This window comes from Salvelinus alpinus, chromosome 12 (genome assembly GCF_045679555.1).
Source record: "Salvelinus alpinus chromosome 12, SLU_Salpinus.1, whole genome shotgun sequence".
NCBI lineage: Eukaryota > Metazoa > Chordata > Actinopteri > Salmoniformes > Salmonidae > Salvelinus > Salvelinus alpinus.
The window spans coordinates 2,840,900-2,912,988 of record NC_092097.1 but is presented as its reverse complement, the minus strand read 5'-3'; the positions used below and the strand labels follow the sequence as shown (position 1 = coordinate 2,912,988).

Sequence of the window (72,089 nt, the reverse complement as noted above, 5' to 3'; positions counted from 1 at the left end):
CCTACCTTCAAACTCAGTGCCTCTTTGCTTGACATCATGGGAATATCAAAAAGAAATTAGCCAAGACCTCAGAAAAAAGATTGTAGACCTCCACAAGTCTGGTTCATCCTTGGGAGCAATTTCCAAATGCCTGAAGGTACCACGTTCATCTGTACAAACAATAGTACGCAAGTATAAACACCATGGGACCACGCAGCCATCATACCGCTCAGGAAGGAGACGTGTTCTGTTTCCTAGAGATGAACGTACTTTGGTGCGAAAAGTGCAAATCAACCCAAGAACAACAGCAAAGGACCTTGTGAAGATGCTGGAGGAAACAGGTGCAAAAGTATCTATATCCACAGTAAAACGAGTCCTATATCGACATAACCTGAAAGGAGGCGCAAGCAAGGAAGAAGCCACTGCTCAAAAACCGCCATAAAAAAGCCAGACTACGGTTTGCAACTGCACATGGGGACAAAGATCGTACTTTTTGGAGAAATGTCCTCCGTTCTGATTAAAGAAAAATAGAACTGTTTGGCCATAATGACCTTCGTTATATTTGGAGGAAAAAGGGGGAGGCTTGCAAGCCGAAGAACACCATCCCAACCATGAAGAACGGGGGTGGCAGCATCATGTTGTGGGGGTGCTTTGCTGCAGGAGGGACTGGTGCACTTCACAAAATAGATGACATCATGAGGAAGAAAATGTATGTGGATATATTAAAGCAACATCTCAAGACATCAGTCAGGAAGTTAAAGCTTGTTCGCAAATGAGTCTTCCAAATGGACAATGACCCCAAGCATATTTCCAAAGTTGTGGAAAAATGGCTTAAGGACAACAATGTCAAGGTATTGGAGTGGCCATCACAAAGCCCTGACCTCAATCCCATAGAACATTTGTGGGCAGAACTGAAAAAGCGTGTGTGAGCAAGGAGGCCTACAAACCTGACTCAGTTACACCAGCTCTGTCAGGAGGAATGGGCCAAAATTCACCCAACTTATTGTGGGAAGCTTGTGGAAGGCTACCCGAAACGTTTGACCCAAGTTAAACAATTTGAAGGCAATGCTACCAAATACTAATTGAGTGTATGTAAACTTCTGACCCACTGGGAATGTGATGAAATAAATAAAAGCTAAAATAAATAATTCTCTCAACTATTATTCTGACATTTCACATTCTTAAAATAAAGTGGTGATCCTAACTGACCTAAGACAGGGAATGTTTACTAGGATTAAATGTCGGGAATTGTAAAAAGCTGAGTTTAAATGTATTTGGCTTAGGTGTATGTAAATTTCCGACTTCAACTCTATATTCAGAACCACATTCCTGTAAAGCTTAGAGATGATCTAATGTTAAATACTGTTGAAGTAATATGGCTACAGGTTCATCTGCCTCACCTAAAGCTTATTCTGGTGGGAAGCTGCTATAGACCACCAAGTGCTAACAGCCAGTATCTGGATAATATGTGTGAAATGCTTGATAATGTATGTGATATCAACAGAGAAGTATATTTTCTGGGTGATTTAAATATTGACTGGCTATCATCAAGCTGCCCACTCAAGAAAATACTTCAAACTGTAACCAGTGCCTGCAACCTGGATCAGGTTGTCAGTCAACCTACCAGGGTAGTTAAAAACAGCACAGGAATTAAATCATCAACATGTATTGATCACATTTTTACTAGCCCTGCAGATATTTGCTTTAAAGCAGTATCCAAATCCATAAGATGTAGTGATCACAATATAATAGCCATATCCAGTGTATAACAGGTCATACAATAAGTTTTGTAGTGATTCATATGTTGATGATGTAAAGAATATTTGCTGGTCTGTAATGAGGAGCGACCAGATGCTGCACTTGACGCATTTATGAAACCAGTTATTCCAGTTACTAATAAGCACGCACCCATTAAGAAAATGACTGTAAAAACTGTTAAATCCCCTTGGATTGATGAGGAATTGAAAAATTGTATGGTTGAGAGGGATGAGGCAAAAGGTATGGCAATTAAGTCTGGCAGCCCAACTGATTGGCAAACGTACTGCAAATCAAGAAGTCATGTGACTAAACTAAAGAAAATGAAACTACACTATGAAACAAAGATAAATTATATAAAGAATGATAGTAAAAAGCTTTGGGGCAACTTAAATGACATTTTGGGGAAAAAAGCTCCTTCATTCATTGAATCAGATTGCTCATTCATCACAAAGCCCACTGATATTGCAAACTACTTTATTGACTTTTTCATTGGCAAGATAAGTCAACTTAGGAATGACATGCCAGCAACAAATGCTGACACTACACATCCAAGTATATCGGACCAAACTATGAAAGACAAGAATTGTACTTTTGAATTGCGTAAAGTCAGTGTGGAAGGGGTGAATTTTTTTGTTGTTGTCTATCAACAATGACAAGCCACCGGGGTCTTTAAAAAGAAATGTATTTCACCTTTATTTAACCAGGTAAGCTAGTTGAGAACAAGTTCTCATTTACAACTGCGACCTGGCCAAGATAAAGCAAAGCAGTGCGACACAAACAACACAGAGTTACACGTGGAATAAACAAGCATACAGTCAATAACACATTAGAGGGAAAAAAAGAAAGTCTATATACAGTGTGTGCAAATGGCGTGAGGAGGTAAGGCATTAAATAGGCCATAGTAGCGAAGTCATTACAATTTAGCAAATTAACACTGGGGTGATAGATGAGCAGATGGTGATGTGCAAGTAGAAATACTGGTGTGCAAAAGAGCAGAAAAGTAAATAAAAACAATATGGGGATGAGGTAGGTAGATTGGGTGGGCTATTTACAGATGGGCTATGTACCGCTGCAGCGATCTGTTAGCTGCTCAGATAGCTAATGTTTAAAGTTAATGAGGGAAATATAAGTCTCCAGCTTCAGCGATTTTTGCATTTCGTTCCAGTCATTGGCAGCAGAGAACTGTAAGGAAAGGCGGCCAAAGGAAGTGTTGGCTTTGGGGATGACCAGTAAGATGTACCTGCTGGAGCGCGTGCTACGGGTGGGTGTTGTTATCGTGACCAGTGAGCTGAGATAAGGTGGAGCTTTACCTAGCATAGACGTATAGATGGCCTGGAGCCAGTGGGTCTGGCGACGAATATGTAGCAAGGGCCAGCCGACTAGAGCATACAGGTCGCAGTGGTGGGTGGTATAAGGGGCTTTGGTGACAGAACGGATGGCACTGTGATAGACTGCATCCAGTTTGCTGAGTAGAGTATTGGAAGCTATTTTGTAAATGACGTCGCCAAAGTCGAGGATCGGTAGGATAGTCGGTTTTACGAGGGTATGTTTGGCAGCGTGAGTGAAGGAGGCTTTGTTGCGAAATAGGAAGCCGATTCTAGATTTCATTTTGGATTGGAGATGTTTAATATGAGTCTGGAAGGAGAGTTTACAGTCTAGCCAGACACCTAGGTATTTGTAGTTGTCCACATATTGTAAGTCAGAACCGTCCAGAGTAGTGATGCTAGTCGGGTGGCGGGTGCAGGCAGCGAGCGGTTGAAAAGCATGCATTTGGTTTTACTAGCGTTTAAGAGCAGTTGGAGGCCACGAAAGGAATGTTGTATGGCATTGAAGCTCGTTTGGAGGTTAGTTAACGCAGTGTCCAAAGAAGGGCCAGGGAGGGCCAGGGACACCTGAAACCCCACCTCTTTAAGGAATACCTAGGATAGGATAAAGTAATCCTTCTAACCCCCCCCCCCCCCTTAAAAGAGTTAGATGCACTATTGTAAAGTGGTTGTTCCACTGGATATCATAAGGTGAATGCACCAATTTGTAAGTCGCTCTGGATAAGAGCGTCTGCTAAATGACTTAAATGTAAATGTAAATGTAATGTATACAGAATGGTGTCATCTGCGTAGAGGTGGATCAGGGAATCACCCGCAGCAAGAGCGACATCGTTGATATATACAGAGAAAAGAGTCGGCCCGAGAATTGAACCCTGTGGTACCCCTATAGAGGTCCGGACAACAGGCCCTCAGATTTGACACACTGAACTCTGTTTGAGAAGTAGTTGGTGAACCAGGCGAGGCAGTCATTTGAGAAACCCAGGCTGTTGAGTCTGCCGATAAGAATACGGTGATTGACAGAGTCGAAGGCCTTGGCCAGGTCGATGAAGATGGCTGCACAGTACTGTCTTTTATTGATGGCGGTTATGATATCGTTTAGTACCTTAAGCGTGGCTGAGGTGCACCCGTGACCAGCTCGAAAACCGGATTGCACAGCGGAGAAGGTACGGTGGGATTCGAAATGGTCAGTGATCTGTTTATTAACTTGGCTTTCGAAGACTTTAGAAAGGTAGGGCAGGATGGATATAGGTCTATAACAGTTTGGGTCTAGAGTGTCACCCCCTTTGAAGAGGGATGACCGCGGCAGCTTTCCAATCCTTAGGGATCTCGGACGATACGAAAAAGAGGTTGAACAGACTGGTAATAGGGGTTGCAACAATGGTGGCGGATGATTTTAGAAAGAGAGAGAGGGTCCAGATTGTCTAGCCCAGTTGATTTGTACGGGTCCAGGTTTTACAGCTCTTTCAGAACAGCTGCTATCTGAATTTGGGTGAAGGAGAAGCTGGGGAGGCTTGGGCAAGTAGCTGCGGGGGGAGCGGAGCTGTTGGCCGGGGTTGGGGTAGCCAGGAGGAAAGCATGGCCAGCCGTAGAGAAATGCTTATTGAAATTCTCGATTATCGTGGATTTATCGGTGGTGACAGTGTTACCTAGCCTCAGTGCAGTGGGCAGCTGGGAGGAGGTGCTCTTATTCTCCATGGTCTTTACAGTGGCCCAAACCTTTTTGGAGTTAGAGCTACAGGATGCAAATTTCTGTTTGAAAAAGCTAGCCTTTGCTTTCCTGACTGACTGCGTGTATTGGTTCCTGACTTCCTTGAAAAGTTGCATATCGCAACTATTCACAAATATTCGATGCCAGTGCATTCCGCCACAGGATGTTTTTGTGCTGGTCGAGGACTGTCAGGTCTGGAGTGAACCAAGGGCTATATCTGTTCTTAGTTCTACATTTTTTGAAAGGGGCATGCTTATTTAAGATGGTGAGGAAATTACTTTTAAAGAACGACCAGGCATCCTCGACTGATGGGAGGAGGTCAATATCCTTCCAAGATACCCAGGCCAGGTCGATTAGAAAAGCCTGCTTGCAGAAGTGTTTTAGGGAGCGTTTGACAGTGATGATGGGTGGTCGTTTGACCGTGGACACATAGCGGATGCAGGCAATGAGGCAGTGATCGCTGAGATCCTGATTGAAAACAGCAGAGGTGTATTTGGAGGGCAAGTTGGTTAGGATAATATCTGTGAGGGTGCCCATGTTTACAGATTTAGGGTTGTACCTGGTGGGTTCCTTGATAATTTGTTTGAGATTGAGGGCATCTAGCTTAGATTGTAGGACTGCCGGGGTGTTAAGCATATCCCAGTTTAGGTCACCTAACAGAACGAACTCTGAAGATAGATGGGGGGCAATCAATTCACATATGGTGTCCAGTGCACAGCTGGGAGCTGAGGGGAGTGTTTAACTTCTTGACGCTAGGGGTCAGATTTTATTTTATTTTTTAAATAACGTTCCCAAGGTAAACAGACTATTTCTCAGGTTCAGATCGTAGAATATGCATATAATTTACAGACTAGGATAGAAAACACTCCAAAGTTTCCAAAACGGTCAAAATATTGTCTGTGAGTATAACAAAACTGATTCTGCAGGCGAAAACCTGAGGAAATCTAACCCGGAAGTGATTTTTTAAAATCTGTATTTCCTTGCCCGTCTTTCTTCCATTTAAAGTGGTATCAACCAGATTCCTTTTCCAATGGCTTCCTCAGGCTGTGACCAGGCTTTAGACATAGTTTCAGGCTTTTATTTTGAAAAATGAGCGAGATTTTTCCAAACTAGTCAGGTGTCCTTTGATTAGTTCCTGCGCGAGAGAGGGGTAGCTCTCCATTTTCTTTCTCTCTTTTATTGAATAGGTTACGGTCCGGTTGAAATATTATCGATTATGTTTGTTAAAAACAACCTGAGGATTGATTATAAAAAACATTTGACATGTTTCTACGAACATTACGGACACTTTTTGGAATTTTCGTCGAACGGAACGAGGCTTTAGTTTTCTGAACATAACGCACAACCCAAATGGCGTTTTTTTGTTATAAAAGTAATATTTATCGAACAAAAAGAACATTTATTGTGTAACTGGGAGTCTTGTGAGTGCAAACATCTGAAGATTATCAAAGGTAAGCGATTAATTTTATTGCTTTTCTGACTTTCGTGACCATGCTAATTTGGGGCTAGCTGTTCTAGCATTGATTGATACACTCACAAAAGCTTGGATTGCTTTCGCTGCAAAGCATATTTTCCAAATCTGACACGATAGGTGGATTAACAACAAGCTAAACTGTGTTTTGGTATATTTCACTTGTGATTGCATGATTATAAATATTTTTAGTAATATTTTGCGCCCTGCAATTCAGCGTTGTTAAGGAAAATGATCCCGCTAAAGGGATCCGTAGCGCAGAGAGGTTAACAGGCGGCAACAGTGAGAAACTTATTTCTGGAGAGATTAATTTTTTAATTTAGAAGCTCAAACTATTTGGGCACAGACCTGGAAAGTATGACAGAACTTTGCAGGCTACCTCTGGAGTAGACTGCAACTCCTCCCCCTTTGGCAGTTCTATCTTGATGGAAAATGTTGTAGTTGGGTTTGGAAATCTCAGAATTTTTGGTGGCCTTCCTAAGCCAGGATTCAGACACGGCAAGGACATCAAGGTTGGCGGAGTGTGATGAAAAATTACTGAGGATAATAGCAGACGATATTGCCACTCCTATTTACCACATCTTCAATTTAAGCCTACTTGATAGCGTGTGCCCTCAGGCCTGGGGGGAAGCTAAAGTCATTTCGCTACCCAAGAATAGTAAAGCCCACTTTACTGGCTCAAATAGCCGACCAATCAGCCTGTTACCAACCCTTAGTAAACTTCTGGAAAAAATTGTGTTTCACCAGATACAATGCTATTTTACAGTAAACAAATTGACAACAGAATTTCAGCATGCTTGTAGGGGAGGACACTCAACAAGCACATCACTTACACAAATGACTGATGATTGGTTGAGAGAAATTGATGATACAATGATTGTGGTGGCTGTCTTGTTAGACCTGTGCAGCTTTTTAAACGTATGTGTTATGGCTTTACACCCCCTGCTATAATGTGGATAAAGAGTTACTTGTCTAACAGAACACAGAGGGTGTTCTTTAATGGAAGCTTATCAAATATAATCCAATTAGAATCAGGAATTCCCCAGGGTAGCTGTTTAGGCCCCTTGCTTTTTTAAATTTTTACTAATGACATGCCACTGACTTTGAGCAAAGCCAGAGACACTGCAACATGTATGCGACTGAAATGACTGCAACACTCAACAAAGAGCTGCAGTTTAGTTTCAGAGTGGGTGGCAAGGAATAAGTTAGCCCTAAATATTTCTAAATCTAAAAGCACTGTATTTGGAACAAAACACTCACTAAAACCTAAACCTCAACTAAATCTTGTGATAAATAATGTGAAAATTTAGCAAGTTGAGATGACTAAACTGCTTGGAGTAACACTAGATTGTAAACTGTCATGGTCAAAACATATTGATGCTGTAGTGGCTAAGATGGGGAGAAGTCTGTCTATAATAAAGCGTTGCTCTGCCTTCTTAACAACATTATCAACAAGGCAGGTCCTACAGGCCCTAGTTTTGTCGCACCTTGACTACTGTTCAGTCGTGTGGTCAGGTGCCATTAAAAAAGACTTAGGAAAATTGCAATTGGCTCATAACAGGGTAGCACGGCTGGCCCTTGGATGTACACAGAGAGCTAATATTAATAATATGCATGTCAATCTCTCTTGGCTGAAAGTGGAGGAGAGATTGACTTCATCACTACTTTTATTTATGAGAGGTATTGACATGTTGAATGCACCGAGCTGTCTGTCTAAACTACTGGCACACAGCTCGGACACCCATGCATACCCCACAAGACATGCCACAAGAGGTCTCTTCACAGTCCCCAAGTCCAGAACAGACTATGGGAGGCACACAGTACTACATAGAGCCATGACTACATGGAACTCTATTCCATATCAAGTAACTGACGCAAGCAGTAAAATTAGATTTAAAAAACAGATAAAAAAAACAGCGGGGACTGTGACGCAACACAAACATCGGCGCGCACACACACACACACACACACACACACACACACACACACACACACACACACACACACACACACACACACACACACACACACACACACACACACACACACACACACACACACACACACACACACACACACACACACACACGGTAACATCCGCAATACACATACACATGGATTTAGTACTGTAGATATGTGGTAGTGGTGGAGTCGGGGCCTGAGGGCACAGAGTGTGTTGTGAAATCTGTGAATGTATTGTAATGTTTTAAGATTGTATAAACTGCCTTAATTTTGTAAATACAAATACAAAATACAAAAGGCACATGAAAGCCCTCTTGGAGTTTGCCAAAAGGCACCTAAAGGACTCTCAGACCATGAGAAACAATTCTCTGGTTTGATGAAACCAAGATTGAACTCGCCGTCTCTTCTGCGTTCCCCGATATGGCTGTCAAGGTGGCGCAGATGAGGAGCGAGGAGGAGGGGGTCGAGAAGGAAGGGGTTTGAGATGAAAACCACCAGCTAACATTTCTGTTCTTTCAAAGACATCTCCCATTTCAACATCGTTGGCCTCAAGGGATCTGCTATGGGCAGAGGTTCAGGGGAAATGGGTTGTGTCCCCTGTGGCTTTGTGATAGGGGGCTGTGTGGAGGGCACAGACCTCCCTACGGAGTGATCCAGGCTCTTCCTCTACAGATTACTACACTGGATTTCCTTATCTCTTTGGCGGCAGCATGCAACTGATTCTTCTTGGGAAATTAAGCACAAGTAAATAGGTCCACACATTTGTCCATTGGAATCTGCTTTCTCCAAAGGAGACAGAGAGATATTAATTATTTCTTGAAGAATTTCACTTATGAAAACTATTATCTTGACCCCATGGACTGTCAGTTCCTCCATTGCGCCATCTATGAATTTGTGAATGGTTACATTTCTCAAGCTCCAGCCCGTAGCTTCATAGCAAACAATGTGGGTCGTTAATGTCAATATATGAGCCAGCAATTCTTGTTGGCTCGCAGTGTATAAGATTATGTCTAAATGTCTAAAATGAACACTTTTGTTGAACTTCATGTCTATGGTGGTACTGTTACTATGATAGGGGAAGCGCACAGGACAGGAAAAAAAAATAATTCATGACTAAGTCAAGAGGAAGGAAGGGTCTCAACTGTTACAAATGACATTTTCGCTTCCTTTTTTGCCTAACATAGGCTACATCTTAAAAGAACAGGACCTTTCAAATGTGTCAAACGACTCAAGAAGTACCATCTATAGGCCTCACACATGTTTCTAGGGTTCATAAGATGTTACATGTAATGATTTTTTTTATCATGTAATGTGCAACTCACATTACATTTAAACAGTATAGCTTTATGGTGCTTATCCAGAGCAAAGAACATAGACAGTTATTAATGCTTTGAAAAAAAGACAATTATTATAGATTCAAGTCTTTATAAACTCTTTGGTATGCAGCATCTTGATATTGTTGTTGACTTGTTATTCAGCAAAGTATTTTTTTCACCCAGTTGTAAAATCTCAGTCTTAGCTCAAAATGAATTATTATGATCATTTGTAAACAGTTGTGACAAATGAGGAGATCGGTCATCTGTGTGAAAGGTCAGTGTACACCATGTGTCAAGCCGTGTTAGTGACCACTCCTACTACCTTCTACCATGGAGAGACGCCACAAGAGGAATAGAGGGTGTACAGTGTTGGAATGAGAAACAGACCCCTGACTCATTCGAGGGTCAGCACGCGCACACACGCGCACGCACACACACACATACACATACACACACACAGGGGCTACAGTTGCTGAGCGCAACATCTGTTTCTGTGCACTTGGAGTGTGTGGATACTTTCTGAAGGCGCAGTAATATTGACAGTATTATGAAAAAGTATTTGCCCCCTTTCTGATTTTCTCTATTTTTGCATATTTTATTTATACTGAATGTTATCAAATCTTCAACCAAAACCTAATATTAGATAAAGGGAACCTGAGTTTACAAATAACAACAAAAAATAAGTATACTTATTTGATTTATTTAATAAACCACGTTATGCAACACCCAATTCCCCTGTGTGAAAAAGTAATTACCCCCTTACACTCAATAACTGGTTGTGCCACCTTTAGCTGTAATGAGTGCAACCAAACACTTCCTGTAGTTGTTGATCAGTCTCTCACATCACTGTGGAGGAATTTTGGACCACTCTTCCATGCAGAACTGCTTTAACTCAGTAACATTTGTGAGTTTTCAACCATGAACTGCTCGTTTCAAGTCCTGCCACAACATCTCAATTGGGATTAGGTCTGGACTTTGACTAGGCCATTCCAAAACGTCAAATACAGTGGGGAGAACAAGTATTTGATACACTGCCGATTTTGCAGGTTTTCCTACTTACAAAGCATGTAGAGGTCTGTAATTTTTATCATAGGTACACTTCAACTATGAGAGACGGAATCTAAAGCAAAAATCCAGAAAATCACATTGTATGATTTTTAAGTAATTAATTTGCATTTTATTGCATGACATAAGTATTTGATACATCAGAAAAGCAGAACTTAATATTTGGTACAGAAACCTTTGTTTGCAATTACAGAGATCATACGTTTCCTGTAGTTCTTGACTAGGTTTGCACACACTGCAGCAGGGATTTTGGCCCACTCCTCCCTACAGATCTTCTCCAGATCCTTCAGGTTTCGGGGCTGTCGCTGGGCAATACGGACTTTCAGCTCCCTCCAAAGATTTTCTATTGGGTTCAGGTCTGGAGACTGGCTAGGCCACTCCAGGACCTTGAGATGCTTCTTACGGAGCCACTCCTTAGTTGCCATGGCTGTGTGCTTTGTGTCGTTGTCATGCTGGAAGACCCAGCCACGACCCATCTTCAATGCTCTTACTGAGGGAAGGAGGTTGTTGGCCAAGATCTCGCGATACATGGCCCCATCCATCCTCCCCTCAATACGGTGCAGTCGTCCTGTCCCCTTTGCAGAAAAGCATCCCCAAAGAATGATGTTTCCACCTCCATGCTTCACGGTTGGGATGGTGTTCTTGGGGTTGTACTCATACTTCTTCTTCCTCCAAACACGGCGAGTGGAGTTAGACCAAAAAGCTCTATTTTTGTCTCATCAGACCACATGACCTTCTCCCATTCCTCCTCTGGATCATCCAGATGGTCATTGGCAAACTTCAGACGGGCCTGGACATGCACTGGCTTAAGCAGGGGGACCTTGCGTGCGCTGCAGGATTTTAATCCATGACGGCGTAGTGTGTTACTAATGGTTTTCTTTGAGACTGTGATCCCAGCTCTCTTCAGGTCATTGACCAGGTCCTGCCGTGTAGTTCTGGGCTGATCCCTCACCTTCCTCATGATCATTGATGCCCCACGAGGTGAGATCTTGCATGGAGCCCCAGACCAAGGGTGATTGACCGTCATCTTGAACTTCTTCCATTTTCAAATAATTGCGCCAACAGTTGTTGCCTTCTCACCAAGCTGCTTGCCTATTGTCCTGTAGCCCATCCCAGCCTTGTGCAGGTCTACAATTTACCCCTGATGTCCTTACACAGCTCTCTGGTCTTGGCCATTGTGGAGAGGTTGGAGTCTGTTTGATTGAGTGTGTGGACAGGTGCCTTTTATACAGGTAACGAGTTCAAACAGGTGCAGTTAATACAGGTAATGAGTGGAGAACAGGAGGGCTTCTTAAAGAAAAACTAACAGGTCTGTGAGAGCCGGAATTCTTACTGGTTGGTAGGTGATCAAATACTTATGTCATGCAATAAAATGCAAATTAATTATTTAAAAATCATACAATGTGATTTTCTGGATTTTTGTTTTAGATTCCGTCTCTCACAGTTGAAGTGTACCTATGATAAAAATGACAGACCTCTACATGCTTTGTAAGTAGGAAAACCTGCAAAATCGGCAGTGTATCAAATACTTGTTCTCCCCACTGTATGTTGCTTTTTAGCCATTTTCATGTAGACTTGATTGTGTGTTTTGGATCATTGTCATGTTTCATGACCCAGCTGCATTCTCCTGTAGAATTCTCTGAAACAGAGCAGAATTCATGGCTCCTTCTATTAAGGCAAGTCGTCCAGGTCCTAAGGCAGCAAAGCATCCCTAAGCCATCACACTACCAGCACCATGCTTGATCGTTGGTATGAGTTTCTTACTGTGGAATGCAGTGTTTGATATAATTAGACCCATCTCGTCCAAAGAAGACATACTGATGAATCAACTAATTCATAAATGTGTTAGTTGGCAGGCATATTGATTGAGGTACAGTGCCTTCAGAAAATGTAGACTTTTCCCACATTTTGGTGTGTTACAGCCTGAATTTAAAATGGATTTTGTGTCACTGGCCTATACACAATACACCATAAGGTCAAAGTGGAATTAGGTATTTAGAATTCTTTTTAAAAAAACGAAAAGCTGAAATGTCTACAGTAGAGTCAATGAGTATTCAACCCCTATGTTATGGCAAGCCTAAATATATTCAGGAGTAAAAATATGCTTCACAAGTCACATAATATATTGCATGGAATCAGTCTATGTGCAATAATAGTGTTTACCATGATTTTTTGGTGGGTTTAACAAAATACTAACCTAAATGACAGAGTGAAAAGAAGGAAGCCTGCGCAGAATACAAATATTCCAAAACATGCATCCTGTTTGCAATAAGGCACACACAATATGTGGCAAAGACATTAACTTTATGTCCTGAATACAAAAGCGTTATGTTTGGGGCAAATCCAATACAACACATCACTGGGTACCACTCTTCATATTTTCAAGCATGTGGCTGCATCATGTTATGGGTATGCTTGTCATCTGCAAGGACTAGGGAGTTTTTTTTTTATAAAAAGAAACGGAATAGAGCTAAGCACAGGCAAAATCCTAGAGTAAAACCTGGTTCAGTCTGCTTTCCACTAGACACTGGGAGACAAATTCACCTTTCAGCAGGACAATAACCTAAAACACAAGGCCAAATATACACTGGAGTTGCTTACCAAGAAGACATTGAATGTTCTGAATGTTATGTACAGTTTTGATTTAAATCGGCTTGAAAATCTATGGCAAGACTTGAAAATGGCTGTCTAGTAATGATCAACAACCAACTTGCGTGAGCATGAATAATTTTTTAAAGAATAATGTACAAATGTTGTACAATCCAGGTGTGCAAAGCTCTTAGAGACCCAGAACGACTCACAGATGTAATCACTGATTCTAACATGTATTGACTCAGGGGTGTGAATGCTTAAGTAAATTAGATACTTTTCTATATATAGTGCATGTGGACACACCTTCGAATTAGTGGATTTGGCTATTTCAGTCACACCCGTTGCTGACAGGTGTATAAAATCGAGCAAACAGCCATGCAATCTCCATAGACAAACATTGGCAGTAGAATGGCCTTACTGAAGAGCTCAGTGACTTTCAACGTGGCACCGTCATAGGAATGGAAGGTCCCCGCAGCAATGTAACAACATCTAGTGGAAAGCCTTCGCAGAAGAGTGGAGGCTGTTATAGCAGAAAAGCGGGGACCACCTCCATATTAATGCTCATGACTTTTCAATGAGATGTTCAACAAGCAAGTGTCCACATAATTTTGGTCATGTAATGTATTTCGGTTTTAAATTTTAAATTAATTTGCTAATATTTCTACATGTTTTTACTTGTCATTATGGGGTATTGTGTTTAATCCTTTTTGAATTCAGGCTGTAACACAACAAACTGTGGAATAAGTCAAGTAGTATGAATACTTTCTGAAGGTACTATATATTTCCTTTTTGAGTTATAAAGATTCTAGAACATTTAGGGTGAGGGCACTGTTCCCATACTGCTCCCAGTACACACCCACGCACTCACGCATGCACAAACACCGTTCCCCAAAGTGCTATTAGCCAAATGCACACACAGAGTGATAGAGAAACAGCGCTCATGGGGGAGAGATGGAGAAAAGGGGATGAAGACAGACAGACAGGGCTGCAGGGGAGGTCACATGGATTACACATGTGTGATGATGAGAGAGAAAGTGGGAAAAAAAAGGTCTGTAGGAGTTTTGGCAAGTAAAGGGAGTTTTCTGTGAATCCTAAAGGGAATATTACTAGGAACTCTGCAACTGTGGCGAGAGAAAGGGGGGAGCAGAGAATGAAAGAGGAAGCGTGGGGTGGGGGGAGCAGAAAGAGGGAGAGAGGTTAATAGTAGTGGAAGAACTCAGTCGGGACCAATGCCATAGTATTTATTTTTAGGACTGCACTAACATAGATAGACGGAGAGAAATAATGAGGGAAAAGAGAGGGGGAGGGAAGGAGGGGAAAAGAGAGGGAATGGAGAGCTGTTCCAGATGCCAGAGGAGTCTTATGACTGTATGTTCAGCGTGGCACATAGCTGCCTGGTGTTATGCGAGACCTCGCCATGTAGGGCAGAGCACTGGCAAGGAACCATACTAGTCAGTTGGTGCCAGCACTTGACCCAAAACCTGACACCATGCGTGCCAGCGACATTCACAACCCCAGTCATTCATTGGGTGAAGTTCTGAGAAACACTGAGGCCAGTCTTATATGGCAAACTGCAGCTGCTCGTGAGTGTCACATGAAATGTAACAGCGTATGTGCTGCAACAGCGGCCCGATGAAATATGGTTTGCCAATGGAACTATGCACATAGGAGCTTTGCAGACTCAATTTGTTTATTACAAGCTTAGAATCTTAATTATGGGTTATCAATAAAAAATTATATTGGCAGCGACGTAAACTGAAATGATGGATGTACTTGATGACAGAAATTGATTGAATATCAATCATTCATACGAATACGTATAAAATGTGTCCGATAACAATCAAATGCATGGAAAGCTGGATGGAATTCTGTTTAAAAAAGTCCTCTGGGAGTCAGAAGATTTATTGTGAGAGTTCACCTGAGTTCCTCCAGGAATGGGAGGGACATGGAGCTCAAATTCTGATGACCCACTGAACTCCTAGCATTTCACAGCCTATTTCACACAGAGAGAAGGGAGGTCCACAGGACTCTCTGGCCTAGTACTGCTGGATACTCTAGCCTTGCTATGTGGTTCCAAATGATGCTAAAAATTAATACTCTTTAGCATTTTGCCTTAGCTTTCCATTTACATTTTTAAGTTGCTTAAGAAGAGTTAGCTCAAATACCAATAAGTTAATAGGCATTTGAACTTACTCTTATGCAACATAAAAATATGACATACTTGGCTCCTATAAGTAGCATAGGCCATTTACGAATGCCCTCCATCTCACATAAAAACTGCATCCATGTCAAAGTTGTTCTTAAATGTAGGACACTAATATGGTAAAAAGATATCAAAATGGACCAACTGAGGCTCTTCTCTGCCTATAGAAAGCAGTTAGTTGTGTTAAATAAATCAATATAAAGAATGGGGGGAAATGGAAAGCTGTAAGCGCTCTCAGAACAGGCTCGCTCATAAACTTTCCTACTGTTGTACCTAATTGCAGACTGTATCGCGACTGTAATTCACTGCCATAGGAGGTTGGAGTCACTTGATGTTTCCAAAATGGCACCCTTATTCCCTACATAGTACACTACTTTTGACCAGTGTGCACATAGCCTGTCTTCTCTTGAGAGCCAGGTGTGCCTTTCTCAATAGCAAGGCTATGCTCACTTGAGTCTGTACATAGTCAAAGATTTCCTTATTTTTTGGTCACAGTGCTCAGGTATTCTGCCACTGTGTAGGGCCAAATAGCATTCTAGTTTGCTCAGTTTTTTTGTAAATAATGATATTTTTGTTTTCTTGTGATTTGGTTGGGTCTAATTGTGTTGCTGTCCTGGGGCTCTGTGGGGTCTGTTTGTGTTTGTGAACAAAGCCCCGGACCTTCTCCAGGCTCTTCTCCAGGTTCATCTCTCTGTAGGTGATGGCTTTGTTATAGAAGGTTTGGGAATTGCTTCCTTTTAGGTGATTGTAGAATTTAACATCTCTTTCCTGGATTTTTATCATTAGCAGGTATCAGCCTAATTCTGCTCTGCATGCATTATTTGGTGTTTTACATTGTACACAGAGGATTTTTTTTGCAGAATTCGGCATGCAGTCTCAATTTGGTGTTTTTCCCATTTTGTGAATTATTGGTTGGTGAGCGGACCTCAGACCTCACAACCATAAAGGGCAATATGTTCCATAACCGATTCAAGTATTTTTTCCCAGATCCTAATTGGTATGTGGAATTTTATGTTCCTTTTGATGGCATAGTAGGCCATTTTTGCCTTGGATCTCAGAACGTTAACTTTCTGGAAGTTACCCGTGGTGCTGATGTTTAGGCCGAGGTTTGTATAGTTTTTTGTGTGCTCTAGGGCAACAGTGTCAAGATGGAATTTGTATTCTTGGTCCTGGCAACTAGACCTTTTTTGGATCACCATTATCTTTGTCTTACTGAGATTTACTGTCAGTGCCCAGGTCTGACAGAATCTGCACAGAAGATCTAGGTGCTGCTATAGGCACTCCTTGGTTGGGGACAGAAGCACCAGATCATCAGCAAACAGTAGACATTTGACTTCAGATTCTAGTATGGTGAGGCCAGGTGCTGCAGACTGTTCTGGTGCCCTCGCCAATTCGTTGATATAAATGTTGAAGAGGGTGGGGCTTAAGCTGCATCCCTGTCTCACCCCTCGGTCCTGTGGAAAGAAATGAGTGTTTCTTTGCCAATTTTAACCGCACTTGTTTGTGTAGATTGATTTTATAATGTCGTATGTTTTTCTCAACACCACTCTCTCCCCCACTCATGCACATACCCAAGATCATTAGCCAATCAATAAAGCTTTGTATCATCCATTGTTTCATTTCTGGCCTGAATGCCCCCTTACATCCCTGAAAAAAAAACAATGCAACAACTGCAATCAATGAGGAATGCATTGAGCATTAAGGGTAAGTAAGCTGTTTTTAAATGTTTACCCCCCACTACCTCTCTGTCTTTTCTCTCTCTCTTTTTGAACCCACTGCCCTTTGTGTTGAAGAGTTTGTGAAGACTGCATAATCTGTGGTCTGGTCACTTTGTGTAGTCCCCCATCTGGGGATTTATTCAAGATTAGCCTCATAGATTACAAGGATGCCCAAAGTCAAATAGCACTTTAAATGCAATTTGATTCCCCTGGAAGATCTATTGTCATAGCGATGCTCGTCATGGATCCAAATCCTTGTCATAGATTTCCAATGTTGTAAGCGCTTGATATGCACCACTCGTCCAGGCAGGACGTTTGTTGTTGTTCATCTGAAGGCCACAATCACCTCCACTATAAAATGACTGGCCAGTGAACTAGCGTTTGCACTGCTTAGGGCAGTAAAGAATCGTTGTACTACTGAGTGCACATTTGATTTATTTAACTGTAACACTGGAGCTAGATGCTGAGTTTCTGGTTTAGGAAACATACAGATGGCATAGATTTTCTTGTGGCTCACTTTTCTACATTTCCTAAATGAAAACAAGAGTATGACTAACTAACTGGAGAGGACCACTAACCCGTAGAGGCACCTTTACATCTTCATTCATTCACGAGGCCCCATTTAGCCTAGTGTTAATGTTAAGTGTAGGCCATACATTGCTCATCTGTTCAAAGAAATGGTCATATTTATTTCTTTGTGAGTGTATTCAGTTGCTCCGTGTGATATTGGGTAACATAGCTGTGAAAGTGATGTCTCGTGTCTGTCACAGGGAAGTGACTGAAGTCAAAGTGACTGAAGTCAGCAAAACCCTACACATAGGCTTATACCTTCCCTTCCTTCCTCCGTCCTCTATGCATTAGAGCTGTAGTTCTCAACCTGGGATATTAGTACCCCTGGGGGTACCTGGCCTAACCACAGGGGTTACATGGGAATAGACATAAAGTCGAAGGATCAGTTGCACACTAGGGGGTACTTTGGGCAGAACAAGATGTGATTGGGGGTTCTGGTACCAAAAGATGTGGCGAACCACTGCCTATTGAGTGTCCATTTAAAATATTGCTCACCGAATCCTTCCGTAGACATGCCTATTCTCCCTCACAGTCCAAATACGCCGGCAATGATGGGCATGAGCCAGATTCACTGACATGGCCTTTCCTTTCACCAGACTGTGGGTCATACGGCTCCCAGCTAAGCTGGAAAAAAACATCCGCAGCTTTTCAAAGCTGTTTGCTTAGAGCCCCTCGTGCTCTTGTGTGGATGATTGCATCACAATCCAGTCGACAGGATGTGGGAGTTACCGAGCAACGGAAAAGCAATACCAGCTGTAGACTCCCCAGGAAATTAGTATTGTCTGAGTGTAACTAAGGAATAATGCACTTGCCCTGAATAATGCCCTGTATAAAAAAATAAGGCTTTCAAGAGCAAAATGGGCCATAGATACACGGCCGTGACACATATACAGGAAGTTACTCACAATAATGTTATTCAGCTGTTATTACCACAATTACTAGTGTACTCAGGAGTATATTAAGACCTGGGACTCCCCCTTGTGGCTGAAAGGTTACACCTCAGACCAACTGGAAAGGATATTGAGCAGTAGGCTACTTACACAAAGACGTAATTGTGAGGCCACTATAGTCACCCGTGCAGATATCATTTGGTTTGTAATCTCCTCGTCCCAAGGCTATTCCACATGAGCTTGGAGGAAGTCTAGTGCAGAAGAATAATCACTGACATTCCAGAGATCAGTACAGCAACATAGACTTCAGTGTTTTCAGTCAATTTGTCAAGACCCAGAAGAGTGATGGTATCAAATTCAGTATGTGTGATCAACAAGAAACCCCTAACCCAAATAAGTGGTCCCCTTCAGCTATATACAGCATCATTCATTCTATGGACAAAGATGTTTCACAAAGACCATTCATTTCTCAAGTGTTCAAGATCTCAGATCTATACTACCGTTCAAAAGTTTGGGGTCACTTAGAGATGTCCTTGTTTTTTTTATAGAAAAGCAATTTTTTTTGTCCAAAATAACTAATTGATCAGAAATACAGTATAGACATTGTTAATGCTGTAAATGACTATTGTAGCTGGAAACAGACAATTTTTTATGGAATACCTACATAGGCGTACAGAGGCCCATTATCAGCAACCATCAAGTTAATTGATCATTAAAAAAAACTTTTACAATTTTGTTAGCACAGCTGAAAACTGTTGTTCTGATTAAAGAAGCAATAAAACTGGCCTTTAGACTAGTTGAGTATCTGGAGCATCAGCATTTTGGGGTTTGATTACAGGCACAAAATGGCCAGAAACGAAGGCTATTCCATGCGAGAAATTGCAAAGAAACTGAAGATCTCATACAACGCTGTGTACTACTCCATTTACAGAAAAGCGCGAACTGTCCCTAACCAGAACAGAAAGAGTGGGAGGCCCCGGTGCACAACTGAGCAAGAGGACAAGTACATTAGAGTGTCTAGTTTGAGAAACAGATGCCTCACAAGTCCTCAACTGGCAACTTCATTAAATAGTTGCCAGCAAAACACCAGTCTCAACGGCAACAGTGAAGAAGCGACTCCGGGATGCTGGCCTTCTAGACAGAGTTGCAAAGAACTGGCCAATAAAAATAAATGCTTAAGATGGGCAAAAGAACACAGACACTGAACAGAGGAACTCTGCCTAAAAGGCCAGCATACCGGAGTCACCTCTTCACTGTTAAGATGTGTTTTGCGGGTACTATTTAAAGAAGCTGCCAGTTGAGGACTTTTGAGGCGTCCGTTTCTCAAACTAGACACTAATGAACTTGTCCTCTTGCTCAGTTGTGCACCGGGGCCTCCCACTCCGCTTTTTATTCTGGTTAGAGACAGTTTGTGCTGTTCTGTGAAGGGAGTAGTACACAGCGTTGTACGAGATCTTCAGTTTCTTTGCAATTTCTCACATGGAATAGCCTTCATTTCTCAGAACAAGTATAGACTGATGAGTTTCAGAAGAAAGTTTTGTTTCTGGCCATTTTGAGCCTGTAATCGAACCCACAAATGCTGATGCGCCAGATACTCAACTAGTCTAAAGGCCAGTTTTATTACTTCTTTAATCAGAACAGTTTTCAGCTGTGCTAACATAATTGCAAAAGGTTTTTCTAATGATCAGTTAGCCTTTTAAAATGATAAACTTGGATTAGCTAACATGCCATTGGAACACAGGAGTGATGGTTGCTGATAATGGGCCTCTGTACGCCTATGTAAATTTAATTAAAAATCAGCCGTTTACAGTTACAATAGTCATTTACAACATTAACAATGTCTACACTATTTCTGATCAATTTGATGTCATTTTAAATAGACAATAATAGACAATAATAATAAAAAGGACATTTCTAAGTGACCCCATACTTTTGAACGGTAGTGTATATTTTACTCAGTTGTTCCATGGACAGGAATTGGACAGAGGACACTGTACACAAAATGTCACAAATTACTACATTACAGGCTGGTGTATTCAACATTTATTTTGTCATTTTAAAAACCGTTGAGGATTCCCAAAATATAAATACATCTCTCCCACACACACAAAATAGGCTGTACACATGCGCTCACACACACACACTTTCCCTCAACCCCACACACTTTCACTCAACACAGGCCCCTGAATTGGATCTCAAAATGTGCAATCACAACAAAAGAACAATAAACTGCATCATCTGGTCTCCTTAAGTAGTCCTCTCAACGACGGTCAGAGATTCCATCAATCTGGGGTGTATTCACTAGGAACCAAACGAGACAAAACTGGGAGGGACCTAAATTCATTTTCAAATAAGACTTTCGTTTGTTGCAAAAAGTTTTCTATAGCAAAATTTTGCACTAATGAATACACCCTTTAACACATTAAAAAACACATTCGTCCTGCCCCGGTCTGTCATAGCAAATTATTATGTAAGTAAAGGGTCCATGATTGATCAAAGAGATTAGAAATTAAAGGGATGGGATAAACATGTCAACGACAGTACATTTAGGGTAGATGAGAATGGCAAAAAGGTATATACACTGAACAAAAATAAGCGCAACATGTAAAGTGTTGGTACCATGTTTCATGAGCTGAAATACAATATCCCAGAAATAAGCACAAAAAGCTAATTTCTCTCAAATTTTGTGCACAAATGTGTTTACATCAATGTTTGTGAGCATTTCTCCTTTGTCAAGATAATCCATCCACTTGACAGGTGTGGCATATCAAGAAGCTGATTAAACAGCATGATCATTACACAGGTACAACTTGTGCTGGGGAAAATGAAAGGCCACACTAAAAATTTGCACTTTTGTCACATTATACAATACCACAGATCTCTCAAGTTGAGGGAGTGTGCAATTGGCATGATGACTGCAGGAATGTCCACCAGAGCGGTTGCCAAAGAATTTAATGTTTTAGAGAATTTGGCAGTACACCCGACCGGCCTCGCAACCACGTGTAACCACGCCAGCCCAGGACCTCCACATCCAGCTTCTTCACCTGTGGAATCGTCTGACACCCAGCCAGCTGATGAAACTGTGGGTTTGCACAACTGAAGAATTTCTGCACAAACTGTTTGAAACCGTCTCAGGGAATCTGCATGCGCGTCATCCTCACCACGGTCTTGACCTGACTGCAGTTTGACGTTGTAACTGACTTCAGTGGCCACTGGCACGCTGGAGAAGTGTGCTCCTCATGGATGAATCCCGATTTCAACTGTACCGGGCAGATGGCAGACAGCGTGTATGGCGTTATGTGGGTGAGTGGTTTGCTGAGTGCCCCATGGTGGCGGTGGGGTTATGGTATAGGCAGGCATAAGCTACAGACAACTGCATTTTAAAGCTCTGATGAAGACCTTGAGGCTGATACATAAAGCTTAATAAAGAGCAGTGACACTAGCAAGAACATTGTGCAGGTTTCTTCTTTTTTCTCACTGTAGGCAAGTTGAATGTCATGACAAGATTCCGAGGTCCATTGTCACGCCATTCATCTCATGTTTCAGCATGATAATGTACAGCCCCATGTCACAAGGATCTGTACACAATTCCTGGAAGCTGAACATGTCCCAGTTCTTCCATGGCTTGCACTCAGACATGTCACCCGTTGTGCATGTTTGGGATGCCCTGGATCAACATTTAAGACAGCGCGTTCCAGTTCCTGCCAATATCCAGTAGCTTTGCATAGCTATTGAAGAGGAGTGGGACAACGTTCCACAGACTGCAATCAACAGCTTGATCAACTCTATGCGAAGGAGATGTCGCTCTACATGAGGCAAATGGTGGTCACACCAGATACTGACTGGTTCTGATCCACGCCCCTACCTATTTTTAAGGTATCTCTGACCAGATGCATATCAGTATTCCCAGTCATGTGAAATCCAGATTAGCGCCTAATGAATTTATTTCTATCGACCTTTTTCCTTATATGTACTGTAACTCAGTACAATCTTTGAAATTGTTCCATGTTGTGTTTATATTTGTTACGTGTATATGGGAACCAACTGATAGATATACAATGTGCTAGTACTGGGGATGAATCAAATGTGATCAAAAACATCTGTTAAATCCCTCTTCTGTCCAGTGATTCAGTCTTTCATTCTTTGTATGGATAAGGGATGTAAAAACAAACAAAAAAACTAATGGGAGACTTAGCGGTCAAATTTCCTTTCCATACGGAGGGAGATTATTCAGATTTTTGTTTATTGCCATGTTAGTTAGCGTCAGTTTGTAGTCACTTCCCTTTTACAGATAGGCCCTTCTGGAGAATGATGAACAGTCTGAATTGCTCGTGCAAAACACTCCACTAAGATGCCTTGCCCAGTTCAATCTTCTTCTGGATGGCTTTTGCCGAGTGGTATATCAACGAATCAATTAGTCCAGCCACTGGGAAAGAGATACAAGGTAAAGCAAATAACAACAAATATAGTTGCACCACTGTCCATATGGCTCATTCCAACAAACTGTACTACAGTGCCTTGCAAAAGTATTTCACCCCCTTGGCATTACTCCTATTTTGTTGCATTATAACCTGTAATTTAAATGCTTTTTTTATTTGGATTTCATGTAATGGACGTATACAAAATAGTCCAAATTGGTGAAGTTAAAACAAATTACTAGTACATTTTTTTTTTTTTTTAATCACGGAAAAGTGGTGCGTGCATATGTATTCACCCCCTTTGCTATGAAGCCCCTAAATAAGATCTGGTGCAACCAATTACCTTCAGAAGTCACATAATTAATTAAATAAAATCCACCTGTGTGCAATAAAAAATTGAAACACACATGTTCTGAAAAGGCCCCCCCAGAGTCTGCAACACCACTAAGCAAGCAGCACCATGAAGACCAAGGAGCTCTCAAAACAGGTCAGGGTCAAAGTTGTGAAGTACAGATTGGGGTTGGTTTAAAAAAAAGAAAAAAAGAAATTCTGAATCTTTGAACATCCCTCATTAAATCCATTATTAAAAAAATTGAAAGAATATGGCACCACAACAAACCTGCCAAGAGAGGGCCGCTCACCAAAACTCACTGACCAGGCAAGGATGGCGTTTATCAAAGAGGCAACAACAGACCAAAGATATCTCCGCTGTGGAGCTTTGTAGCTCCTTCAGGGTTTGGACCACTTTAAGCCGTACACTCCAGAGCTGGGCTTTACAGAAGAGTGGCCTGAAAAAAGCCATTGCTTAAAGACAAAAAAATGAGAAAACACATTTGGTGTTTGCCAAAATGCGTGTGGGATACTCCCCAAACATATGGAAGAAGGTACTCTGGTCAGATGAGACTAAAAATGAGCTTTTTGCCATCAAGGAAAAAGCTATGTCTGGCACAAACCCAACACCTCTCATCACCCCGAGAACACCATCCCAGCATCATGCTGTGGGGATGTTTTTCATCGGCTGGGACTGGGAAACTGGTCAGAATTGAAGGAATGATGGATAGCGCTAAATACAGGGAAATTCTTGAGGGAAACCTGTTTCAGTCTTTCAGAGATTTGAGACTGGGAAGGAGGTTCACCTTCCAGCAGGACAATGACCCTAAGCATACTGTTAAAGCAACACTCGAGTGGTTTAAGGGGAAACATTTAAATGTCTTGGAATGGCCTAGTCAAAGCCCAGACCTCAATCTAATTGAGAATCTGTGGTATGACTTGAAGATTGAACCCATCCAACTTGAAGGAGCTGGAGCAGATTTGCCTTGAAGAATGGCCATAACTCCCAGTAGCTAGATGTGCCAAGCTTATAGAGACATACCTCAAGAGACTTGCAACTGTAATTGCTGCAAAAGGTGGCTCTACAAAAGTATTGACTTTGGGGGGGTAAATAGTTATGCACGCTCAAGTTCAGTTTGTCTTATTTGTTTCACAATAAAAAATATGTTGCATCTTCAAAGTAGTAGGCATGTTGTGTAAATCAAATGACAACCCCCACCCCAAAAAATATATTTTAACTCCAGGTTGTAAGGCAACAAAATAGGAAAAATGGCAAGGGGGGGTGAACACTTTCGCAAGGCACTGTAGTGCATAGTATACACTACCTTCAAACTGAGAAAGCCATCACTAATTAAAAACAATATTAAAATTATATTAAAGATGTATTGAGCGCCATGTTTGCCATGTGTGCTGCATTTGAAATATGGGATTGCAGAGGTGCCCACCTGTAAATACACCTCCTACGATGGCACACACTCCTGTAAGAAAATGAGTGAATGATCTGAAAAAAAAAGAGCAAAAAACATGTTTGATGTAACACACAGCTTACTATTTACATAGGCTACACAGACTTTCCATTGAGGGTCATGTACACCACACGATCAAAATTATGTGGACACCTGCTCGTTGAACATCTCATTCCAAAATCACGGGCATTAATACGGAGTTGGTCCACCCTTTGCTGCTATAACAGCCACCACTATTCTGGGGAGGCTTTCCACTAGATGTTGGAACATTGCTGCGGGGACTTGCTTCCATTCAGCCACAAGAGCATTAGTGAGGTCCGCACTGATGTTGGGCGATTAGACCTGGATCGCAGTCGGCATTCCAATCCATCCCAAAGGTGCTCGATGGTGTTGAGGTCAGGCCTCTGTGCAGGCCAGTCAAGTTTTTCCACACCGATCGACAAACCATTTCTGCATGGACCTTGCCTTGTGCACGAGGGCATTGCCATGCTGAAACAGGAAAGGGCCTTCCCCAAACTGTTGCCACAAAGTTGGAAGCACAGAATCATCTAGAATGTCATTGTATGCTGTAGAGTTAAGATTTTCCTTCACTGGAACTAAGGGGCCTAGCACGTGAAAAACAGCCCCAGACCATTATTCCTCCTCCACTAAACTTTACAGTTGGCACTATGCAGTCAGGCAGGTAGCGTTCTCCTGGCATCTGCCAAACCCAGAATCGTCGGACTGCCAGATGGCGAAGTGCGATTCATCACTCCAGAAAACGAGTTTCCACTGCTCCAGAGTCCAATGGCGGTGGACTTTACGCCACTCCAGCCAACGCTTGGCATTGCACATGGTGATCTCAGGCTTGTGTGCACGGCTGCTCGCCCATGGAAACCCATTTCATGAAGCTCCTGATGAACAGTTCTTGTGCTGACATTCCTTCCAGAGGCTCGGTATTGAGTGTTGCAACCGAAGACAGACGATTTTTACACGCTACGTGCTTCAGCACTTGGCGGTCCCGTTCTGTGAGCTTGTGTGGCCTACCACTTTGCAGCTGAGCAGTTGTTGCGCCTAGACGTTTCCAGCAGGGCAGAAATCTGACTTGTTGGCAAGGTGGCATCCTTTGACGGTGCTACGTTGAAAGTCACTGAGCTCTTCAGTAAGGCTATTCTACTGCCAATGTTTGTCTATGTAGATTGCATGGCTGTGTGCTCGATTTTATACACCTGTCAGCAACGGGTGTGGCTGAAATAGCTGAATCCACAAATGTTAGTGTCCACATACACTATATATACAAAATAATGTTTGAAGCTACCTACCGCTGTTTCTCTGTGAATTTGACCATCATAGGGGAGAGTTCATATAATACAAACACACCAGGTAGGCCCTGGTCTCCGATCAGCCCATTGGCTACTTTCTCATGTCGCGTTACAGAGAATTGGTTTGTTTTAACCACCTGTAAGACAAGTAATACAATGTCCTTGTTTGATGCCCAAGTACCTTAACATGTACAAATACAGCCATGCAAAGGGAAATATAAAATAAATCAAATTTACTTAATATAGCGATAAGATTAACTCTGTGAAATACCTACATTTCACTGCTGTCATGTCCAACATATACTCACCTCTCCATCCCATTTCACGTAGATGGTTGGGACAATCTTCACAAAGTACTGATACATCATGGAAGCTGGAATAAAACAAATCGATTTTTCTATCATTTGCTGAGGCAGAGCACATGTAGTCTGGACAAACGCAACATTCCACTCTGCATGAACACGAGGAGGTGCTATAGCTTTAACATCACATAATTAGCTGGCTACACACCCCCTCAGCTAACTGTCGACTTCAAGTAATGGCCGCCTGCTAGAAAAGCATTTTCAAGTATCATCGAAAAAGAAAAGATCGTCTTCAAGTGACTGATAACCGTAGAATTAGAACATAGCTATGCTGATAAAACCTACATTTCACTATAAACCATGTCAAAGACAATACAACTCTGTGGCTAAGTCAAGTATTCTTAGCGTGGTCATTAATATATATTAATGACCATGCATAGATATTTCATCGGGAACAAGAAGGATATTTTGTATAGAAACAAGTATATTTTAAGAACTAGTCATATCCTGCTGGTGAGTCAACTTTTTAACGCAGAAGGATTGTTAATTATGAGGAGATAGAGAATTTATTTTCTCGTTACAAGATCCCGGTTACACTTAGAGTTCGCCATAGTCTTTGATACTATTCCATCTGTAACTCATGTTGTTTAGAGGTGTAACAAGACCTCGCCTTCTTGAAATAACTGGATTAAGCGAGGGTGACTACAAAATCGGACACATTTGTTTCTCCTTGCTCCCTCAGAACAACAGGTCTACACGCGTTTTATTTCAAAGGGATTTTGTATCAATACCGTACAAATGGTACTTCGTGTTGAGCATCCAGAAAGAGTTCTGCATTTATTTTGGCATTGTCTACATGTAAAGAAATCTACAGTTTTATATTTGTTAATATTCTTGATGACTGTTTGTTTGTTATGGGAGAATGTTCTGCTCGGTTTCCTTAACTATAATAAGGATAAAGAAAAACAATTATACATCTTAAATCTAAATTGTGCTAACGGCAAAATGTCATTCATAAATGTGAATTCACTAGTGCATCTCAGTGCAAGAGGCGTCAGTACAGTCCCTGGTTCGAATCCAGGCTGTATCACATCCAGCCGTGATTGGGATTCCCATAGGGCGGCGCACAATTGGTCCAGTGTCATCCAGGTTTGGCCGGGGTAGGCTGTCATTTTAAATAAGAATTTGTTCTTAAGACTTCCCTAGTTAAATAAAATAAAAAATAATGTTCCTGCAAATAAAATACAAAATAAAATTGTACACACAAATCTTTTCAAGGGCTTCAAGGCCAGCCCAAGGTGACATGCTAACCAGTTAGCCAGCCAAAACGCAGCTAGCTAGCAGCTGGGTAAACAGAAGCTTGAGATAAAAGGTGGTTTAAAAGTCTGCATGCAGCCATGCACGTCGCAACATATTAGTTCAAAATCTGCTTTCGGTGTGCAAATAACGTTGCTAGCTAACTCCGCTAGCTTAGTTTGTCGCTTAAACTTAGCCACTTGTGTACCGTAAAAGCAGATTATTACGATTCACATATCTAGCTGACAATCATAAAGTAAAATGTTTGATTTGTGTATATGTTGTTTCGTCTATTTTTGCTATTGCCCTGGCTGGAAGAAGGTTCAGCAAATGGCTAGGTCAAGCGTGAGGTAATACAGTAGGGGGAGAGAGTGCTTCTAAAATATATTGTTTTATGTATTCTCCATACACTCGTCCTCACAAGAACGTACTCAAGAGAATGCACTCGGACCATGAGAGTGTGGAGCACGGTAATATACATATTGAGAAACACCCATTGACTTCTCAAACCCCAAAACCCAGCCTGGTCTGTTTCACTAACGTTCCCGGAAGTCTCTCGATGTTGCGCCTCTGGCTTTAGAAACTCTGTGGCTATACGGAGGAGGTTTTAAATGGGATTCATGATGGGCTTTGCAGTTGGGATGGCAGCTGGTGTCATGTTTGGAACATTTTCCTGTATAAGGTAAGCTAGCTAAGTTAACTACTTACCTTTCACAAGTAGGCCTACACTGAAATGCAAGACATGTCATAAGAATGCCATAGTCTGTACTTGGGCATCCCTGATTTCTTTACTATATCAGTTTTGATAAGATTGTTGCAGCCATCCAAACTACATATTGTAGTTTGTTCAATAGAACTCAATAGTGTTATGTGATTTTGTTCAAATGCTGTATTCTTACTGCCCTCAGGGTTGGCATGAGAGGCAGAGAGCTGATGGGAGGAGTTGGGAAGATGACGCAGAGCGGAGGCACGTTGGGTACATTCCTGTCCATTGGGATGGACATCTGCTGCAGAGACCACCTCTACAGCACTTATAATTACACAACGGGACTTTTGTAATAACTCTTATTCCCATGTCACAATTTCGCCATAGTTCTTAGACAAAGTCTGTCAATAAAGGCTATGATTTCAATTGCTGGTAGTAGGTCTAAGTCAAATGCTAGGTGTGGGGAATTTGACGAATGGGATAATTACTAACCTTGTGGTGCTGCAACGTCGGTGCCATCCAAAGGATTGACGATACCAGGGTAGTCCCTCCCAAAGGATAGATGCTTGATCAAGTGAGTCATGTTGATCTGTAGGACACAAGAAACACAAATAAGCACTTAAAGGGGTATGGAAAACACTGCCTTGGAAAGACAATTTCTTTAAATGTACTTACATTGTCTAGTCCAAAGCTCTGCAGATCATGAACTGAAATTAAAACGAGACAATATGTCAGTAATGCTGTGATCTGATAGAACATCAGTTACTGTATATGTTCTGTGTACCCAGAGTATGAGGGTTTACTATTGCCATAATCTACAGCTCTCCCATTACAAGTTATTGTTGAGCACACAGCCCTCAAATGCGATGTGTTCTTGATTACTGCTTGTACCACCTGAATTAAAAGATCAAACCAACAATCACATGCTGGTTATTCAAAAGGAGAGTTTCAAATCAGTTAGAAGCATATTTGGTTGTCTTTACTAGGCTTTAAGTAACCAGGTGAATTCTGACTGACAACCTCTTCAAATACAAAGTTTGATATTTGACTGGGCAATTTAGAAGGCAGTGATGTGAGGGGGATGTGGCCTGAGTGTCAGTCTGTTTGTGCTATCATGCCAATTCATTGTAACTCATCGGCCTTTCCTCATTTGAGCCGAAGTCCATCCTCTCTCCTCCGTGACCCAGAAACTGATGTGGTCGAGGAGAGTGTCAATTTGTTAGTAGATGAACGGAAGAGTATCCTCCCCTCCTCGATAGCCACCTTTCATCGAGAATAATGTGTATCCTACTTGGGTCCTTCGCCTGAAGAGTTTGGATATCTACCACACCCCCTTTGAAGCAGTTGTTTTTTCGAAGGAGAAAAGCACGCAAACATTTAAAAATGATATGCTACTTATACCTTTGCACAAATAAAATGTCATGCACAACTAGCTAAATGTTTTATCACTTCACACATTTTGGGATTCAACCCCTGTAAACTTAATTTGCCTGATGACGCGTGACAGTAATTTCATACAAACTCATTTTTAATCCACGTTCCTTCTCCTCGATTACCATAGACTTTTTTTTTTCAAAAGGAGGCGAGAGAGGACGCAGGAGTTGAGCAAATCCAATTGAGAAAAGGCACAGTCATGCCAAACTTGGTCTTTGGCTGGACAAGGACAGCAATGGAGTAGGCAAGAACACAAAACAATCTGGGACCAGGCTAGTGGGGGGTGGTGTTTACTACAAAAATAAAAGCTACAAAATGATGGACTTACTTTCCACAGCGTGCACTGCAGAAAGAAGAGAGAAGAGTCACTATATGACGCATGTTGGGCTACACAGAAAAAGCCAGTCTCTGAAGGGGGTTCATCACATCTGGCATTTCATATACGGCCAAATTCTTATCACAAGGAGATTGTCTGCTTAAAGGCAAAAACCAGACAGAGAAAGTTGTACTAGTCCACCGAATAAAATAGAAAATTAAAGCAGCTTTAAGCTGGTGAAACGTTTGCTCTAAACTTTCAGTACACGTTGTTCATAATGACAAAGGACACCTTTCAATGCCTCCAAGCAAGTTGAGAGAATAGTACTTAGGGCTTACAACTTCATCTGGTTATGTACCATGTAACTTTATCAGCAATTCTTGAGAAATTCTTAAGGTCAATCAAATGAAAGCAGTACCTTCCATTTTTCTTCAATCACAAATACATACTTTTAAATTAATTTGGCCTGTATTCACAGTAACAAAGGTTACATCAGTGACATTGTAGTAACTTTTGTCAAGAAGCTCAAGATTACACCAATTGAATTTTTAAAAATCCATTGGCAAACTGATTGCAAAAAAATTATTGCAAACAAATTAATACATTTCACATTATTTAATTTTCAAATAGAGTGTAACTGTCAATGCAAAATAAGTATATTGGTGTTATTATTAGCAACATTAATGATAAAGCAAGTGAGTCTCAATTTACAATCAAAATGTTACATTTATGTGGGGGGAAAAAATAGCTACTTAGTTTGACACATTTTTTCACCTGTGCCACAAAGATATAAAGGTCAGATGTTTTCATGAAATAAAAAATAAGATACAATTAATGACTAATGATTGATCCGGAGGAGGAAAGAAGGGAAGAAGTCAAGAAAATGAAAGGAATTATGAAAGAGAAAAAGACCATTTACCAAATGTTTTACTACAGTGTTTTACTGAAAAGACTAGTAACGGATGCACTAGAAATGTCTTTACTGGTCTAGTGACTAGGGGCAAACTCTACACTACAAGAGGGTCTGTACCTAAATCTGGTCTGAGACAGACTGGTTTAATAAACCGCAAGGTGTTTCTTGTAGCAAGTAAGCAATTTTAGAATTCCAACCCAAAAATCAGTCAACCTGTTTCATCTCTAAGCAATTCAGAGGATTGACAGAAAGCACAGAACTTCTATTTTCCTTAGGTAGATAATTGATATCAGGTCTTACCATGAACATGGGACTGCTGGAAACTCTTTCCAGGTGCAAAGTGGAAATTTCCTGCCACCTATCAAAAAAAAGACAAATTGAAGAGTTCAGAAAAAAGTCTAACAATTAACATAACATTTGCAGATCGAAAGTGTATGAATGCATTAAAGCGCCTCATAAAGTATTAAATCTCAGTGGCAGCACATTTCCATTCCTAATTTTATATAACCACATCTAGAATTCTGTTCCCAAAAAGTGATGATTCATTTCAAATCATGTTGTTTTCAACACTGTCTGACCATTTGAAAGCCAGGCAATTGAAAGTCGAAACATTGTCAGCCATTAAATAAAACGCATTCCTTTTATGACGTGTTAATCAGTGTGTGAGTACTGACTATTCTTTCTGATTATGAACTTAGCCAAAGCATCAGACTATAAGACTAGTTACCTTGTTGACCTCAAGAAAGCCATAGATCTGGCAACCCTCGTTCTTCTGCTCCTGCATCTTCTGGCTGAAGCCCTCCCTCTTGCACTGCTCGATGGTGTCAGGGTTCTTGAAGGCCCAGCCCCGCCTGCGATAGGCTTCCCGTACGTCATCGCAGGTGTTACAGCACCTACAAAAAAGCAAACGCATAAGCAATATGTCAATTTAACACGTACTATCACAATCACATTGTGGACAAAAGATGAGCTAATTTGTTGTGATAGCCTATGTTCTGCAAAAGAGTTTAGGGCTCAAATAAGTACAAGCTTTCATGGATTCTTTCTAACAAGTCCAATATCACAGGCAAGGGATTTAAGCTCTGAGATTGACAGGGAAACCTCATTGTCTGTCTTTGGTCATGGGAAGTATGATCTGTAAACCCTGGGAATGCATTCTGGAGGGCAATCCAGTCATGGGAACTCACTTCAAATCCTCTGTCTCTGCTCCATAGCAGCTTTCACACCGCTCAGGATCTAGCTTACTAGGGTCAAAAGGTTCACCTTCCTCTTGTCCCAAATCTACATGAGAGATGACAACAAAACAATATCCATGACCCAGTGAAAACATTTACTATTCAATACAATTCATATATCTTGTTTTCCCAAGAGGGAAAACCTATGCCGCATTCCATGGTGTAGAATGCTCTTCAAGTAATAGAACGGAATCACAAGCAAGCTATTAGCAATATGGTTACCATGCTTCTCTGCCTCTGTAGTGACAGGATTGCCATCCTTGTCCAGCCTTTGCTTGAACAGGTTGTGTTCCACATCCAACTGCTGCTCTCCAGCAACATCCATGGCATCAATGCTGAGATCTGAAGGTCACAGTGATGTTACAAATGTCACATACTTCAACTGTGAAATCACCACATTGCTTCATGCATAACCCCCAAAAAGATTACTTTAGATTTTACGGAGGCATTTTGTCGATTTATGCAACTTTTTTATAATATCACATAAACAAAGCACATATAGGGGTTAATTGTGCAGGTGTAAGTTTGTCAAATGTGATGATGCATGCACGGTTTTTTCTAAAGTTACTTACAGGCACACGGCATGTTAGGAAATATCACATTAATGTTGATTTTCAGTTTGTCTCCTCGTGATGTGTCCACAAACAATTCAGGATGGACCTGTGTTGGCAGAACAACATTCATATTTTGCAAGTCATAAAACAGTGGTATCTAAAGTGCTTACCGGGCCTCATAGATTAAGTAAACGTTATGACATATGGCTAAATAATTATAACAGAACATAAAATGATAGTGATGTTCCAATTATTCTCAAACTGGCTAGCCAAAAGGATTCGACTCGTTCATTTCTCTCTCCAGTTGGAAAGGCCCTATGCCGGAATGTGGAAAGCCAGAGCCCAGCGCAGTAACGTTAACGTTATATGGCTAGGAAAACGTACCTCAATCCCGAAATGATTCAAAGTGAATCGAGAAGATTGAAATAGTGCTAGTTTTTAAACAAACATCAGTTTTCGTCAGAATGCTAGGCTAGGTAATACTAAAGCAACAAACTGCATTCAACACTTCTGGTAGTTACTCAACCAAATAATAGGCGTACCATTTTAATGGAATCGAATAGGCTGTTATAGCATTAGCTAGCCTAGCATGCTGGCAAAAACGGCAATTTAATTCAAATCTAGCAGTATTTCAATATTCTCGAGTCACCTTTCATAATTTCGGGATGAATATGTACAACGACATATTCCATCCTGGATTGAGGTACATTATCCCAGACCTATAACGCGCTGAGCTCTGACTGTCTACATTCCGGTGTTGTGCCGAAAATCTCTCCCCGCACACTTAATTCTTCATTCCTGCGACTTGCTTGCTAGTTGGGATTTCTGCTCTTCACTCCGTTGTCAGTTTAGCCTACATTTCACTGATCTTAGTAGCAGAAAGCATGTTTTATTTGTGTCCTTCAAGGCAGCTGTCAATGATCACGTTAGGCTGCGTTTCATTGTAATTTTTATTGCGGTTTGATCGTGGGGAAGGCACTAGTAATGTCTGCAGTTTTCGGTGTGGCTATGTGTCGAGTGTATTAATCTATAAATAAATCTCTTTGCTAAAATTCGTCATCTCTCCCATGTCTTATTCGATTAGTAGTTGTTCTGAGATGTTTGCATGCCTACATTTTACTCACTCCGTTTAATATAACACACATACATTAATTATTCATTTAGATTGCCTATTCTGATCATTGACAGCTGCCTTGAAGGACACAAATAAAACATGCTTTCTGCAACTAAAATCTGTGAAATGTAGGCTAAACCGACAACGGAGTGAAGAGTAGCAATCTCAACTAGCAAGCAAGTCGCAGCAATGAAGAATTGAGTGTGCGCGCGTTCACGCGAAGGGGAGGGGGAGGGGGAGGGGGAGGGGGAGGGGTTTCGGCACAACACCGGCATAGCACCATTCCGACTCAAGAGACACATTAACTTGAGTAGGATCCTTTTGGCTAGTCATTGCATTTCAGCACCATGCCCACCATTGGAATGTTGAGCATTCCCAGTTTCCCTGGTGGCAATTAACTGTACCTTTGATTACAAAAAAAAATGTAATTGCAAAGGGCTCAGCTGGAAAAGTTTGAATACCACTGTTATAGAGTATACAAACCACAATAATTGTTGTATGCAACGTTGGCTAGGCTTGCTAGCTGTTATAGTTCCTTGTTGTCATAGTTCTCCATTAGAATATCCTTACGTTTACAAGTGTGATCCATACAGAGCTAGCTCTCACCCACGTATTTGACTGGCACACTTAACATGTTCCCTGACTATTTTTTGAAAATGTAACGTTACATTAACCTACCTCCTTAGTGAGATAATACTGCAACTCTGAGAAGAACAGGATCAACATGATGAGACCACTTATGATGGTGACTTCAAAAAGGAGAAAGAAGAAAAATGTCAGAATATCACCAAATATGTTCTGCTCTCTAGTCTGACAGATCTAGAATGCTAGCCCAAACACAGTGATCCTAGTCCTACTAGCTAGCTACTGGGGACAGTATGTGTTCTGCAAGTAGCTAAGCGCTACCAAAAGTCTACCCAAAACCACTCACCCGTAGCTCCGCTGCATGTTTTAATTCGGAAATCCTCAAGAGTTTTCGGATAAGCATCAAATTGTTTTAGTTTATGTAGTGTGTCCATCTTCTTTCACGCCGTGGGCTGAAATAATTCCCGATACACATCAGTTCTCAACATTTACTTCCGGTACACAAGGCATACGTATTGAACCAATCAGCGCCAACCACGTAACGGCCCGTGTGTACCACCAAAGACGTTCTATTATATTGACAAGATAGTCGAGTGACCATTCAAACAATAGAGGAGTTGACGTACGACGCCTCCCGCCTGCCATGTTGGAAGACCACCGCATTAATTATTCGACAACAACAGCAGAGTGGCTATGCCAAACTGCATGGTAACAGTGCCTAAAACTAGTTGATTCATCACCACGGTCATTTTGAGTATTTGCCTGCTCTAACAAGGCAGGAAAGACAACGAAAAAAACATGTTTACAGATTCCCCGCAATCATAAAACACCATTGGTGACACCAAGATAAGACTCAAGAACTGTCACAAAAGCAAAGAAACCTTTTGCCCGTCAAGACCTGAACTCAGACAGCTGTCAGTAACTGGTCTGCTACGATCATTTCATCACTGGTAAATCAAGTCTGATCGATTTCGAGTTTAGTTTAGCAGTTAAAATAACCAGTTAACAACAATATTCAGTGATCCAAAATTAGCTGGCTAGATAGCTTGTAGTCTATCATGGCATTTGCAGACAAATGTAAGCATACTATTCCTAATGTTATGAGTAAATTGGATAGTGCTAATTTAGGTTATTAATTAGCGCGTAGTGCCATAGGTTTATAGGCTATATCAGAGACGTGGCCTTTGATACGCATTTAATGCAATTAAACTACACTTTATATGACTGCAGAAATTAGCAGAATCTTTTTCAATACGATGGTAGCCTAGACCTACTCTACTGACACTGACAACATATCAGTAAAAACGACCTTGTCTTGAATGCAACCATGTAATCTAGCCCTATGAAAAAAGGGTCCTGGCTAAAAGGGATCCAGCTTTAGTCAAATTGTTCAAAAAAACATTTTTTGTTGCATTTTAGCTAACCCTAACCCCTTTCATATACATAACCTAATTATCCTAACCTGCTGCCTAAATTCTCATAATCGGCTACGAAATGTCAAATATGATGTTCATTTGACAAAAACTGTATCCCATCTAGCTTTGACCATGAAAAGGAGAGAAGCAAATTGTACAATATGACGTCCATATAGCCTGGAGAACATTATTGTATTCAAAGAAAAACTCCAGTGGTTATAATATATTCATTTATTCATATGATAACCCAATGATAATTTGTTTCAATTTATTCATAGGAGGAGGAGGGAAAATGTATGGACATTACAGAATACGACAAAAGTCTCAATGGGATAGGACAACCTGATGTGTTGACTATTGGTTGTTCAAGACAAACAATAAATTCAATATTTATATGACACTAAAACACGTGAATGAATTAAACATAAACAAAGAATTAAGAGCCCTGATGGTATAGGTGACCTGAAGCTTTTCATTTGTTTATGTACTACTGTAGGTCACCAGCTGACCTCTATCAAGACACCCATGTCGACTGGATTCCCACTGTGAAGATGAGCAATGCTGCAGCAGCATCAGATTCTGCTTCTTCTACTTTTTCCTTTTCGAGATATGAAAGGAGACATCCCTTAATTATACGAGATGGTTGTTATATGTGGTGCTTTGGTCAATCTGAATGATTCTGTTGTGCTATTTGAGTAGAGGACCTTCACCTTGTCGTCATGACAAAAGTGCCCACTTAAACCATATTAATATATAAAATGCAATTTTGAATGTGTAAAAGACTATTGTTTATGATATTGCGAAAAAGAAGGTGAAAATCTTACACACTTGTTCTATAAATGTAAATCTTTGATAGATTTTTGGGATAACCTTGCAGAATACTTATTTAGCTTTTTTAACCCTACCCATGTTTTTGACATGAAGGATATAATATGTTACTTTTGCAATGATAACAAGACCATTGAAATGATTGTGAATTATTTTATTCTTGTTGCCAAATACTTTAAACAAACAAAAATTCTATACCAAAATTACTAATATTTATGATTGAATTTATTAATCTTGTTAAGACATTATCCATAGTTAATAACAAACAGAATAACATCTGTTCATTTTAACATCTGAATCATTTTAATTAGACATTTTCTGTGCACTAAAAAGTTGTAATATATATTTTTTGTATATATTTAGTATTTTCTTATTTATACCTGTGTTTTGTTTTGTTTTGTTTGACATGTTTGATGTAGGGATGTAAGTTGTTTATCGCTGATAATTTTGTATAATAAATACATTTCAAAATAAAATGTCCTCAAAGATTGAAGGCAGGTGGGAGTAGGCGAGATTGGGTGGGACCATTCTAGCCAATGAGATGGCAGAAACGCATGTGAACAAATCAAATCTTGTCACATGCGCCGATGACAACTGGTATAGACGTTACCGTGAAATGCTTGCTTACCAGCCCTTCCTAACAATGCAGAGTTTAAAAATAATAATACGAAACATAATAGTAACACAAGAGGAATAAAATACACAAGAATGGAGCTATATACAGAGAGTACCAGTACCAGATCAATGTGCAGAGGTACAAGGTTATTGAGGTAGATATGTACATGAAGGCAGGTTAAAGACAGGACAGATAATAGTAATACGAGTAAAATAACGAACAAAGTAGCAGCAGCAAGTTATGAGTGTAAAAGTGTGTGTGTGTGTAATGTGTATGATCATGGAACAAGATGACGACCGAAGAACATAGCTGACGTTTTACGTTCTCTCAACTAAATGTGCTATTGTTTTTTTGTGTGCGTGTTGTGTAACTTATTTTTTTTTACTTATTGTGTACATAATGTTGGTTATGACCGAAAATAACTTATGGACATCTGAAAAGCGATTACTCACAGCGGACTGGATAAAACTTTTTCCTTTAACGAGTCCGACTAGAAGGATATCCTGCTTTCACTAGAACATGCCCAGATCCACGCCTTTTGTGTGAAGAAAAGATGCCAGAAAAGGGGCCGCAGATCGGGCAGCCTTCTGAGAATCCGTAGGCAAGCGAGTAAACTCCCACTGCCATCTGTTCCTCTTGCTAAGGTGCAATATTTGGAAAATAAAATTGATGACCTACTATTAAGATTATCCTACCACGGGACATTAAAAACTGTAACATTTTATGTTTCACTGAGACGTGGCTGAACGAAGATACGGACAATATAGAGCTAATGGGATTTTCCATGCACTGGCAGAACAGAGACGCTACCTCTGGTAAGACGAGGAGTGGGGGTGTGTGTCTTTTTGTCAATAACAGCTGGTGCGCGATGTCTAATATTAAATAAGTCTTGAGGTATTGCTGACCTGGGTAGAGTACCTTATGATAAGCTGTGGACCACACTATCTACCAAGAGAGTTCTCATCTGTATTATTCGTAGCTGTCTATTTACCACCACAGAACAAAGCAGGCACTAAGACCGCTCTCAACCAACTCTATAAGGCCATAAGCAAAGAAGAAAATGCTCACTCAGAAGCGGCGCTCCTAGTGGCCGGGGACTTTAATGCAGGCAAACTTAAATTAGTTTTACCAAATTTTTACCTGCATGTCACATGTGCAACCAGGGACAAAAAAATCCTAGACCACCTTTACTCCACACAAAGAGATGCATACAAAGCTTTCCCCCGCCCTCCATTTGGAAAATCTGTCCATAATTCTATCCTCCTGATTCCTGCTTACAAGCAAAAACTAAAGCAGGAAGTACCAGTGACTCGCTCAATACGGAAGTGGTCAAATGAAGCGAATGCTACAATACAGGACTGTTTTGCTAGCACAGACTGGAATATGTTCCGGGATTCATCCAATGGCATTGAGGAGTACACCACCTCAGTCATCGGCTACATCAATAAGTGCATCGCTGACGTTGTCCCCACAGTGACTGTACGTACATATCCCAACCAGAAGACATAGATTACAGGCAACATCTGCATCGAACTAAAGGCTAGAGCTGACACTTTCAAGGAGTGGGAGACTAATCCGGACGCCAATAAGAAATCCCGCTAAGCCCTCAGACGTACCATCAAAGAAGCCAAGCATCAATACAGGACTAAGATTGAATCCTACTACACCGGCTCTGACGCTCGTCGGATGTGGCAGGGATTGAAAACTATTACGGACTACAAAGGGAAACCCAGACGCGAGCTGCCCAGTGATGCGAGCCTACCAGACGAGCTATATGTCTTTTATGCTCGCTTCGAGGCAAGCAACACTGAAGCATGCACGAGAGCACCAGCTGTTCTGGATGACTGTGTGATAACGCTCTCGGTGGCCAATGTGAACAAAACCTTTAAACAGGTCAACATTCACAAAGCACCTGGGGCAGACGGATTACCAGGACGTGTAGTCAAAGCATACGCGGACCAACTGTCAAGTGTCTTCACTGACATTTTCAACCTCTCCCTGACCGAATCTGTAATACCTACATGTTTCAAGCAGACCACCCATAGTCCCTGTGCCCAAGGAAGTGAAGGTAACCTGCCGAAATGATTACCACCCAGTGGCACTCACGTCGGTAACCATGAAGTGCTTTGAAAGGCTGGTCATGGCTCACATCAGCAGCATCCTCCCGGACACCGTAGACCCACTCCAATTCACATACCGTCCCAACAGGTCCACAGATGACTCAATCTCAATCGCACACGACACTGCCCTTCCTCACCTGGACAAAAGGAACACCTATGTGAGAATGCTGTTCATTGACTACAGCTCAGCGTTCAACACCATAGGGCCCACGAAGCTCATCACTAAGCTAAGGACTCTGAGACTAAACACCTACCTCTGCAACTGTATCCTGGACTTCCTGACCGGCCGCCCCCAGGTGGTAAGAGTAGGCAACAACACGTCTGCCACGCTGATCCTTAATACGTGGGGCCCCTCAGGGGTGTGTACTTAGTCCCCTCCTGTATTCCCTGTTCACCCACGACTGCATGGTGTTATGAGAATTTTGTTCTCAATGTTCTTAAACTGAATTTCAATTAAACTACTCAGTCTGCAACCCAGAGTTTGTAAGATTCTGGTTGAATGAAACAGAGTCCCAGTTTACAATAGTCAGAATGTTTATTCACGAGAGCGATCTAAAATCAAAAATGCAAACACAGTCTTTATAACACACACAAACAAGTTCAAATCTTAAGCTACGCCTTGCTCAGACAGTCAGTGTTTTTCCACTACACAGATACATTGTTTCTTTAATCTGCAACATGTTTCAAAATTTTCTGCAAGCCTAACAGTTTCTCCCCTCCACGGCTGGAGACAGAATGTCCTGTAAGGAACACAATAGTACAACTTGTCTGTCGATAGCTCCTCTTATCATTTGTTTCCCACTTGCACCCTGCTTACATACTAAAAAGGAACAAAAGGTCCTTGTTCTAATTCTGACTAAAACTACATACATCATCAGATTATAGTTTTATGATCCTAATACATTTCATACAATTATATGGTTTCAGGATGGAATATTTTAATCATTACCATTAAGCATATAATTCCCTTATCAATGGCCAAACACAACTCCAACACCATCATTAAGTTTGCTGATGACACTTCAGTGGTAGCGGGTCGAGAGTTTCAAGGTCCTTGGTGTCCACATCACCAACGAACTATCATGGTTCAAACATACCAAGACAGTCGTGAAGAGGGCACGACAAAACCTTTTCCCCCTCAGAGGACTGAAAAGATTTGGCATGGGTCCCCAGATCCTCAAAAGGTTCTACAGCTGCACCATCGAGAGCATCCTGACTGGTTGCATCACCGCCTGGTATGGCAACTGCTCGGCATCTAACCATAAGGCACTACAGAGGGTAGTGTGAACGGCCCAGTACATCATTAGGGCCAAGCTTCCTGCCATCCAGGACCTATCTAATAGGCGGTGTCAGAGGAAAGCCCATAAAATTGTCAGAGACTCCAGTCACCCAATTTATAGACTGTTTTCTCTGCAACCACATGGCAAGCGGTACCGGAGCACCAAGTCTAGGACCAAAAGGCTCCTCAACAGTTTCTACCCCCAAGTCATAAGACTGCTGAACAATTCATAAAATCGCCAGACAATTTACATTAACCCCCCCCCCCCCCCCCCTTTGTACACTGCTGCTACTCGCTGTTTGTTTATCTATGCATAGTCATTTCTCCCCCACCTACATGTACAGATTACCTCAACTAGCCTGTACCCCCGCACACTAACTCAGTACCGGTGCCCCCTGTATATAGCCTCGTTATTCTTATTCTTATTGTGTTACTTTTTATTATTACTTTTTATTTTAGTCTACTTGGTAAATATTTTCTTCTTCTTGAACTGCACTGTTGGTTAAGGGATTGTAAGTAAGCATTTCACGGTAAAGTCTACACTTGTTGTATACGGCGCATGTTTTTGTTGTGTCGGTATGTGTGTGTGTGTTTTGTGTGTGTTTGTGCGTATGTCAGTGGAGGCTCATCAGGAGGCAGGGTTGGACTATACTCCTCAGTGAATTTCAGAAAAATACAATAGTGAAACATTAAAAAATGTATCCTTTTTATGGTAAAAGTATACTAAATATATTCACGTCACCAAATAATTGATTAAAACACACTGTTTTGCAATGAAGGTCTACAGTAGCCTCAACAGAACTCTGTAGGGTAGCACCATGGTGTAGCCGGAGGACAGCTAGTTCCCGTCCTCCTCTGGGTACATTGGCTTCAATACAAAACCTAGGAGGGCTCATGGTTATGACCCCTTTCCATAGACTTGCACAGTAATTATGACAACTTCCAGAGGACATCCTCCAACCTATCAGAGCTCTTACAGCATGAACTGACATGTTGTCCACCCAATCAAAGGATCAGAGAATGAATCTTACTGAAAGCATAAACTACAGCTAGCCCTGCAGTGTATAAAATGTAGTTGACTCAAAGATAAAGACAATTTTGAACAAATTAATTTCTTAGAAATAAAGGAGAAGCAAGAGACCAAGCTATATTTTATCGTATTATTTTTTTACATTCACTTAACTAGCGAATGCAGCTAGCTAGTTTAGTCTACTCAAACATCTGGCTCAAAAAGAGAGGGATGCTATGTTAGCTAGCTGGCTATGGCTATCCAACACTGGAACTCTTCCAAGTCAAGGTAAACTTTTGGTTTTATTCATTTATTGCCCCCGGGGCCAGCCGGTGTAACTGCTAAACTGATTGCTGACTACACTGTACTACATGATTGTAGCGGGTTTACTAATGCGTTAGTTCTAGTAGCTATATTGCCTATGACGTTAGCTTGCTATGTGGCTGCTATGAAAGTGAACAGTGTTTGCGTGTGATCAGGGGTATATTCTTTCTGCCGATTATGTTGAAAAATGTCTTAAATAGAAGAAAACGGGGATAAACATACCTGAATTTGTTTTGCATTCATAGGCTAGCTTGTAGCAACCTCATGATGGGTATAGAGAACATTTGAGTATAATGTAGTAGCCTAAACCTATCGATGTTACATTGAGCTGGGTGAATGGAATATGAATGACAGTCATCCAATATGCTGTAATAGAAATAAGGTCATGCACATAAATTTTTTTATTCGTCCTCCCTCATCTTAAATGTCATTGACTGCCATTGGGGTATGTAGTGTATGTGAATGTGTGGGAGTTTTGTGTGGGAGTGTCAATGTACTGTGTGTAACTGAGTGTGTATATGGTGTGTATACTATACAGTTGAAGTCGGAAGTTTACATACACTTAGGTTGGAGTCATTAAAACTCGTTTTTCAACCACTCCACAAATTTCTTGTTAACAAACTATAGGTTTGTAAAGTCGGTTAGGATATCTACTTTGTGCATGACACAGGTAATTTTTCCAACAATTGTTTAGAGACATATTATTTCACTTATAATTCACTGTATTTGTCACGTTCGTCGTAACGATGACACCAAGGCGCAGCGTGATTGGAATACATTCTTCTTTATTAAATGAAGAACACTTAAACAAACTAACAAAATAACAAAACTAACTTCAAGCTATAAATAATTAGTGCTGACATGCAACTACACATAGACAATAACCCACAAAACCTAAATGGAAAATGGCAACCTAAATAGGATGTGGATCAGAGACAACGATAAACAACTGCCTCTGATTGGGAACCAATTCAGGCCACCATAGACCTACAATAACCTAGACTTACAAAAACCCCATAGATCTACAAAAAATCCTAGACAACACAAAACACGCATACCAACCCACGTCACACCCTGACCTGACCAAAATAATACAGAAAACATATATAACTAAGGTCAGGGCGTCACAGTACCCCCGCCCAAAGGTGCGGACTCCCGACCGCAAACCTGAACTTATAGGGGAGGGTCCGGGTGGGCATCTACCCTTGGTGGCGGCTCTGGTTCTAGACGCCGCCCCCCATCTTTACCCTGGTCCCGCCGCCTTTTTTGAGCTGAACCGTGGCTCATCGTCGGAGGCTCTGGACTGTGGATCATCGCCGGAGACCCCGGGCTGGGGACCGTCGCCGGAGACCCCGGGCTGTGGACCGTCGCCGGAGACCCCGGGCTGGGGACCGTCACCGGAGACCCCGGGCTGGGGACCGTCGCTGGAGACCCCGGGCTGGGGACCGTCGCTGGAGGCTCTGGACTGGGGGTCGTCGCTGGAGGCTCCGGACCGGGGATCGTCGCTGGAGGCTCCGGACTGGGGATCATCGCTGGAGGCTCCGGACTGGGGATCGTCGCTGGAGGCTCCGGACTGGGGATCGTCGCTGGAGGCTCCGGACTGGAGATCGTCTCTGGAGGCTCCGGACTGTGGCCCGCCGTTGGAGGTTCCGGACTGTGGCCCGTCGTTGGAGGTTCCAGACTGTGGTCCGTCGTTGGAGGTTCCAAGCCTGATCATGAGACAGCCTATAGGGAGGAGGTCAGAGACCTGGCAGTGTTGTGCGAGGACAACAACCTCTCTGTCAATGTGAGCAAGACAAAGGAACTGATCATGGACTACAGGAAAAGGAGGGCTGAACAAGCCCCCATTACCATCGACGGGACTGAAGTGGAGCTGGTCGAGAGTTTCAAGGTCCTTGGTGTCCACATCACCAACAAACTATCATAGTCCAAACATACCAAGACAGTTGTGAAGAGGGCACGACAACACCTTTCCCCCCTTAGGAGACTGAAAAAGATTTGGCATGGGTCCCCAGATCCTCAAAAAGTTATACAGCTGCACAATCGACGGCATCCTGACCGGTTGCGTCACCGCCTGCTATGGCAACTGCTCGGCATCTGACCGTAAGGCACTACAGAGGGTAGTGCGTACAGCCCAGTACATCACTGGGCCAAGCTTCCTGACATCCAGGACCTATATACTAGGCGGTGTCAGAAGAAGGCCCAAAAAATTGTTAAAGACTCCAGTCACCCAAGTCATAGACTGTTCTCTCTGCTACCACACGGCAAGCGGTACTGGAGCACCAAGTCTATGACCAACAGGCTCCTTAACAGCTTCTACCCCCAAGCCATAAGACTGCTGAGCAACTAAACTAATCCAATAGCCACCCAGACTATTTACATTGAACCCCCTCCCACCCCCTTTGTTTTTACACTGCTGCTACTCGCTGTTCATTATCTATGCATAGTCACTTTACAAATGAGCTCGACTAACCTGTGCCCCCGCCCATTGACTCGGTACTGGTACCCCCTGTATATAGCCTCGTTATTGTAATGTACATTTCTTGTGTTACTTTTTGATTGATTTAAAAAACATTTTTGACTTTTGTTTAATTTAGTAAATATTTTATTAACTCTATTTCTTGAACTGCATTGTTGTTTAAGGGCTTGTAAGTAAACCTTATCACATAAGGTCTACACCTATTGTATTCGTCGCATGTGACAATTTGAAGGCCTATCACAAACCTCTTTTTGTAGGCGATTCTGGTAGGTTAATAAAAGCATGTTGTTCACAGCATAAACCAGCCTATTACCCCTGAAGTTCATTCATTTATTGGTGATGGATACTTTAACTGGATGTTTAGGCTACTGTTAAAGAGCTCACATAGGCTACTTCTCTGCCAGAGCACATGAAATAACTAGTCATTTAAAAATATATATATTTCACCTTTATTTAACAGGTAGGCTAGTTGAGAACAAGTTCTCATTTGCAACTGCGACCTGGCCAAGATAAAGCAAAGCAATTCGACAACAACACAGAGTTACACATGGAATAAACAAAACATACAGTCAATAATACAGTAGAAAAAAAGAAAACAAACAGTCTACATACAGTGAGTGCAAATGAGGTAAGATAAGGGAGTTAAGGCAATAAATAGGCCAGTAAATACAATATAGCAATTAAACACTGGAATGGTAGATGTGCAGGAGATGAATGTGCAAGTAGAGATACTGGAGTGCAAAGGAGCAAGATAAATAAATACAGTATGGGGATGAGGTAGATAGATGGGCTGTTTACAGATGGGCTATGTACAGGTGCAGTGATCTGTGAGCTGCTCTGACAGCTGGTGCTTAAAGCTAGTGAGGGAGATATGAGTCTCCAGCTTCAGGGATTTTTGCAGTTCGTTCCAGTCATTGGCAGCAGAGAACTGGAAGGAAAGGCGACCAAAGGAGGAATTGGCTTTGGTGGTGACCAGTGAGATATACCTGCTGGAGCACGTGCTACGAGTGGGTGCTGCTATGGTGACCAGTGAGCTGAGATAAGGTGGGGCTTTACCTAGCAGTAGATAACCTGTAGCCAGTGGGTTTGGCGACGAGTATGAAGAGAGGGCCAACCAACGAGAGCGTACAGGTCGCAGTGGTGGGTAGTGTATGCGGCTTTGGTGACAAAATGGATGGCACTGTGATAGACTGCATCCAATTTGTTGAGTAGAGTGTTGGAGGCTATTTTATAGATGACATCGCCGAAGTCGAGGATCGGTAGGATGGTCAGTTTTACGAGGGTATGTTTGGCAGCATGAGTGAAGGATGCTTTGTTGCGATATAGGAAGCCGATTCTAGATTTAATTTTGGATTGGAGATGCTTAATGTGAGTCTGGAAGGAGAGTTTACAGTCTAACCAGACACCCAGGTATTTGTAGTTGTCAGAGCCGTCCAGAGTAGTGACGCTGGATGGGCGGGCAGGTGAGGGCAGTGATCGATTGAATAGCATGCATTTAGTTTGACTTGCATTTAAGAGTAGTTGTAGGCCATGGAAGGAGAGTTGTATGGCATTGAAGCTCGTCTGGAGATTAGTTAACACAGTGTCCAAGAAGTATACAGAATGGTGTCGTCTGCGTGGAGGTGGATCAGAGAATCACCAGCAGCAAGAGCGACATCATTGATGTACACAGACAAGAGAGTCGGCCCGAGAATTGAACCCTGTGGCACCCCCATAGAGACTGCCAGAGGTTCGGACAACAGGCCCTCCGATTTGACACACTGAACTCTATCAGAGAAGTAGTTGGTAAACCAGGCGAGGCAATCATTTGAGAAACCAAGGCTGTCGAGTCTGCCAATAAGAATGTGGTGATTGACAGAGTCGAAAGCCTTGGCCAGGTCGATGAATACGGCTGCACAGTAATGTCTCTTATCGATGGCGGTTATGATATCATTTAGGACCTTGAGCGTGGCTGAGGTGCACCAATGACCAGCTCTGAAACCGGATTGCATAGCGAAGAAGGTACGGTGGGATTCGAAATGGTCGGTCATCTGTTTGTTAACTTGGCTTTTGAAGACTTTAGAAAGACAGGGTAGGATAGATATAGGTCTGGAGCAGTTTGGGTCTAGAGTGTCACCCCTTTTGAAGAGGGGGATGACAGCTTTCCAATTTGTAGGGGTACAGATTTTGCAGCTCTTTCAGAACAGCTGCTATCTGGATTTGGGTGAAGGAGAGATGGTGGGTGCTTTGGCGGGTTGCTGTGGAGGGTGCCGGGCAGTTGACCGTGGTAGGGGTATCCAGGTGGAAAGCATGGCCAGCCGTAGAGAAATGCTTATTGAAATTCTCAATTATAGTGGATTTATCGGTGGTAACAGTGTTTCCTAGCCTCAGAGCAGTGGGCAGCTGGGAGGAGGTGCTCTTATTCTCCATGGACTTTACAGTGTCCCAGAACTTTTTTGAGTTTGTACTACAGGATGCACATTTCTTAACTGCCTGTGTATATTTGTTCCTAACTTTCCTAAAAATGTGCATATCACGGGGGCTATTCGATGCTAATGCAGAACGACACAGGATGTTTTTGTGCTGGTCAAGGGCAGACATGTCTGGTGTGAACTAAGGACTATATCTATTCCTAGTTCTACATTTTTTGAATGGGGCATGCTTATTTAAGATGGTGAGGAAGGCACTTTTAAAGAATAACCAGGCATCATCTACTGACGGGATGAGGTCAATGTCATTCCAGGATACCCCGGCCAGGTCGATTATAAAGGCCTGCTCGCAGAAGTGTTTTAGGGAGCGTTTGACAGTGATGAGGCGTGGTCATCATACTGATGAGTTGGTAAGTGCGGTCTAAGCAATTCCCTTATGATGTCAAGTTACCCCCCTACACATAGGCAGTGTGTCCATAAGGCTAGGGGAAGTTCAGCTTTCCCTAAAGTAAATTTTATTAAATTGCCAAAAGTATATAGCCTACTCCCATCTATACAGAAACAAATAAAATCATTCAAAATAGACTACTAAAGCATGATTTGGCCATAGTGGATCATTAGCTTCTTTTTTTTTTAAGTAATTTTTTTTCAATCGCATTAACTACAGTTGGAAGGAAAGGCAGCGCGAGGAATTTGGGCAGCTTGCATGGCAAATACCAAATAGATGATTGTTGAACTGTGACTGTCAGCGAAAAGTAGAGGCCAGCCAGGCATATCGCTATATTTCAAAATACAATCGTGGGAAAACATAGTTTGCAAAGCAAATAGCTCTTGCTGTAAAGAGAATACAATGAAAAGTCTCTCATCTGTCATTTAGTTATCAAAATAGTCAACTTAATTGAGCGAACAACAGTATAGCATATCTTATTGGCATAAGAAGAGAGCATCCGCCATATCCCCGGTGAGTGCGGACTACGCATATTCACACTTTATAATTGGTGGGTCAGCGCCACTTAAAAGATTGTTTTTGGACAATAATTTCCACCTCCTGTTAAGACGAACATATTCTATTTGTGTCTCCCCTTCTTGTAGCCCTATTATAAGGGAAGAACTGTAGGGTTTCATGTCACAATCTGTGAAGACTCAAAGCATTAACTCATGAATTATGAACAACTCAGTGTGTAAAACTATCAGGAATCAAGGTAAGTGTGAAGTAACAACGTTTATTGTAGCCACAGGGACAGGCAAACGACAGGTCAAGGCAGGCAGGGGTCGATAATCCAGAGTAGGAGCAAAGGTACAGGACGGTAGGCAGGCTCAAGGTCAGGGACAGGCAGAGTTCAGTAATTCAGAGGTGGAGCAAAGGTACAGGGCGGCAGGCATGCTTAGGGACGGGCAGAATGGTCAGGCGGGCGGGTACAGGGTCAGGACAGGCAAAGGTCAAAAACCAGGAGGACGAGGAAAAAGAACGGCTGGGAAAAGACAGGCGCTGATAGGCCGTACGCTGGTAAGCTTGACAAACAAGACGAACTGGTGCAGACAGACAGAAAACACAGGTATAAATACCCAGAGGATGAGTGGGGAAGATGGGTGACACCTGGAGGGGGGTGGAGACAAGCACAAGGACAGGTGAAACAGATCAGGGTGTGACAGTACCCCACCCCCTCTAGGGATGCCACCCTGGATGATCAGCTTTCATGCTCAAGTCGTATTTACAAAGTTGTTGTGAAGATGGGGAGAGGTGTCTGTTATAAAAACATGTTCTGCGTTTCAACTGTACTAGTTGTTCAGGCTCTGGTCTTGTCCCATCTTGATTACTGTCCAGTAATATGGTCAGGTGCAGACCTAGCAAAGCTGCAGCTGGCTCAAAAGAAAGCATCAAGCCTGGCTCTTAACTGCACACAGTAAAAAAATGCGGAGGCAACTTGATTTAATACTGATCGCTTTTATTAGAAGGTCTACGGTGCGAACAGTGAAATAATGAATAAATCATGCCGCGAGAGGTACCGGATCTGGGCAAATAGGTGCCAGAACAAACAAAGTCAAATCTGAGAGGTGCTGGGCTCAAATTAAGCACTGATTCTACGAGTGGTTAGGCATATTCAATACAAAAAAAAATCTTAAAAAGACTAGAAGAGAGGTAATTTCTCCACAACCCTGACAGACTATCATGCGTGTTGTTGATGTTAGTTCTGTATGTGCAGTTAAGAGCAAGGTCTTTGTGATTGTCTCCACCCCCCTCCAGGTGTCACCCATCTTCCCCATTATCCCCTGTGTATTTATACCTGTGTTCTCTGTTTGTCTGTTGCCAGTTCGTCTTGTTTGTCAAGCCAACCAGCGTTTTTGTGTCTCAGCTCCTGCTTTTCCCAGTCTCTCTTTTTCTCACCCTCCTGGTTTTGACCCTTGCCTCTCCTGACTCTGAGCCCGCCTGCCTGACCACTCTGCCTACCCTGAGCCTGCCTGCCGCCCGGTACCGTTGCCCCACCTCTGGTTTACTGACCCCTACCTGCCTTGACCTGTCTTTTTCCTGCCCCTGTTGGATTATTAAACCATTGTTAATTCGACGTTGTCTGCATCTGGGTCCTCCCTTCCTACCTGATACAAACTAAATTGCACAACTGCCATCTAAACCCTGACCTTTCTTCCCTTCCTTGACGCAAAGTCATCACTTACATCTTAAGAAATCTGCCCAGCAATTGCATGGTTAATACTGACGACAGTAAGACCACTAAGGTGTTCCTGTGACATGGTGGACCTCAGGTTGGATTTGATGAGCTTCAGCTTTGAAAAGCTCCTCTCTGCCTCAGCTATGGTCACTGGAAGAGTAAGACAAATTCTGAGAGCAGTCCACAAATTTGGATACATTTCTGAGAGCTCCCTTTCGTGTATAAATATCAGCAGCTCAAGTAAGGTCATGGTCTTCAATGGCAAGTCAAGCAAGTTCTTCAGTTCCTGTGCAAGCTCTCTGCCATCCAAGTCTGAGTGTTATTTATAGTGCAGTGTCATACTAAGAGCCTCACATTGTTCTGTCAGCTCCTCATTTGAGAGACGTTGGAAGGTTGACAGCACTCTAACTTATCTCCCACATGTTCCAATGTGGAAAATCTTTCCTGAAGGGCTGAGGTTGCAGCATCAACAACGACGTTGAGAAATGTCACCTCCAGTTTCTTCAGGGCATCACTGAAAGGCTCATCAAATGATTCATATGAAAAGTGCCACTTTGTGGACCTCAGCCTTTTTTGTTGTAGAACGGCCTCTACATTCATACCCTTGCAAATATCCTTGGCTGACGTTTGTGCAGTCAAAGCCTGTTGCCCTGTAGTTGCTGAGAACTCTCTCTGTCTTTCTGAGAAGACTGACTGCAACATCCACATGCATACTGGGAGACTACATCAGCTTGCTCACATGTTGGATCTGGCTCAAGATGTCATACCACACTCCTGTACAGATGCTGAAGTGGTACGATCCCACCTCTGACAAGGACTGGGCCTCAAACTTGACCACAGGGTCTTTGGTTTGATCCCACACCTCAATCAGTGCCTCTCACCGCTGCTGCCTGATACCTCAGTGGCTCGACACTCTTAACTTTACTCTCCCACCTTGTCTCAGTCCACATCTTCAAAGTGACGTCCAGATGTTTTTTCAGGATGGCCCATCCCTGTGTGGAGGCTGAGAACAAGGTGTACAGTTTGTGTAAGATGCCAAAGTAACCTGTGGCATCGACAGAACTTTTGGCAGCATCAGCCACAAGCAGGTTCAATGTGTGAGCCCCACATAGAGCTCTTGGATTCATTTCCAGGAGTCTGGCTTGGACACCTTTGTTTTTGCCTCTCATGTTGGCCCCATTATCATAAGACTGTCCTCTGCAGTCCTCAAAATGAATTTTTTGCTCCGCTAATCTTTTGAGAATCAGTGATGCCAAATGTTGGCCCTTGGACTCCTCTGCCTCCAAAACCCCCATAAAATGTTCCTTTATGTGGGGCTCCTCCTTCAGTGACACAATTCTAATCACAACTGACAACTGTTCAGTGTGGCAATCTAGAATGATAGAGAAGAATTTTGCCAGCTTGATGTCCCTCACCATTATTGAAATGATCTTGCTGCTCAAAGTAGCTGGTGGTGTGACTCGAGGTCCCTTTTTGGACACGGTTAAAACGCTCCTTGTGCCAGAATGACATTCTAGCTAGCAACAGATCTACTTGTTGTAACTAGTTAGCTACATTACTAAGCTTGCTGTGTTCAAAGTTGGGAGTCATTTTACAGCTTGCGTTAATGGTGTCACGTTTCTATAACTAAACAGTGGATTACAAATAAGACTATGATAGCAGTTTGTCAGATGTCACCAGCTGTCTACTACCTTAGATACGGACAACTGAGCTAAGGCACTGGATCTCAGTGCAAGAGGCGTCACTACAGTCCCTGGTTCGATTCCAGTCTGTATCACATCTGGCTGTGATTGGGAGTCCCATAGAGCGGCGCACAATTGGCCCAGCGTCGTCCGGGTTTGTCCTTCATTGTAAATAAGAATTTGTTCTTAACTGCCTTGCCTAGTTTAATAAAATAGTGATCGTCAGTGATTGTACAAGTTTTGATTGGTTTACAATTTAGTACTCTGGCGTTTGCCTGTCCCGCTAGCGAACAAAATTCATTTTTTAAATGCAAGAATTGACACTGCCAAACGGAAATGTGTTCAGAAGAAATACACACCATGTAAAAACCAGCTTCTCCCTCGACAGAGATTTATTATCTCAAAAACTAAAGCAGCACCTACATGTATATTATGTAAGTTGTGTAGAAAGTGTATGAACCACAGAGAAGAAAGCGTGGCGTAGGTGCATTGCAGAATAACATTGTCACAGGTAGTATCGGATTAAAACATGGTTTATTCGGTACACCAGTGTTTATTAAATATTTACACACCAAAGTGTAGAGAACCTATAACGTGACATATTCACAACAGCACAAGAAGGTTGCAGGAACATACAATGACTCCGGTTGAGAATCCCCTCAAAAGAACTGGTTAACCCCTATACAAGTGTCCCCCCCCCAAAAAAAATGTGTGCCGTTGGAGTTACTGGAGTTGGGAAACACTAGACCACAACCTGGACACGTTTCGTTCGATTACAGTACAAAACAAGTTTAGAGGTTGTGTTTACATCCTTCCCTGTTGGCAGAGAATAACTTGTTTTGAGAAGACCCCCATCAAGTGAATAAGGGCAACCGTATCTTAAATGCATGTGTTTTTTTAAAAGATGGACAATTGCAAATCAGAGGGGTCAGAGTTCGAGCCGAGCAGCCACATGTGCAGGCAGAATGCAGCTGTCCAGGTCTTTACTTGGGGGGCCTGTAAGCAATCTTCCTGCTCTTCAGCACAGACCACCTGTGCCTCTTCATGTAATAGACCAGAGGGACCAAGATGGCAGAACCCATGAGCAGCTGGGGGAAGAAAGAGTTTGAGTGAATTGGATCCCTCAAGTCTTTTTAAATGATGTTAGATACATATGAAATTAAATGCAATGAATATATGAAAGCACTACTTGTCATGTCTTAAAACAGTGGTCACCAACCCATGATCTTAAAGGCATTCTTAGTCAATCACCAAACATTTCTGTAAAAAAAACAATGATAAAGGCTTCCACTCCTATTTAGTTTATTTTCTTTATTTTCTCGTCTTGCGCTGTTGGCGGTAGCTGCACTTGATTCAGAAGCCCTACGCACCAGGTATGTTCCATTAAATGTTCCCATTTTATTTGTCGGAAGGGACAAACTCCACCTGCCTGGCAGACCAGGAGAGCTGTGGCTAAATCATGTGTGCCTACTTCGCTGGGCAATTGGACAGCTCAAATCACTGTGCCTACAGCTTCCACGTCCCAAGAGCAAAGTTTGATACTAGCCTACGTGAGATTTAGTAACTTTAAAAACCATGACCAGAAAGAATAAAGCAAAGAGCTGCTGTTTTTATGAGTTCATGTTTATTCAGCACTTTTTCTAAACATAAAAACACACTTCTCCCTACTTCTACTCTTTCTGCAATTAATTATTTGCAGTGAGTCGTGTCCATTTGAATACAGGAATAACATGAATTTGTGCATGAAGCTAAAATAAATGCGGTGCGACTCGAGTTTCACCATCAGATGGAAGGTGTCCCCTCTCTCTGGCCAGTCTCACATGAGGAAAGGAGAGAGCAAGGACCCTCTGCTGCGCTCTCCCTTCCTCTCTCGGCTGAGACGGACCATCAGATGCAAGTGTACCATCTGTCCAGTAAAATAAAAAAGCTAATTATCTATGCTCAGCTGTGCCTCGCAAGTGATATAGCAACTGATCTATTTTGTCATCAAAGCTTGAGTTTTGAAATATAATATGGTCTGAGAAGAACAATATTGGCAGGCCAGGCATAAATAATATTTAACAATCTACATTTGACATGCCTTACTCCATTTGATATTATAGTAAAACCATTAAGTTAAAGTATTTACAAGGCATGCCTCAAGAGTCCCTGGGTTTGAGAAAGCAAGAGTATCTCTCCAGCGCAGGTCAGGAACAAAGAAAAAGGAAGACAATGAATCTAAGACCTGTTTATAAGCATCCAAGTTGTTTGGATTCAAAATCTGAATTGTTGACCAATAGGATACTGTAAAAGTCAACTTCCAATCAGATATCAGACTTAGAGGATGTAAAGACAACAGAACCTCTACTACCCAGAGGTATGACAAGAGGGGGTTGGTGAGATAAAGCAGCATTCCTAAGACAGCACAAAGGAAATTCTGGGCATACAGTGTAAAGCAGTCGTGTCAAACTCATTCCATGTAGGGTGTAGTGTCGGCAGATGTGTTGTATTTCCTTTCAATGAAGACCTGTACAACCAGTTGAGGGGAGTGATTGACCAATTAGTGACCTTGATTCGTCAATGAAGTACAAGGGAGGAATGAAAACCCGAAGACCCTCGGCCCTGCGTGGAATGAGTTCGACGACTGGTGTAAGAGTCGCTTCGGGGGAGGGGCCACCCTACAGCCAATATGCTGTGATAATGTAATGTAATAGACCTACTGCACAAACCTCATTCCTACATAACTGTTTTTGTTAGGTTAATGTTGCATAGGCTTACATTTGTCATGTTTTAAAAAGCCGCTTGCTTCTGGTGACCACTATATAAAAAAATTAAATAAAGGAAGCACTACTAAGGCAAATAGCCTCTTTGGATTGCTTGACAGCAAGCAATGCCCCACATAGATCTACCACTTCTCAAGAGTGCTAAGTGATTTGGTCATAAACGTCTCAAATCAGAGGTGTATTTACTAAAAACCAAACGGAAGTAAATGGACCGAAATAAAGAGGGACTACCTGAATTTGAAAATGAACTCGTTTTCATTGCAAAACGTTCTGCTACGGTTTGCACTAATGAATACACCCCAGGTTGAGAATACATTTCTGATGCTAGTTCTATTACGCCAGAGAGCGGCGCCCCCTCCCAGCTTACCTTCAGGCCCATGCGTTTGCGCTGGTCGTGCTCAGGCTCGGCTGCCCACCGGAGGAAGGTGCACACGTCCTTGGCCACCTGGCTCATGGTGGCTGGGGTTCCTGTCACATGAGAATGGAAGGTTTTACTTGCAATGATTGTGATATGTGGTTGTCTTATCGACCTTAGTTGAATGCACTGACTGTAAGTTGCTCTTGTTGAGAGTGTCTGCTAAATGACCAATATGGAAAATGCCACTTTCACGATACTATATCCAATATCAAATCATTAGTCTAACTCTATACAGACACCAGAACCTAGACATTCAGCCTGTCATGTTAACGGTTAAAATGGAGTCCTAGGAGCACGACGTATAAAAATGTCTTTATGAATTGATTTATCCATTATATTATTTCAAGTTAGTGATCTCAAGAAGTGGGAATCCTACTGACCGTCCTCGAATTCCAGGACCTCATTGTAGATAGGGGGAGCCATGCCGATGGCCTGGCCTGGGAAGTAGGGGTTGTAGTAGAGGCCCTCTCTCACCTCCACTCCAGCAGGGGGCTCACAGTAACCCGTCAGCAGGGAGAACACATAGTCTTCACCTCCATGTCTGGAGCAATGGAGAAAAACTACTTAGGACAAGGCACTTGCAAGGCAAGCTCAGGTACGATATCATTGTATGATTAATAGGAGTGGAGTGTCTTGCTGTGGATTTACGAAAGTATATTATCCTGCTCCATAGACAGTAAAAGCGTATTTTGGGTAAGAAAAGGTTACAATATATTGTACCTTAAAGCTAACGTTTCGTTTACTGTCGATATGACCCATCACCAGATACTCTGGCGTTAGCAACAAAGTACCTGGCACTGACGATGTAGCTGAGATCTGGTGGCAAGGCTCCGCCGTTGGCCGCACGGGCAGCCTCTGGGTTGGGGTATGGCTTGGGGAAGTAGTCGGAGAGCTTTCCTGGACGGGTAAACATCTCTCCCGACTCATCAGGGCCATCCACCACCTCAATCTGAGCGGAAAGCACAGACGGTGGTCAGTGACTTGGAGAAGGACCAAGATGTCCCTAGAAACTGATAGGTTTACATTCCCGCTCATAATGGTTAATGTTAGGACAGGGGAAAACTGATCCTGGAACTGTGCCTAAGTGCAAGTTCTAGCCAGAGCAACTGATGCACTCATCTATAAGGTCATGACCTAGTTTAATCTAATGGACAAGGACACAGCCTTACCTCCTCAGCCAAAACCTTAACTTCAGCCTCTGTGTGTGACACTCCAACCAAGTTACGGAAGGCCAGGTACTCCATGCTGTGACACGCTGAACACACTTGCTTGTACACCTGATATCCACGACGGATGCTGCAATATAAAGAAAACAGTTACTATCCATCTCGTCCAGTCCTCCTTGTCAGGCAAATATGATCTAGTATGTAACAACAACATTCTGTAACACTACTTGACACCCAGGGTCATAACATGTTATGACACGGTCATTACCATGTCATAACAGCTGACAACTTGTCATAACCTGTTATAATATGGTCCTAACACTGTCAACACATATTTATACCAGTTGTGACATATATTGCGTTATTTTATGGCCGGTTATGAGACCAACATAGGAGTGTAAAAACCCACAGAACTTACCACACAAGGTAAAACATTCCATTACACCATAGCCTACAAGTCAACAGTATATATATATATATATTGTTTTTGTAATTGACCATATTAAACTATCATCGTAATTGAGCACACATCGACGTCAGACATGTACCAACACAATGCTCTGTTGCTGATGAAGGAGGATTCCAGGAGCAGGACAAGACACCCTCTATTTGACTGACGACTGACATAAGGGCATGTACGTGATAGGCCTATGTGGCTTATATGATTATGAAGGTCATAATGCTTCTTGACAGTGTCATAAAGTGTATTTTCTTAGTCCAAGTAAAGTGACACAGATGGTCATAATGCTTCTTGACAGCGTCACAGTTTATTTTCTATAAGTTACTTAAAATATTATGAAAAAAAACATGAAAGAATTCATTACAACAAAGGATTTAAGGAACAAACTTTCAAACGAAAGGAAACTTCTTGGCAGAAAAAAATAACTGGGTTTTGACACTCTTTAGTAGGTGTCATAACCAGCCATAAAATAAAGCAATGTCACAACAGGTGTAAATATATGGTTCATGACAGTGTTATGACCATATTATGAAAGGTTATGACAACTTACGCCAGCTGTTATGAATGGTTATGACAGTCATAACGTGTTATGACACTGGGTGTCAAGTATTACAGAAGAAGTCCTAAGAAAAATTATATTTCCCTAAAATGAACAGAAACAGTCTCAAATTAAATGTTTCATTGCAAGCACCGGAAAAAGCCTGGGTGATAACATTACTGTATGATGTTACATGCAATTATACAAGATATGGTAGAATGTAATTGTGTGTCCTTCTTGGTTATGAGTTAGCTTGTACCTGCCGTGGTCAAGGGCTGACAACATGCCGTTGTGGGTCCAGGGGTAGTTGGGGGGGTGGAGCTCCAGGTCTGAGGCCTTAACAGACTGCTGTAGCATCAGAGCAAGCCCGGCCCCACTGGTTGTCAACACACCAAACGCTGTCAGGGCCACCTTCTTTGACCTGGGTAGACTGGCAAACGACATGTTGACCTGTCGAGGAAGAGAGTTGACATAAGATGACGAATGTAGCTAGCTACCTACACACCGGGGTTGCACAATTTGTCATCCAAAGCATCCATGTGAGGTATTCTTCACAATAACTTTCGATGTGACCAAAATTACTTTAATATTGTGGTCAATCTTTGTTGGTTCATGATGATATCACTGAATATGCATCGAATGTCAAGTCAAAGGCATACAGCCAAGTGGTTATGAAACCTCCCTTATACCCTGGGTCTCACAACAGATACCAAAGGAGTGAGACTTCTAGCATCACAAGTAGCAACATTTACGCATAACTAGCTAGATAGCAGTGATTGATGAACAGATGCATGAAGTCAGAGCGATATCGATGTCATATACTGGTTGGCAACAAATACCCTTCATAAGGCTAACGTTAATGATAACCACACATTAACAAGTGTTGTCATGTAGTTAGGAAGACGTTTCCCAGTTTAGAGACTCACCTATAGATAGTAGTGTATCTAGTCAGTCTCAAATCAATCGTTTTTATAAATAAAATCTAGCTAGCCAAGTTACGTCTAGCTAGCCATGTCAATTCAAACTACACCTCTGGCTCTGTAAACTAACGTTAGCCTGATACAATCACATTGCTGGATAGCTGGCTAATGTTACCTGGGTTTTGCTTTCCAGCAAGCTTGTTACGTAGCTAACGTTACTGTTGTAATCAAACTGATGATGAAACAGGGAAAGAAAAGCAGACATTTAGCTAACTAGACTGCTAACGGAACCTGACATGGCATTATCCCCCATCAACTGGCGACGATGTATGTTCCAAGGCTAACAAACACACAATACGATGTTCAATAAGCCATCGCTTCAAAATAGCAAGGATAACATACTGGGTAGTGCCTTAAGAATGTAGCAAGCTAGCTCACGTTAACGTTAGCATTGCACGAGTGACCTTGCCTGTTAGCTACAGTACTAGCTAGCTAACGTTACCCGGCTAGCGGTCAGGGTGGCTTTGAAAGTGTTCTCTTTCCTACAAAAAAGCAGGCAGAAGTGAACATAATCCCAATACAGCATTGAGAGGATAAACATATCATACCCGAGGGGCCTTGATCGTTTTCGGCGTGCATAGTAGGGCTCTTCCAGTTCCCGATAGCACGACCACTCGTAGCGCCGCCATCTTCCTGCCTTTTCCTGCCTCGAAAGACAGCGAACACCAACCTATGTGAAGCCAGCCACAATTACGTCAGACAGCGCGTTGATTCCGACTGAGCAGATTCTGGGATGTCACTAGTTACATACCGGCATAAAGTCATAAACCCCGCCTATTTCTACAATTTATCTTCTTAACATGTGATTTTAAACCTAACCTTAAATTAAGACCAAAAAGTAAATGTACGTATTTTTACGATACAGTGATCCCTCGCCACTTCGCGGTTCACTTATCGCGGATTCGCTATTTCGCGGATTTTCATAATGCATTTTTTTTTTTTTTTTGGTGCATTGTGCTCTGCATTCTGATTCGCTAAAAACTCACTCCCGCTTCTTGTATCAAAACATGCTACGAATTGTGCTATCATTTTGTCGTCTCGTGCAGTTATGTGTACGTACATAAAACAGCTTGGCAAATTTACATTAAATTGGCCAAATTATCTTGTAATTTCGAACATCTCCTAAACCCATAATGTCGACGAAACGGCCTACACGTGAGTCACTGTATTTGTATACATGTAATAGTTGCTAATTGTACAAAAAAAAAAGTTTTCTATTTCGCGGATTTCACTTATCGCGGGTCATTTTCGGAACGTAACCCCCGCGATAAACGAGGGATTACTGTATAGCCAATTTTGACTTGGTGTTATGGTAACTAGTGGAAACGCTGATTCCGTTGATGCCGCGTTCAAGACAACTGGGAACTCTGAAATCTCCGACCTCAGCGCTGTCAAGACAACTGGGAATTGGAAAAAACAAGCGCCGAATGGGAAAAATATTTTGAATGGTCATCCAACTAGGAATTCCAAGTAGGAAACTCAAGAGTGCAAATTATACCATGACATATATTTTTTCTTCTCTATTTTTCCACGGACCTACTATGTAGGCTTACATTTGTTTATGGGCATAATAGTAAATGTGCATGTTCGTCCACTCCAAAATAATTTAACTCGTGCCATTTGATGAATGGAAATAAATAAACATCTGTTACAAAACAGCAAAAAGTGTAATGACATTCGGCAATTGCCATTGGGTCTACACTCGTGAATTAAATGATGCGCCCTGCTACCTGAAAAGGGACTGAGATACGGGACCAGACAGATGAGGAAGCGAGACACCCCACTCATTGTTTTTTCCCCCATTTAAAAAATAAATAAATCATGAATAATTATGATTGATAAAGTTACAGAGGCATAATTATCATACCCCTCCAAAAAATATATTGTAAGGTTAGCATGTCTTGGGGGTAGCCTATGATATTTGTCCGTCTGTAGCTTTGTCACTCATCATTATTCACAATTCAGTCATGTATCACAACTATCAGGATATGACCCAGATACAGACAAGGGCAGCAGATAGTATAGCTCTCAGATAATTTATTATAAATACGGGTCAAGCAAAGGGCAGGTCGAGGACAGGCAGAGGTTTGTGATCAGGTCAGAGTCAGGCAGGTACAGGACGGCAGGCAGGCTCGGGGTCAGGGCAGGCAGAATGGTCTGAACCGAGAAAAACAGAACTTGAGCAATAGGAAGACAGGAATGCACACTGGTAAGACCTGACAAGACAAGATAAACTGGCAACAGACTAACAGAGAACACAGGTATAAATACACAGGGGATAATGGGGCAAAGAGGCGACACCTGGAGGGGGGTGGAGACCAGCACAAAGACCGGTGAAACAGATCAGGGTATGACATCATGATTATCCGTAATCATGGCTGCATCCACATTTATGAAGAATTCTTTAGAAACATATTCTATTCTTATTTACAATAAAAGTGACTCCAAAATTCCCTTATGATAAATGTCCATGGGATTCCCAATCTAAGTCATGGGATGTCAATGTTAGTTCATGGGACACTAATGAGTCACCATCAGAATCCCATGTAAACTCATGGGGCCACCATAGCAGACCCATGAGATGCTATGGGGTACCTATAGGAGATCATGGGATACACATGGGACCCACAGGAACAGTCATATAGCACCCATGAGCTTTATATATACAGTACCAGTCAAAAGTGAAGTAGCCTTATTCAACCTATTTAGCCCGTCAGCAGGACGGTTGCAGCTAGTACTGTATATACAGTACCAGTCAAAAGTTTGGACACATCTACTCATTCCAGGGTTTTTCTTTATTTTCACTATTAAATCAAGTTTATTTTATATAGCCCTTCGTACATCAGCTAATATCTCGAAGTGCTGTACAGACACCCAGCCTAAAACCCCAAACAGCAAGCAATGCAGGTGTAGAAGCACGGTGGCTAGGAAAAACTCCCTAGAAAGGCCAAAACCTAGGAAGAAACCTAGAGAGGAACCAGGCTATGAGGGGTGGCCAGTCCTCTTCTGGCTGTGCTGGGTGGAGATTATAACAGAACTATGCCAAGATGTTCAAAATGTTCATAAGTGACAAGCATGGTCAAATAATAATCATGAATAATTTTCAGTTGGCTTTTCATAGCCGATCATCAAGAGTTGAAAATAGCAGGTCCGGGACAGGTGGCGGTTCCATAACCGCAGGCAGAACAGCTGAAACTGGAATAGCAGCAAGGCCAGGTGGACTGGGGACAGCAAGGAGCCATCACGCCCGGCAGCCCCGACGCATGGTCCCAGGGCTCAGGTCCTCCGAGAGAGAGAAAGAGAGAGAGAAGGAGAGAATTAGAGAGAGCCAAGATTTTCAAAATGTTCATAAATGACAAGCATGGTCAAATAATAATCAGGAATAAAAGTCAGTTGGCTTTTCATAGCCGATCATTAAGAGTTGAACAGGTAGGGGTTCCATAACAGCAGGCAGAACAGTTGAAACTGGAACAGCAGCAAGGCCAGGTGGACTGGGGACAGCAAGGAGTCATCATGCCCGGTTTGCCGTGACGTATGGTCCTAGGGCTCAGGTCCTCCGAGAGAGAGAAAGAAAGAGAGAACGAGAGAATTAGAGAGAGCATACTTAAATTCACACAGGACACTGGATAAGATAGGAGAAGTACTCCAGGTATAACCAACTGACCCTAGCCCCCCGACACATAAACTACTGCAGCATAAATACTGGAGGCTGAGACAGGAGGGGTCAGGAGACACTGTGGCCCCATCCGATGATACCCCCGGACAGGGCCAAACAGGAAGGATTATTACTATTATCTACATTCTATAATAATAGTGAAGACATCATGAAGTAACCAAAAAAGTGTTAATTTGAGATTCTTAAAGTAGCCACCCTTTGCCTTCATGACAGCTTTGCATACTCGTGGCATTCTCTCAACCAGCTTCATGAGGTAGTCACCTGGAATGCATTTCAAATAACAGGTGTGCCTTGTTCAAAGGGTATACAGAAGATAGCCCTATTTGGTAAAAGACCAAGTGCATATTATGGAAAGAACAGCTCAAATAAATAAGCAAAGAGAAACGACAGTACATCATTACTTTATGACATGACGGTCAGTCAATGCAGAAAATGTCAAGAACTTCTAAAGTTTCTTCAAGTGCAGTCGCAAAAACCATCAAGCGCTACGATGAAACTGACTCTCATAAGGTCCGACATAGAAAAGGAAGACCCAGAGTTACCTCTGCTGCAGAGGATAAGTTCAGTAGAGTTAACTGAACCTCAGAAATTGCAGGCCAGAAAAATTCCTCACAGAGTTCAAGTAACAGACACATCTTAACATCAACTGTTCAGAGCAGACTGTGTGAATCAGGCCTTCATGGTCGAAGCAAAGAAGAAACCACTACGAAAGGACAGCAAGAAGAAGAAGAAGAGACTTGCTTGGGCCAAGAAACACGAGCAATGGACATTCGACCAGTGGAAATCTGTCCTTTGGTCTGGAGTCCAAATAGATTTTTGGTTCCAACCGCCGTGTCTTTGTGAGATGCAGAGTAGGTGAACGGATGATCTCCGTGTAACAGGGTTGGTTATGTTTCCACTTGCCTCTAAAGAAAGGTGTATTCAATGTTCAAGCATTCTTATTGGTTGGTTCAACTCTGATGACAATAAGGCTGTTATGTTTGGCCCTGCATGCAGATAGGGGGGAGATCGCGAATGTCAGGTCTCCCCAGTATGAAAATGTGATGCAAGGGGTAGGCCACGTTCTGAATACTGTTTTCTATTTTACAATGTGTACAAGTTTGCTGTACATTACTGATTCATACATGTGTGGGTATATGGTACCTGTTAGGGATTAAGGGGCTTTCTGGGATGTGCTTTGGCATATGATTGCTGTAAATAAGTGGGTTAGCTAGCATACACCGATGTAATGGTCACATAAGCCCACTGCTAACACAGTTGTTTTCATGCTACAGATTTTACCATCGACAGCCATCAACATCGTTAAGCCCTGCACAACTAATGTGCTGTTTCCTATTTAACAACATAAATAAATAATGCTCAACTGGGACCACTGACTGGGGTGATTTATTTGGACAAACACAACGCAAGGAGTATGATTTACATCTGTTACATCCGCATGTGTGGTTCCCATCGTGAAGCATGGAGGAGGAGGTGTGATGGTACATTGCTGGTGACACTGTTGGTGATTTATTTAGAATTCAAGGCACAGTTAACCAGCATGGCTACCACAGCATTCTTCAGCGATACGTCATCCATCTGGTTTGCGCTTAGTGGGACTATAATTTGTTTTTCAACAGGACTATGACCCAAAACACACCTCTAGGCTTTGTAAAGGCTATTTGACCAAGCAGGAGAGTGATGGAGTGCTGCATCAGATGACCTTGCCTCCAGAATCAACCCAATTGAGATGGTTTGGGATTAGTTGGACCGTAGAGTGAAGGAAAAGCAGCCAACAAGTGCTCAGCATATGTGGGAACTCCTTCAAGACTGTTGGTGATTTATTTACAGTTCAAGGCACAGTTAACCAGCATGGCTACCACAGCACTCTGCAGCGATACGCCATCCCATCTGATTTGCGCTTACTGGGACTATCATTTGTTCTCAAGCCCCAAAGGCCCAACTCAGTCCCACAGACACAGATGAGAGAGTACTCATCATGTCACGCCTGCTCCCGCTCCCCCTCTCTGGCGCTCAAGGGCGCCAGGCTGCCCATCATTACGCAGACCTGTCACCATCATTACGCACATCAGCGCTCATTGGACACACCTTGACCCCTTCACTTTGTTGATTGCCCCTTCTATATCTGTCTGTTCCTCAGTTCGTTCCCCGTTCGTCTGTCCTTCCACATCATAGCTGTTCAATGCATAAACAGTATTATAACAGGACAATGACAATGACCCAACACACCTCCAGGCTGTGTAAGGGCTATTTCCCCAAGAAGGAGAGTGATAGAGTGCTGCATCAGATGACCTGGCCTCCACAATCACCCGACTTTGAGAGAATGCCAAGAGTATGCAAAGCTGTTATCAAGGTGGCTACTTTGAAGAATCTATAATATAAAATATATTTTGATTTATTTAACACTTTTTTGGTTACAACATGATTCCATATGTGTTATTTAATAGTTTTGATGTCTTCACTATTATTCTACAATGTAGAAAATAGTACAAATAAAGAAAAACCCTGGAATGAGTAGACGTGTCCAAACTTTTGACTGGTACTGTATATACAGTACTAGCTGCAACCGTCCTGCTGGCGGGCTAAATAGGCTGAATAAGGCTACTTCAAATTAATTATAAAGGTGATCAGTTGTCAGGTTCATGTGAGTAACATGCCTGAGATGCCTGAGGCTTGTGTTATTTAGGTACTGGAATAACTAAAAACATGTTATAAGTACAAATATCAGGCCTGTGGTTCTATCCATGCTTTTAAACCGCTTTCACCAGATAGACTGAAACATAAAGCTTCCCTCTCTTAATTAAACATTTGAGGATTTAAGTGCAACTACGTGGTTGTGTCTTGGAAATTCTTACTAAGTCAATCTTAAATGAATCATTGTTTATTTGTCGGCGCGCTGCATAGGTTCCAACCAACTAAAAGCACCATAGTACACATGTCAATCAGGAGCTCTGCTGGGGCAGTCCCAGCAGTTGTCTTATATACGGCTATACACAGACAAGTTATATTTGCATGATTTAGCATAATTAGTCATTACTGTTTTATTTCATTCATGTGACCGACCAATACCGTTACATAACAAGTGACAGACCAATACCTCACGAGGCTTCTTCTCTAAGCTGAGACCTTGAAACTGAGATATCTTTCGTTCTCGTCCTCAAAACAAGGTCTGGGCATACCGCCAAATTGCAGCTACTGATAGTGAGGATTCGTTCAGTCAGCCACTTGCATGAACACAGACATTAGTTTATGGAACACAGAAATAGAACACAGAAATGAGCTATAAGAAAAGCACAAACATTAAAATTCCATTACAGTTGCTTACATCAATGAAAATGTGCCTAGAAGCCATTTGCAGTTCTGAACACCATCCTTGTAATCTTTACTAAACAGTATCAATCATCACCAGTAGCACAAAGCTGTCAACAATACTATTACATTCTCAAAAGCTACACAGGACACTCTTTTAGAAATTCTATTGTATGCTTACGTATTTACATTTTAGTCATTTAGCAGACTCTTATCCAGAGCGACTCACAGTTAGCGCATTCATCTTAAAATAGCTAGGTGGGACAACCACATATCACAGGCATAGAAAATACATTTTTACTCGATAAAGTCACCATCATTAGAGTCAGCGCTAGTAAGGGGGGGGGGGGGGGAGTGTTCAGGTTATAATTATACAAATACACACACACACTACCGTTCTAAAGTTTGGGGTCACTTAGAAATGTCCTTGTTTTTGAAAAAATAAATAAAAAAAGTCCATTAAAATACAGTGTAGACATTGTTAATGTTGTAAATGACTATTGTAGCTGGAAACGGCTGATTTTCAATGGAATATCTACATAGGCGCACAGAAGCCCATTATCAGAAACCATCGCTCCTGTGTTCCAATATAACATTGTGCTAGCTAATCCAAGTTTATCATTTTAAAAGGCTAAGTGATCATTAGAAAGCCTTTTTGCAATCATGTTAGCACACAGAGGCGACTCTGGGATGCTGGCCTTCTAGGCAGAGTTCCTCTGTCCAGTGTCTGTGTTCTTTTGCCCATCTTTTCTTTTTATTGGCCAGTCTGAGATATGGCTTTTTCTTTGCAACTCTGCCTAGAAGTCCAGCATCCCGGAGTCGCCTCTTCACTGTTGACGTTGAGACTGGTGTTTTGCGGGTACTATTTAATGAAGCTGCCAGTTGAGGACTTGTGAGGCGTCTGTTTCTCAAACTAGACACTCCAATGTACTTGTCCTCTTGCTCAGTTGTGCGCCAGGGCCTCCCATTCCTCTTTCTATTCTGGTTAGAGCCAGTTTGCGCTGTTCTGTGAAGGGAGTAGTACACAGCATTTTACGAGATCTTCAGTTTCTTGGCAATTTCTTGCATGGAATAGTCTTCATTTCTCAGAACAAGAATATGTAGATATTCCATAGAAAATCTGCTGTTTCCAGCTACAATAGTAATTTACAACATTAACAATGTCTACACTGTATTTCTGATCAATTTGATGTTATTTAAATGGACAAAAAAATCTGCTTTTCTCTCACAAACAAGGACATTTCTAAGTGACCCCAAAATTTAGAATGGTAGTGTAGCGAGTCTCTGCTTTGGTGTTTGCAGAGAACGACAGGGTGTTGTCCAGGGTCATGTCAAGGTTCTTTACACTCTGTGGCGTATAGCAGGTCAGCCACCAGGGGAAGACTCTTCGAGGCCTGGTAACAGATGGAGTATACATCACAAGGCGATGGCTCCATCTGCTGGACGTGCCAGGTCTCGACGGGCTCACCAGCCACAACTAATTGGGGGTGATTGGGAGCTGGTGAGTAATCAAGGGCGGATTGCTCACCAGCTGTGCAAGGCCCATAAAGCTACCAGAAAGGCAGCTTTCCACAGGGAGAGTGGGGGAAGAAAGGACTCCCGTGTTATTGTTGACGGTTGCAGAGGTAAGAAAAGGGAGTTCAGTTTTGTGCCCGACAGGATACACCCAGACCCGGAACCCAGAAGATGGTGTCCCGGAGAGGGTCTCATGGAGACCTATCCTTTTCTTTTTTATCTATTACTTAAACAAACACCCTTCAAACTGAGCTAATCCTTCTCTGTCCATGTCTGATATGGGTAAACGTCTTGACCAAACCCCCTGGTCTGCCACAACTCGTAGGGCGACACTGGAGTTGTCAACAGTGATGGAGAGGTCTTTGAGCGGGCAGACCTTCCCCGGGAAGAAAAACATCTCTGTCTTGTCGAGGTTGAGCTTGATTTGGTGGGCCGACATCCAAGTTGAGATATCTGCTAGGCACAGAGATGCGTGTTGCCAACTGGGTGTCAAGGGGAGGAGAAAAGTAGTTGAGTGTCATCCGCAAAGCAATGAAAGGAGAACCATGTGTGGATATGACAGAGCCGAGTGACTTGGTGAAGAGAGAGAAGAGGGCCTAGAACCAAGCCCCGGGGGACATCAGTCGTGAGAGTACGTGGTGCAGACTCAGATCCTCTCCACGTCATCTGGTAGGAGCAGCCTGCCAGGTAAGATGCAATCCAAGCGTGTGCAGAGCCTGAGACGCCCAGCCCTGAGAGGGTGGAGAGGAGGATCTGATGGTTCATGGTGTCGAAGGCAGCAGATGATCTAGGAGGATGAGAACAGAGGAGAAAGTCAGCTTTGGTATGCGGAGAGCCTCAGTGACACAGAAAAGAGCAGTATCGGTTGAGTGACTTGTCTTGAAGCCTGACTGGTTAGGGTCAAGAAGATCATTCTGAGCGAGATGACGAAACAAGTTGATCAGAGACAGCACGCTCAAGTGTTTTGGAAAGAAAAGAAAGGAATACAGGTCTATAGTTTTTGACGTCAGTTGAGTCGAGTGTTGGTTTCCTGAGGAGGGGAGCAACTCGGGCCATTTTGAAGTCAGGGGGGACATAGCCAGTTGTCAGGGATGAGTTGATGAGGGAAGTGAGGTCTCCAGAGATGGTCTGGAGGGGATGGGGTTGAGCGGGCAGGTTGTCGGGCGGCCAGACCTCACTAGTCGTAGGATGTCATCTGGAGAGAGAGAGGTCAAGGCGTAGGGTAGTTCTGTGTGAGTGAGACCAGTAGACTCAATAGGCTGAGAGAATGAGTAGCGGATGTCGTCAACCTTTTTTCCCCAAAGTGGTTGACAAAGTCGTCTGCAGAGAGGGAGGAGGGAGGGGTGTAGGATTAAGGAGGGAGAAGGTGGAAAAATAGTTTCCGAGGGTGAGCAGCAGAAGCATTACATTTAGAGTGGTAGAAAGTGGCTTTAGTAGTGGATACAGAGGAAGAGAATATAGAGGGGAGGGAGTGAAAGGATAATAGGTCCTCCGGAAGTCTAGTTTTCCTCCATTTTAGCTTAGCTTCCCGCAGCCCTGTTCTGTAAGCTCGCAAAGATTCACTCAGCCACAGAGCAGGAGGGGAGGGCCGTGCCGGCGGTGAGAAAAGGGGACAGTGCGAGTCATAGGATGCAAAAGGGAGGAGTAGGGTCAAAGAGGGAGAACCAGGAGACTGGAGGGAGAAGGATTTAGTAGCAGGGAGAGATAGGATGGAAGAGGAGAGTAGTGAGAGTGAAAGAACGAAGATTGCGACAGCGCATGACCATCTGGGTAGGGGCTGAGGGTTTAGGGTTGGAGGAAAGGAAGACAGGAAAGGAAACAAAGTAGTGATCAGAGTCCTGGAGGGGGGTTGAAGTGAGATTAGTAGGTGAGCAGCCTCTAGTAGAGATGAGGTCAAGCCTATTGTTTGCCTTGTGAGTTGGAGGGGATTGGGAAAGGGTGAGGTCAAAAGAGGCAAGGAGGGGAAAGAATAAATAAATGAATCTAATGCTGACGTTGGGAGGTCGAAGTTGCCAAGTACGAAGAGTGGTGAGCTATCATTAGGGTATTAGCTTATCAAGGTGTCAAGCTCATTGACGAACTCTCCAAGGGCACCTGGTGGACGATAGATGACAACAATGTTAAGCTTGAGTGGACAAGTGACAGTGACGGCATGGAATTCAAATGAGGAGATGGACAAGTGAGAGAGGGAGAATAGAGAAAATCTCCACTTAGGAGAAATGAGTAGCCCTGTGCCACCACCACGACGACCAGATGTTCTTGGACTGTGAGAGAAAACGTATCCAGGAAAAGAGAGCAGTGTTCCCTGGGGTGATCCATGTCTCTGTCAGGGCCAAAAAGTCAAGGGACTGAAGGTCAGTATTGGCTGAGATGAACTCAGCGTTCTTGACTACAGATCGGCAGTTCCAAATGCTGCCAGAGACCTGGAAATTCCACATGGATTGTGTGCTCAGGGTACACTAAATTAGAAGGCTTGGGCCAGTTGCAGTTGTCTCCATTCAGGGTCGGTTATTCTGTCACATTGTATAAATGATTGGAGACAGGCACAGGACTACGTAATAGGGGGTTTTAATACTCCACCCAAATTACACAACATACCATGAAAGGCACGGGGACGAAGCCCAAAACAAACACATATACAACACACACAGGGATGTAACCCTAACAAAAGAGCGAGGTTAAACCTCTAATAAATACAATGGAAGAGACCAGTAATAACAATTGCACAAAACACGCAGTAGGAAAGCCGAAACAACAACACAGGTACTCACAGGACCAACGGACATGGTAACAATAACCAAACAGGACAACGGGGATCAGAGGGCACATATATACAATTACTAATCAAGGAAAATGGGAACCAGGAGTGCGTAATTAGACAGTTCAGTGAAGCCTAGAAGGCCGGTGATGTAGAACCCTGGAACTGGTGCACGGAATGAGTAGCAGTAGCGGGGAATCCGTAACAACGGTCATAAAAAAACAAACCCATTCATCAGTAATAAGGTCCTCAAATCATCTTTCTGAATTGCCCTAGAGGCACCAAAACATCAAAGAACATTTTGAAGATTGTTCCACAAATAAGCTGCAAAAAAACTAAAAGCTGATTTACCTAACTCAGCAGAGACCAAAGGAATTTCCAGAGTTAAGCATCGCTGAGACCGGGTGTGGTAATTTGTGTCTAAAGTTTAGTAACGATGTTAGGTACAGTGGGACTTTTTGTAAAAGGGCTTTATAAATTAAAACATAGCAATTTATCAACCTACATGACATCAAAGTGGGCCAAACAACTTTGTGGTAGAGAATGCAGTGATGAGTACTAACATTGTCGCCCGTAATAAATCGCAGTGTGCTATGATAAACTGCAGCTAACGACTTTAATAACGTGGAAGCTGTGTTCATATACAGTAGATGATGTCGTCATAGTCTAGGGTCGACTGAATAATCTGCTTTCTACTATTGAGCGAGAGGCAGGACCTATTTCTATAGAAGCCCATTTTTTATTCTCAGCTGAAAACGAACTGATCAATATGTTTTTTAAAAGACAGCTTTTCATCTATCCAGATGCCCACATATGCTTAAATCATCAGAGATATTTTCATGTGTTCTAGAGAACAACATGTACTTAGTTTACCTGCATTCAATACAAATTTCAGGTCAATATAGTTGTTCTGTAATAAAATAAAGGCAGACTGTAGTTCAGATAGAGCCTGGTCAACCTTGGGGGCAATAGCAAACACATCGGCATTCAAGTGCAGGTTACAATTTTTTACAGACAAGTCGATATTGTTAATGTAAACAGTAAAAAGTACAGGACCCAGAAACAACCCCACTTTTCGTAATATCCAGGAAACGTGATTTAACACCATCAGTAGATACCCATTGAGTTCTATCTGTCAAGTAATCTTTAAACCAGTTACATGCAGCCTGATCTAGGCCAATTGAGGAAAGCCTCTGAATTAGCAGTGAGTGACCAACAGTATCAAAAGCCTTTGACAGGTCAATGAAGAGGGCAGCACAATGTTGCCTTTTATCCATACAGTTAACCACATAATTTATAACTAGGGATAAAGCAGAGATAGTGCTCTGACCTTGTCTAAAACCGTACTGATGTACATTTAAAATACATTTCATAGATAAGAAAGATGTTAGTTGAGAATTAATCAAGGATTCTAATATTTTAGCTTGGCAAGAAAGTTTAGTAATAGGGAGAAAATTATTTAGGTCACAGGGGCCGCCTTCCAAACCTTGGGGATAGAACCAGATACAATTGTCAGGTAAAAAATATGTGTTAATGATTCAAGCATATCAGCCTCGGTGTATTTTTTAAAACATAAATCTTAAGCAAGGCATCTATCACTTCACAAATGTTAAATTGTTAAAATGAAAACCTAGAGGCTGGCAGAGGGAAGAGCTGTCGATTGACTGACTAGGGTCAATTAAACCACCGTTTCTCTCAAATAAAAAGCATGCCGTGATAAAAGCATCACTTCAAATCAAAGTTTATTTGTCACGTGCGCCGAATACAACCTTACAGTGAAATGCTTACTTACAGGCTCTAACCAATAGTGCAAAAAAGGTATTAGGTGAACAATAGGTAAGTAAAGAAATAAAACAACAGTAAAAAGACAGGCTATATACAGTAGCGAGGCTATAAAAGTAGCAAGGCTACATACAGACACCGGTTAGTCAGGCTGATTGAGGTAGTATGTACATGTCAATATGGTTAAAGTGACTATGCATATATGATGAACAGAGAGTAGCAGTAGCGTAAAAGAGGGGTTGGCGGGTGGTGGGTGGCGGGACACAATGCAGATAGCCCGGTTAGCCAATGTGCGGGAGCACTGGTTGGTCGGCGCAATTGAGGTAGTATGTACATGAATATATAGTTAAAGTGACTATGCATATATGATAAACAGACAGTAGCAGCAGCGTAAAAAGAGGGGTTTGGGGGGCACACAATGCAAATAGTCCGGGTAGCCATTTGATTACCTGTTCAGGAGTCTTATGGCTTGGGGGTAAAAACTGTTGAGAAGCCTTTTTTGTCCTAGACTTGGCACTCCGGTACCGCTTGCCATGCGACAGTAGAGAGAACAGTCTATGACTGGGGTGGCTGGGGTCTTTGACAATTTTTAGGGCCTTCCTCTGACACCGCCTGGTGTAGAGGTCCTGGATGGCAGGGAGCTTAACCCCAGTCATATGATGTACTGATGTACTGGGCCGTACCCACTACCCTCTGTAGTGCCTTGCGGTCAGAGGCCGAGCAATTGCCGTACCAGGCAGCGATGCAACCAGTCAGGATGCTCTCGATGTTGCAGCTGTAGAACCTTTTGAGAATCTCAGGACCCATGCCAATTTTTTTTTTGTTTCCTGAGGGGGAATAGGCTTTGTCGTGCCCTCTTCACGACTGTCTTGGTGTGTTTGGACCATTCTAGTTTGTTGTTGATGTGGACACCAAGGAACTTGAACCTCTCAACCTGCTCCACAACAGCCCTGTCGATGAGAATGGGGGTGTGATCGGTCCTCCTTTTCCTGTAGTCCACAATCATCTCCTTAGTCTTGGTTACGTTGAGGGATAGGTTGTTATTCTGGCACCACCCGGCCAGGTCTCTGACCTCCTCCCTATAGGCTGTCTCGTCGTTGTCGGTGATCAGGCCTACCACTGTTCTGTCGTCAGCAAACTTAATGATGGTGTTGGAGTCGTGTCTGGCCATGCAGTCGTGGGTGAACAGGGAGTACAGGAGGGGACTGAGCACGCACTCCTGGGGAGCTCCAGTGTTGAGGATCAGCGTGGCAGATGTGTTGCTACCTACCCTCACCACCTGGGGGCGGCCCGTCAGGAAGTCCAGGATCCAGTTGCAGAGGGAGGTGTTTAGTCCCGGGATCCTTAGCTCAGTGATGAGCTTTGAGGGTAC

The 72,089-nt window shown here is 42.5% G+C and overlaps 2 protein-coding genes and 1 long non-coding RNA gene across 4 annotated transcripts; 1 reads left to right on the top strand and 2 right to left on the bottom strand.

Annotated features, from left to right (window-relative positions):
* Positions 1–20,577: 20,577 nt before the first annotated feature.
* On the bottom strand, positions 20,578–35,030 carry LOC139535362 (endoplasmic reticulum-Golgi intermediate compartment protein 3-like). 2 transcript variants are annotated; one of them, XM_071334702.1, is made up of 14 exons: positions 34,874–35,030; positions 34,621–34,691; positions 32,847–32,934; positions 32,497–32,616; positions 32,227–32,320; positions 31,767–31,932; positions 31,340–31,397; positions 30,139–30,153; positions 29,052–29,083; positions 28,869–28,965; positions 26,381–26,445; positions 26,073–26,209; positions 24,751–24,806; positions 20,578–22,983 (listed from the first exon to the last, which is right to left on the bottom strand). In XM_071334702.1, the coding sequence occupies exons 1-14, from the start codon at positions 34,959–34,961 to the stop codon at positions 22,904–22,906; spliced, it is 1,167 nt and encodes a 388-aa protein (XP_071190803.1). In that variant the 5' UTR covers positions 34,962–35,030; the 3' UTR covers positions 20,578–22,903. The 2 variants fall into 2 exon arrangements, with proteins under 2 accessions (XP_071190803.1, XP_071190804.1); XM_071334703.1 differs by lacking the exon at positions 30,139–30,153.
* A 138-nt stretch (positions 35,031–35,168) lies between these two features.
* On the top strand, positions 35,169–37,246 carry LOC139535363 (uncharacterized). Its single transcript, XR_011667109.1, has 2 exons — positions 35,169–35,477; positions 36,439–37,246. It is a non-coding gene; the product is annotated as an uncharacterized lncRNA (long non-coding RNA).
* A 14,624-nt stretch (positions 37,247–51,870) lies between these two features.
* LOC139535361 (cytochrome c1, heme protein, mitochondrial-like) lies at positions 51,871–58,421 on the bottom strand. The gene is made up of 7 exons (XM_071334701.1): positions 58,226–58,421; positions 56,957–57,147; positions 55,703–55,829; positions 55,325–55,482; positions 54,914–55,074; positions 54,483–54,583; positions 51,871–52,441 (listed from the first exon to the last, which is right to left on the bottom strand). Exons 1-7 carry the CDS (start codon positions 58,304–58,306, stop codon positions 52,337–52,339), a joined length of 924 nt encoding a protein of 307 aa, XP_071190802.1. The 5' UTR covers positions 58,307–58,421; the 3' UTR covers positions 51,871–52,336.
* Positions 58,422–72,089: the final 13,668 nt, after the last annotated feature.

Excerpts from the sequence above, each read along its gene's own strand:
- LOC139535362 (XM_071334702.1), bottom strand. The coding sequence starts at position 34,961 with ATGGACACACTACATAAACTAAAACAATTTGATGCTTATCCGAAAACT. Across the intron at positions 26,210-26,380 it reads ACGTGAAATGGGATGGAGAG|GTGGTTAAAACAAACCAATT; the intron begins GTGAGTATATGT and ends CTTGTCTTACAG. Across the intron at positions 22,984-24,750 it reads CGTAGGAGGTGTATTTACAG|TGGCTGGACTAATTGATTCG; the intron begins GTGGGCACCTCT and ends TCTCTTTCCCAG.
- LOC139535361 (XM_071334701.1), bottom strand. The coding sequence starts at position 58,306 with ATGGCGGCGCTACGAGTGGTCGTGCTATCGGGAACTGGAAGAGCCCTA. Across the intron at positions 57,148-58,225 it reads AAACGATCAAGGCCCCTCGG|GTCAACATGTCGTTTGCCAG; the intron begins GTATGATATGTT and ends CTTCCTCGACAG. Across the intron at positions 52,442-54,482 it reads GCAAACGCATGGGCCTGAAG|CTGCTCATGGGTTCTGCCAT; the intron begins GTAAGCTGGGAG and ends TTCTTCCCCCAG.